We start from the raw sequence: 72,089 nt of genomic DNA, 5'->3' as shown, positions 1-72,089 counted from the left end.
TGTAAAAGGAAATCCAAAAGCATCTAACATAGAAAAAGGACCTAGGACTTGTGACTTCCTTCTTCTATCTAACTCTTCACCTTTATCACACATTGGAAACTCGAGTGCAAGTTGGAAGTTTTGAATAAAAATTAATCATGGATCCTTTCCAACACACTGTAGAGTGTATGCTCTTTCAATGAGATCCTAGAATCCATTGAGTTAAATTCCCAAGAAATAGATTAGCCAACTACTACTACAAGAAGTTATAGGATTGGGTGCTACAAATTGCCACAATTGAACCTGATAGTGCACTCGATCTAGATTAGAGAACCATCAAATCTTGGCAATAAATCACATGCTTAAAAACTCCAAGATTCTTGTTTAACTCTAGAAGAAAACTAACCAATTGCAAGATAAAATGCAAATTCTATGTGCTTGAATGAAACAACATCCAACAATCGTGCAACGATCTCATGATCCACTCCGCACTTCATGTATCGCATAGCCTTACAAGAATAGAGCTTGCTTGATTGCTATCAATTAGAGCATGTAGTGTGCTACTATCTAGCATGATGAACCAATGCTAAGAACCCTCAATGTAATGGTTTTACCTCCATGTGTCACCAATGTCCAAAATGTGAAATACCCCATAGCAAGTTCTCTACCTTATTGGCCGTAAAATTTCTACTTATACAATGGCAAAGGTTGTCATCATTGACCCTCGAAGATGATATGCTGACTCCACATGCCCATCTTAGATGTCAAACTAATTGCAAAAAGAGAGCACATCACTAAAGCTCTCATAACTAAAGGAGATAGTTATAATATCCTCATGTATCACGCTAGACTTTCATAGGATAACCCAAACTAGTACCCACTGATGATATAGTCACACCTTATGGAGTATCACCATACCATCTTCTAGGAAAGTGCAATATCTTAATGGCCTTAGAAACTAAATGCTTGCTACCTATGTTTTATGTACTTCCTAATCGAGAGGATGTCAAAAAGAAAATCCTATTTGGAAAACCTTTCAAACATGCAACCTCAGGGAAGTTACTATATGTATATCCTCTACATCACATGTGTTTAAGGCCTATTTATAAATATCCTTATCTGTGAAATTTTCATGAATAAAGCATAACCCTTTTCTATTCAATATGTAAATAACCCCTTTATATTACGCCCTTATGTATGTAAAAAATGTATAAAAATAATATTTAAAAAGTACCTTATTTTGAACCCATGTAATGTACACATATATTCATAAGTAACTTACCTACGCATGCAACTAGGTGTCAGGTAGACTATGAGGCATAGTAGATACACTTGACCCTACGGGGCATCAAGATCATCATGATCTTTTGTAAAAGTAGCCTTATTGTTTCTCAAGATAGGGCAAGAATCAATTTTCGCTCTAGATTGAAACTAGATGAAAGAGAATCATGAAATTCTTAGAAAACTACTCAAAGCATAAGACTCCAAGAAAATACCTCTCAATGCAAAGTTTTATAATCCTAGCAAGAAATACCAAGCATTTCACAACTCCCATCCCATTGATAATAATTTCAAACATAGACCTCCATGCAAGAACGAAGAAGACCCTAGGGATACCAACATAAAAGCTAACAAAGAGTTAGCACAATGCCACAATAAGTTCCCAAAGTGTTGCTATATGTTCAAGGGTAATATGCAAGAAATCAATGGACTTGGTTACCCGTCACCTACATCACCATCTCTATTAGTCATAGCCCAAAAGAGATGCAGAAAATGAACTCAATATGGATAATATTCTAGGACAAAAACATTTAGAGAAATTGAGCAAGCTAAGATAGAAACCAAAAAGCCAAACTTTACCTATCAGAAAAAGAAGATAGAGCCTAGTATTGACGTGTAACTACATAATGTAGTTGTTGAATCCAAGGAGATAATGATAGTACCTCATAGGACAAATTACCTAAAAGAGGAATCAAAGTATCCACTCCATGCAAGTTCTCTTATTGTAGCAAGAAATCTAAAGCATTTCACAACTCCCATCCCATTACTAATACTTCCAAACATAGACCTCGTGTGAGAAATGGCAAAGATCTTGGCGATACGACCATAAAATCCAATGGAGAGTTAGCACAATGTCATGATGGGATTCAAAAGCATTGTTACATGCTCAAGGAGAATACTATAGTGAGCGTGTATGCATTTTTATGTTGATTTTTTCTCCTTTTCTTTGAAATAATACGACAATGCTGTACAATGGGGCTTCAACTTTGCAAAAGGAATAACATAATTTTTAGGACTTAAAATGTTGAAAAAGATTACCCCTTGAGAAAGTATATTTTTTCAATATTGAAGCCTCAATTCAAAGTTGTGAGGAACCTATAGTTGATGAAGAGTGGAAAGGTTGGGAGATGGTTGAAATTCTTGGGTAGCCATTGCTCTTAATGTTTGAATGGTAGAGAGGTTGAGATAATGGATGAGATAGGCCTCTTGATCCCCACTCTTCTTCTTACATTCCCTTGGAGTTAGTTGAGAATCCTACGCATCCACGGTTTTAGTCTTTCTTGTGTCATTTAGGTTTTCTTGTTAATATCACTTAATATTTGTATTGTTAACAACCGACTGCTTTTGCTTGTTTCTTCACTACACGAAAATGTTGTAATGCTTCTATGCATTGTAGAGGGTACTAATGGTGTGCATGGATTTTTGAATGTTTTTTATTTTTTTTGTTTTTTGTTTTTGTTTTTATAAATCTTATTGTATATAAAATATACAAGTTTTTATTATACATAGTTACTTTACCAAGATGTGAGCCATTAATGAAAATCAAGATTGTATTGAAGTACAACACATTTATCAAGAATTTGTGGTAATTTTGTCATTAGGATGCAGAAATTACATGGCACAACAAGTGAAATCTAAGCAAGGAGTAGAGAATATACAACAAATATGAGAAAAATGGAGAGTGCTTTAATCTCAAACGAATTGATACAAAGTTTGCTACATCCACTTGTGTGCTTCCATTGTGGAGTCTAAATGGTGACATAAATAAATGATAGGTGAAGAGATTGGGATATGTTGAGAAATATGCAATCACCTCAATGTGTGTCTCTTTGTATGGAATAGCTAGGCAAGGAACATGCAACTCAATCTAGGAAGAGTTATCTTTATCTCAGAGGCACAATGAGAAAAGTTGTACCATTTTGCAACTATAAAAAAATGTACTTGACAATCATTAGAATATGAATGCTATTATGATTTGTAATGTCATTCTCGTCCATGTCTACTCAAGATTGTGTTAGCTATATATAGTCTGTCTATATATAGCACCCCAGGTTCCCTCTATATATTCCTATCATGTGTGCTCATTTGACACACACTTCTGGGGTTCCACTTCCAGTGTCTCATATCTCTCTTCTCTCCTCTCTTCCTCTCGTCTCTCGTCTCTCGTCTCTCGTCTTCCTCGCAGTTTCGAACAAATTGTGCTTATGAGTCCAAGTCAATTTAATCTCGGAACCTAATTCACTTGAGTAATAGCTAGTGTATCTAGTCTTAGTCATAATGCTTCTTATCATTGACTTCAATCCTCCATAGCTAAATCTTGCTCAAGGATCCATGTTTCTCAACATGGTAGCTAGAAGATTTATGATTGTATAAAATATAGATTGATGATGGCTTTAACGAGGTTCTTTCTTTTATAGCCTTAAAAGATAGTCTGGTTGGCATGTCTGACCATGTTATAAACATTCCCTAGTCAGCCTTTCCTCTACTATCAGGCTAGGGGCATTGTCCCCAGACCCTTATCAAGGGGGTTGGTGGCCCCCCTTAGATTCCCCAACTAGCGACCACTTCTATGGCCGCTAGACCCCAAAATAGGGGCCCTTGATAACTCCCACACCCACAACTCGATGTATTGAGCCTTGAGTTACTACTAGTATAACTACTCCATCTAACCCAAAGGCTACATCCACAAAGGTCACCTTTTTTCCATCAGATCACATGGACCTCATTTGACAAACAAGTCAGGACCTACCCAATGTCCATGCTCACACATGGCTTCTTATCATAATGTGGGCCTTACAACTTAGAGCACTATGGCTTCTTCTCATAATAGGGGCCTCACAACTTAGAGCACCATGGATCACTAGTGACACCTTATGAGAGTGGGACATTGAGCATATCTAATATAAGGTTAGATATGCAACAACATCAAGTACAAAACCTCCTTCATTTAATTTGCTCGCAACATGGAACTCTTATTTTGTGAGGATTTTGTGGTGTAAGGGAAGGTCTAAGACAAGTCTAGCTGTCAGAGAGAGAACTTGGGAGAGAGAAAGAGGAGAGAGGAAGACAGGAAAGATGAAGAAGCCATGGAAGCTTGGAGCAAGAAGGGAGAGAAAGATTGTAAATGTATTGATTTGTCAAAAGATGTGAAAAATTACAACTTCTCTCCTTATATACCAGTGTCAATGTGACATGGCATATTAATAGCATTCTAAGTATTCCCAGCTTCTTACAATCCATCCCTTCCCAAAAGTTTTTGTCCTAAAAAATGAACCTAGAAAGAACTAAAGAAAAGATGGATAGAACAGAGTACTACTCTGTTTTACAGCTTTACAAATGGGAAATGAGTGAAGAATTATCATTACAAGGGCTGAATTTGAAGAACAAATAGAGGACCCCGCTATATACATGATTTGAAGAACTTTAGAAGCCATTGGAGCCATAGGATCTTCAACAAATAGTTCCAAAAGAAAGTAGACAGCTTGCTGAAATAACAGTCCCTGCTGGACCAAATCTGCCATAACTTTTGATAGAAGTGTCCAAATGAGATGTACCACATATCAAAACGAAGCTCTTGAAGAGTACTTTAAGCTCATGTAGATAGCTCAATTCTGAAAATGAAGTATGGCAAAAACTGTTCTAAAACAGCGTGCTGTCCTGAACCAGTCTGCACCAATACTAGCTCCATAATCAATAGGCTTCAGCCACCAATGTATCCTTCAAGTATGGATACTCATCCAATATTGAATCAGGTCTCCAAGAAGCCTCTTCAGAGGGTAAACCTCTCCATTTAATCAAATATTCCACAATAGAACGTGATCGAAGCTTCTTTTCACCTTGACCTATAACAGCCTTTGGGATGTACTGAACGATACCATCTTCATCAATAGGTGGCAACTCATCAACTAAATCCACTGGATCACCATAATAGGGCTTGAGCTGACTAACATGGAAGACGTTATGAATCTTTATAGAAGAGGGAAGCTCTAGTTTGTATGCCAAATCTCCAATCCACTTAAGGATCCTGTAAGGGCCATAGAATCTGTGGGCAAGCTTATTACTGGATCCATCTTTCAATGTAGAGTACTTGGATTTGGGCACCTTCAACAAAACCAGCTCTCCTTCCTGGAACTCTAAAGGTCTCCTCTTCTCATCAGCATACATCTTCATCTGATCTTGAGCCTTCCTTAGATTCACCTTGCATTGCTGAAGAAGGGTCTGCATTCTTTCCAACTCTTCCTTCCCATGAGGGTTGATCTTTTCATTAAAAATAACTGTGGGTAAGGGCACCTTGTAACCATACAAAGCCTCAAAGGGTGAAACTCCTATGCTCACATGAGTGGAATTATTATAAGCAAACTCAGCCAGGTGTAACCAAAAATCCCATGAGGTTTGGACATCATAGCAAAAATGGCGAAGATAAGTCTCCAACCATTTATTAACTCTCTCTGTCTGTCCATCAGTTTGGGGATGATAAGCCGTAGATGGAGCCAACTTGGTACCCATAGATGTAAATACCGCTTGCCAAAAGTTACTCATAAACTTTGAGTCCCTATCATGGACAATCACCTGCGGTAATCCATGTAATCTGAAAATATGCTCCATAAACTGGTTGGCCACCTGAGAAGCAGTAAACTGAATTTTTGTTGGGATAAAATGAGCTGCTTTAGTGAGTCTGTCAACCACCACATAAATACTATTCCACCCCTTCTTGGTAGTAGGTAAGCCAGTGATAAAGTCCATAGTAATATGAGTCCATTTACCCGTAGGAATAGGCAATGGCTGCAATAAACCCCCTGGCTTATGGGTGCTATCCTTATTTTGCTGACAAGGCATACACTTCATAACGAAGTCCTTGACATCTTTCCACAGTCCTTTCCAATAAAAGCTCTTGCTGATCCTGTCATAAGTCTTGAAAACTCCCAAGTGTCCAGCTAAAGGCGAAGAATGCAACTCCTCCATAATTTTTCGCTTGAAAGAAGAAGTAGAGGGAATTACAATCTTGCCCTTCCACCAAATAAGACCATTTTTAAGCTGATAATGTGAGTTTTCTTCCATAAGACCTTGCTGTAATTTTTGAAAGATTTGGCTGAATTCCTCATCTAAGAGATATGCCTCTTGTAGCTCTTCAATCCAATCACTATGTAATTCCGTCATGGCTGATACTTTGCAGGCCCACATACGAGAGAGAGAATCAGCCACTATGTTATCTTTGCCCCTTGTATGAGTGATGTCAAAGTCATAATTTTGTAATGTTGCTACCCATCCTCTTTTCTTTGGAGTGAGATTTGACTGAGTAAGGAAATACTTGAGTACCCGATGATCACTATGCACTCTAAATCTACTGCCATATAAGTAATGGTGCCATTTCTTGATTGCATGCAGAATAGCCAACATTTCCTGATCATAAACATTCATGGCTATCTCCTTATCAGTAAGCTTACGGCTTTCAAATGCAATTACTCCATGCTCCTGAAGCAAAACAGCCCCAATGCCACGGCCACTAGCATCACACTGTATAGTAAACTCTTTAGAGAAATCCGGGCATACAAGAATAGGAGCAGAGGTAAGTAATTCCTTTAACTGGTTGAAGCTGCTATCTACAAGAGAATCCCAAAAGAAAGCCTCTTTCTTCAACCTGTCAGTTAAAGGGGCTGCAATTGCCGCATAATGCTTTATAAATCTGCGATAGAATGAAGATAGACCAAGAAATCCTCTAAGAGAGGTAGTAGTAGTAGGCGTTGGCCAATCTTTTATGCATTGCACCTTCTTGGGATCAGCCTGTATTCCTTTTTCACTGACTATATGTCCCAAGTATTCCACTTCAGTCTGCATGAAAGAACACTTCTTCTCCTTAGCAAAAAGCCTATGATGTCTCAACACATCAAAAACCTTCCTCATATGCGACAAATGATCCTGAAAAGTCTTGCTGTAGATCAAAATGTCGTCGAAGAACACCAAGACAAACTGAAAGAGGAAAGGTTGTAGAATCTTATTCATCAGGCTTTGAAAGGTAGCTGGAGCGTTTGTAAGGCCGAATGGCATCACCAAGAAATGGTAAAGCCCACGATCAGTCCTAAAAGCAGTCTTGACCTCATCACCCTCTCTCATGCAAATCTGATGATACCCTGATCTCAAATCAATCTTCGTGAAGAATCGAGCCCCCTTAAGCTCATCAAGCAAATCATCTATCCTGGGTATAGGATACCTGTTCTTCACGGTTATCTTATTGAGATCCCTGTAGTCAATGCACATTCTGAAAGATCCATCTTTCTTTTTGACTAACAGGACTGGGGATGCATACGGTGAAGAACTGGGTTCAATAAATCCCATTTCGAGAAGCTCTTTGATTTGCTTGGCTACTTCCTCTCATTCACATTTTGATAGTCTATAAGGTGGCTTATTGATTGTCTTTGAGTTGGGTTCCAAATCAATGGGGTGATCCACTGCTCTCTTAGGAGGCAATGAAGTAGGTACTTCAAATAAATCTCTATACTCCTCAAGAAGAGCTGTCAAGGCCGGATGGTTTGTTGAATTATTGGGCTGATCCTGTGTTTCTTTGTTTAAATGCAATACAAATATCTGTGAGCGCTTCTTATACTCTTTCTTGAGTTGTTGAATGGTGATAAGCTGAAAATCAGATCTACTAGGGATTCCCTGTAAATGGATGAGCTGTCCTTTAGAGAAAAACTCCATATATAACTGTGAGAAATCCATAGTAATCCTACCTAAGGTCATCAACCAATCACAACCAAGTACAATATCTATGGGTCCCATTTTCAAAGTGATCAAGTTTACTTTGACTTCAAAAATTTCAGCCATCTGCAAAGAAACCTGTGGGCAAATTTGTGTACTGATTTCCTCTTCACCATTAGCCACTTGCACTTTAATGGGCTGCTGTAAGTCGGTGGGAACACAATTCAACTTGTACATAATGGATTTATTGACAAAACTGTGGGTACTGCCACTATCTATTAGGATGAACACTGGCTTTCCACATATGCTTCCCTTCATACGAAGTGTATTAGGGTTCTTAGATCCCGTCCAAGCATCCATAGAGATAGAACAATTAGTGGCAGCAGGCAACTCATTACAAAATCCACCAGGATCAAATGGGATATCACTGCCTGGATCAAAAGGAAAAGAGTTAGATGGATCATAGAAGTACTCCTGTTCACCATCATCCTCGAAATCTTCATTTTCAGCATTGATTGTGACTGCATTAACTTCATCTATGTCATGTTCAAGGTCCTCAAGAACTAGCATACTCTGAATTTTTGGCTTGGCATTTTTGTAAACACACTTTGAAGCATGGTCAGGAGTATACTTTTCTCCACACTTGAAGCATAAGCCTTTGTCCTTCCTTTCCTTGTAAAGATCCATGGGAATATTTCTGGAATTTGTATTGGCTGAAGTAAACTTAGGCTTAATGTCACTTTGCTTAAATTCAACCTTTGGACTATTTGCTGTCTTGAAATTGCTTTGAAGCCTAGAAGCATTAAATGGAGGATAAGTTGGTATCCGTAAGCTCCCACTAGGCATATGGTTGCGGCCATAATTGTTACCAACTTGCCCTTGCTTTAAAACAGTCCTTGGCTATCCATAACTTGGCTGAAATGAAGACTCTTTCCCATACTTCCTTCCAAAGCGCTCTGCAAGCTCAATAGCCTTGAAAAGTGAAGTAGGATTCTGCGCCATAATATCAGCTGACAAGGATGGTTCTAAACCATACATGAACTTGTGTAACTTGGCCTCATCACTGATGTTTTCCACATACATGGTCAAGTTGAGGAATTGGTTTGTATATTCTCTTACACTTAGGCTCCTTTGTTCCAAGCCATACCATCTTCGTTCTAACTTCTCTTTTTCAAGAGGTGAAACAAAGACTTCAGCCATAAGTGCCTTGAAAGCTTCCCAATTCTCAATAAGTACATTCTCTTTCTTGATATACCTCCACCAAGTGTGGGCAAATCCTTCTAAGTGCAAGGAGGCAAAGTGTATCTTCATATCATCAGTTTTAGGGAATATGTCAAAATAAGACTCCATCTTAGAGATCCATTCCTCTAATTCTGATGGTGAAGAAGACTGACCATTGAATTTGGATAAAACAATTTTGTCCTTGAATTCTCTATCATGGAAGGGTTGCTGTCCCAAAACTGGCTGATTGGGATTTCTAAGTACAGAACCTCCAAATTGAGACTGATATCTTCCAACAGGTGGCTGAGAATTACCATGTAATCTTCCTGTTGGTAAAGCACCCCTAGAATTCTGAGTATGCAGTCCAAAAGTTTGAGTATTGGCTCCATTCAAACTGCCCAAACAGTCATCATGCCTTTGTGAAGCTTCCCCCACTTCATATTGACTATTTGGTATGCCTCTTCTTCCTATGATCCCATCTTTCTTCCTATGATCCCATCTCCATAACCATTTTGGTTGGAAGGCTGAAGTGGGACTGAAGGGTCGTTGTTTGAACAAGCCTTCTCATTTGCTTCTTTTGATCCCTTTTGTGACTGCATGAGTTGAGAAAATTGTGCCATAAGTTGAGCATTAGATTCTACCAATTTATCAATGGAAGCATTGGTTCGGTTAGTTGATTCCATCATCTTCTCAACAGTAGACTTCGTTTGATCAAATGATAAAATCATATGCTCCATTGCTGACAAAATAGTCTCATGACGTTCCTTATGTCTTAGTTCATGGGCACACAAAGCGTCATTGAGTATACTAATCTCTCCTTGTTGAGGCTCTTCAGGGTTCTCTTGAAGTGTGCTTTCCATCATGGAATCCCTGATTTGCTGTGCATAGTCCTCCTGGACCTTATTTTTGCCTTTATGTCCTGCCATACTAGTGCAGTCCTGCAGTACCCCCTGTCAGTAAAACGGCTATAACTTTGGCTAGAAAACTCCGATTGCAAAACTTTTTTGTGCGAATCGAAGCTTACAATGCCCTCTTCGAGATGAGCTATAGCACGCTATAACAGGTTTAGGATAGAAAATTCTGTAACTGAATTTCAGAGTCTGAACTGTCCAGTCATGCACCCTGTTTAGACCTGTAAGTGCCCTGTTTTGACCCTGTAATGCAAGAAAGTAACCTCAAATGGATACCAAACCCTGCAAAGGGGTATATAGGACCTGTGGGTACCCTGTAGTACCTGCACTGTGCTTCAGTATCAAAGGGTGTACCTGTATCCACCTGTAAATACCCTGTGGGTAACCTGAAAATGCCCTGTTTTACCCTGTTTTAATCCAGTAGGTACTTGAGTCGTTGGAAAGTCTTCAATCTTCAATTCTCCACTCGCTGTACCTGCGTGAGGGATAAAACGACAGGACGGGCTCCCTACACGGGCTCCGAATCACCGGGAGGTGGGCAAAGTCCCCCCCGGGTCGGTTGGTTGCACCCCTTCGGGATCTTCGATAGTGAGGGAGGGTCACCTCTCTTTTGTCCCACTATCTCCCCCGGCATCCACCTTTTTCCTCGGTGGGAATATCAACATGGCAGAGGCTAGTGTGCTAAGCAATCAGCATGATATGTAATTGAAAAATAACCATTCAGCCTTTCATGAGATGCAATTGATTGAGATAAGGAACTTGAGATGGGAGAAGGGTTTTACCTATGCAATTGAGTGACTCACTGATTGCTAGTACTTACCCTTTTACAATTTTCCAATTTAGGCAAAAGAGAATCAACCAATCAATTGGATTAGAGTAAACAAAGGCACCAATCAATGTATTCAGTCAATAAGATTCAAGTGTTATGCTGAAATCTCATATTGAGGCCTTTGATTCACTGATTGAAGCTAATATGCATTAGGCAAGCATTGCATTCATGAATAGATGAATTCAAGCAAAGGTTGACTGAAAATTTGATGAAAATGTTCAATTCTTTAATCTCTCAGTCAAATAGCTTAAGCTCAGCAATTGGATTAATGAGAGAGATTAAAAATTGAAGAGAAATACCTTGACATGGCTGAAAATAACTTGCCAAATGCTTGATAGGGCTCCCGGTTGTCCAATGTTAGCAAAATAATCCATAAGGCTTACTTATCTGATGGTTGAGACCAATCTTGAAGCTTCAAATCTTGAAATTGAAGCATTAAACCCGTTTCCCCCAAATTTTTGCTCCATAGAAGCTCTTGATCCTCAATCTTTAGCCATCCCGTGCTTAATCCTTGCAATTTGTTGAAGAATCCTTGCTGAAATGATTCCACGGGCCAAAAGGATGAAGAATCTTCAAGAAATTGTCAAGAAATGGAAGCTTGGGCTGAAGCTTTCATGGCTGCCCATGGACTGTTCACCTAGGGTTCAAGAGAGCTGAGGAATCTTTAAATGTGGCTGAGAATCTCAATATGGCTGAAGATTTATGCCTAGAATGGATCAAGAAGAGTGCCAAGGCTGAGAGGAAGCAAGCTTGAAACAGGGCAGGGCTGGAATGAGCCCGAAAATTGCGCCGCAATTTTCGGGGCTGTTTCTGGCCTGAATGCTGCCCAATCTTGAGCAATCTTGTGCTCAACCTGAAGCTCCTGATGAATAGGTTCTATTCCAGGTGGTTTTTGGTCAAGAAGATCAAAGATGAGAGAGATATGGACAGATCTTGGGGCTGAACATCCATGGAACTTGCAGGAATTTCCAGAAAAGGGGAAAGAGAAACCCCTCTTTTCAAAGTAACCACAGTTTGTTCTCAAACTAAGCCCGGTTAACCATCCTTACCCTAGTTACCTCCATTTTTGCATAAAATTTGATGACGTCCAGCCATTTAAGCCTTTACCCACCATATCTGACCGTGAATATCTCTAGATGTAGTCATTACTATCTGTAGTTGTCCTGCAGCACTCCACTAGTCACTGTCTTGTACCATTTTTGTTTGAAATTGGTTTTGAAATAGGAAAATGAGAGTGAAAATGGAAGAAAATAATGGATCAAAGACTGAGGCTCTGATACCACTTGTCAGAGAGAGAACTTGGGAGAGAGAAAGAGGAGAGAGGAAGACAGGAAAGATGAAGAAGCCATGGAAGCTTGGAGCAAGAAGGGAGAGAAAGATTGTAAATGTATTGATTTGTCAAAAAAATGTGAAAAATTACAACTTCTCTCCTTATATACCAGTGTCAATGTGACATGGCATATTAATAGCATTCTAAGTATTCCCAGCTTCTTACACTAGCTAACATGACTCCTCATACTTTGGCAAGTGTTGAGATGTCAAGCTCTACATGAGATGTATCCACTATGTGCCTTGGTGATGTGGTAGGATGTTATTCTCTAACATGTTAGGTAACCCAACATGAGGATACACTAGTTTTGTTATAATTGGACTATACCCACGTAGTCTATCCTTGGTTATAGCATATTTAATATACAACCTTCTTTCCTAGCAGATTCACACTTAGTGATTATATGTATATACATTGTGGTACTTTCATTTTAGTCTTTTGTCCTGTTGTAAACTTAGTCCTAGTATATGGAAGGAAAACAAAGAAGAAGAACAAGAAGGTTTCAGCCCTATCTCTCTATATTCTCCAGTCTCCATTGCTTTTGTGTTTATTTTCTTGGTCTCTTCACCTCTTGTCTCTCTTCCCTATAATTCTTATGTTATCAAATGCATCCTATGGTTATGTGAAGCTCAATTGAAGGTTGAGATGAAGGTGTTGGAGTATGAAAGTAAGTAATTAAGCAATGGATAAGAAGCCCTTCCACCTTGCTCAATTTACCTTAGGTTAAAACCCTTGTGTATATATTGCAAATAAGTCCTTTAGGATTTTTGTGTTGTGATTCTTGGCATACGAGGTTATTTCAATGTCCATTTGAGACTTGCAAGTGGTCTCAACAACCGTTTTGGGATATATTGCAATTTTGACTGTATCCACCATATACAGTATGCAAGTTGCAAAATTTGAATATGTAAGGTTTTAAGTGTTTGCTGGATTGTAGACAAAAAAGTCAATTGCATATAGATTGCATATTGTAGTTATTTTTATATAGTCTAAGTGAAAATACTGTGTGTTTAGTTGTGGTGCACTTGGTATTAGCTTGCTTGCAGATTCTAGGTTTTTATAAGGTTTTTTGCTTTGTCAAGTTGTTCGACAACTTCAACCAAATTGTGAGTGAGAAGCTTGATAAGAGCAATCATTTTGTATATGAAAGTTCAAAATGACACTTTTTTTAATGGGAAGAGGTGTTTGAAATTACATTAAAGGAGACATGGTAGTAGCACTTGAAGTTTCTATATGAACTGCTACTATAGAAAAGGTAAAGGCTAAGAAAGATTGGAAATACTATATATGAAAATTTAAAAATTCTCATATAAAGTCTGGAGATTCTCAATATAGTTAATATTTGGCCACATCATCAAATCTTTTTCCCTTGAAAGTGGAGCTATCCTAGTTACTATATAGGTTGTCTATCCAAGTTTCACTTTGAAGCATGGGTTAAGATTTAGCCACATGGCCATTTCTTTACCCCTTATTTGAAAGTGGGACCTGGGACAGTCCTTAAATCTCTAATATAGTGTTTGGGAGCAAACCTAGAGTAAAGTCATGTACTAGCTATATGTGTCTGTGACGTAAATAACATGATGGACTATTTGCAAGAATTTAAAACCCCTGCTATTGCATGGAAGAATCTAGCAAGCTTGTTCAAAGTAAATACAATGGCTAGAAAGCTGCAACTCAAGTCAGAGTAAGTGAAAAAAGGGAGCTTATCCATAAATGATTATGCCTTGAAGATCAAGAGTATTATGGAAGCTCTTGGATCTATCAATGTGGTAATTCATGACGATGATGTGTATACTTAGATGGACTTCGAGATAAATACAAGAGCTTTAAGTCATGTACGAATACAAGGGATAATATCACTGATTTTGTAAACTTGATTTCTATGATGATACTTGAGAAGAAGAACCTTAGCCTGGATTTCTCTTCTTCTCAAAGTAAAAACAAGTATAAATAGGTATTTTACTCTATGAGTAGAGGTAGAGGTCGTAGATAGAGGCCAAGATTGCACTCATGGTGAAGGTTATGATGCACAATAAAATAGGGAAGGATAGTCTTAAGGAAGGGGGAGTCATGTCAAGATTGTGGGAGAGAAGGAAGGAGTCTCGCTTGAAGCTTTCTTGCTTGCACAATGGGGGAAGACACACAAGGGTGGAGGTTGAAAACAGTTCTCCTCTTCTTAGTTGTGTAAGCCAAAAAAACTCAAGTACAAAGAAATAGAAGAACCCTATATATGGGTCTCAAACCAAACTCAACTAACTAAGGTGGCATACTAACTGAGCCACGAACTAGAGTAGATAAGGATAGCTATCATGTAGCTATTATTCATGGGCGGTGTACCAACCGCGTCTGCAACTGACAAGTCGGTGACATAAATATACAACGGTCACCCTGGCGTATCACGAGTGGAGCTCGATATCTCAACACTCCCCCTCGAGCTCAATCCCAATTCCTGCACACCAAGCAGGTCTCTGAACTTGCGCAGCTTCTCTGCGCCCAATGCCTTCGTGAATATATCAGCTACCTGATCCTCTGTGCTGACATAAACTAGATCAATAAGACCTAGTAAAACCCTCTCTCGCACATAGTGATAATGCACCTCAATGTGCTTTGTTCTAGCATGATAGACTGGGTTATTTGCCAAGTGTATACTACTCATGTTGTCACAATAAATGACAACTGGCCCATCTGTAGACTGATGCATATCATAAAGTAGCTTATGCAACCAAGCTACCTCACATGCAGCCATTGCTGTACCCCTGTACTCAGCCTCTGTGCTCGACAAGGCAACTGTAGGCTGTTTCTTGCTGCTCCAAGTGACTGCAGCACTCCCAAAAGAGAATACATATCCACTGGTAGATCGTCTATCAGAAATACTACCAGCCCAATCAGCATCAGTGTATCCATGCAGCTGTATCTGAACCCTAGTCTCATAAAATAGTCCATACTGCAATGTGGACTTCACATACCTAAGTATGCGTCTAGCCGCATCCAAATGTGGTTTCCTTGGAGCCTGCATAAACTGACTTACCAATTCAACAGCATAGCTCAAATCTGGCCTGGTAATAGTCATATAAATCAAACTTCCTACTATGCGTCTATACATAGTAGGGTCTTCTAGAAGCTCACCTGCATCTGTGCTCAGCTTCACATTTTGCTCCAAAGGAACTGAAATAGGCTTACAGCTTGTCATCCCATATTTGGACAGCATGTCCAATCCATACTGCCTCTGCAAGAGCTGTATCCCACTTGGTGATCTAATCACCTCAATGCCCAAGAAATAACGCAGCTCTCCCAAATCCTTCATCTCAAACTTCTGCTTCAATAGCATTTTCACATGAAGGATATCTTCATCACTGTCACCTGTCATAATCAAATCATCAACATAAATGACAAGCAGCATAATACCTTTCTCTGTTTTTCTCACATAAAGTGAGAAATCTGCCTTGGAAATCTGAAAGCCAATAGTGACAAGATACTGTCCTATCTTTTCAGACCATGCTCTAGGTGCTTGCTTCAAGCCATACAAGGCTTTCTTCAACCTGCAAACAAACTCAGGATGAACAACATGCACATAACCTGGTGGCTGCTCCATATAGACCTCTTCTTGCAAATCACCATGCAAGAAGGCATTCTTTACATCCATCTGATGTAAAGACCATCCCTTTGATGCAGCCATAGCAATGACTGCTCTTACGGTTGCCATCCTTGCAACTGGACTAAATGTTTCTTCATAGTCAATGCCATATGTTTGTGCATACCCCTTGACTACTAATCTTGCCTTGTATCTGTTCACAGAACCATCAGCATTGTGCTTCACCTTATAAACCCACTTACAGCCAATTGCATTCTTACCTTTAGGCAAAGGTACTAACTCCCATGTAGCATTTGCTTCCAAGGCATCCATTTCTTCATCCATGGCTTTCTCCCATTTTTCTTTTCCCATGGCTTGCTCAAAAGATGTGGGTTCTGGTTCCTGTATCACTTTGACCATATATGCATAGTGAATGGCTGTAAATCCATCATATTTCAGCCTATCCACAGGATACCTAGCTCTTGTAGACCTGTGCAAAGTAGGTTCACTCCCAGGTGCTCTCAAAACATCCCTGGTCTTCCTTACTCCAGGTGTAACAATAGAAGGAATACCCAACTCATCATCAATGCTCTGTTCGGAGCCACTGGATTCACCATCCACATAAGAGTGACCTGCATTCACATCAAACATGGGCTGATCAACCTTCTCTTTTCCTTTTCGTGATACCTGCATACCACTATCTGCATTGCTTTGAGAAGATTCTCCTGATCTCAATCTGCCTGTCCATGGCGAAGAATGTGAACCACTGCTAGAGGACGCTCCAGGTCCACTAATATTTTGTGACTGCTGCTGTGAATTCTGTGTAGCATTACCATTTTGTGCATCTTCATCATCAACCACATTTACTGGTTTATACCAGCTACTCATCTCATCAAAAACAACATCTCTGCTCACTGTAAACTTACGAGTAGAAGGGTTATAGCATCTATACCCTTTTTGCTGCAGAGAGTAACCAATAAAGATGCACTTCTCAGCTTTTGGATCCAACTTGGATCTCAGCTCATCTGGCACATGTACATAGGCAATGCAACCAAAAATTTTCAAATGAGAAATATCTGGTTTCCTACCAGTATACCTCTCCTCTGGAGTCATTCCATGTATTGCTGCAGTGGGAGTCCTGTTCATTATGTAGACTGCTGTAGCAACTGCTTCAGCCCAATAAAAATCTGGCAAGTCTTTTTCATTGAGCATGGCACGAGATACCTCTCCAATATGCCTGTTTTTCCTTTCTGCAATTCCATTTTGTTGTGGGGTATAACTGCATGAATATTGCTGCTTTATGCCATGCTCCTGCAAGAACTTTGCAAACTCATTTGAGAGGTACTCTCCCCCTCCATCTGACCTTAGGCATTTTATCTGCAAGCCTGTTTCTTTTTCAACCATAGCTTTAAGAGTTTTGAAATGCCCAAAAACTTCACTTTTCTTTTTCATAAAATACACCCAAACTTTTCTGCTATAGTCATCAATAAAACTGACAAAATAATGACAGCCTCCAAGAGATGCAACTTTAGTTGTCCACACATCAGAGTGAATTAATTCCAATGGCTTCTCACTCTCTTGAACATGTCTAGGAAATGGTTTCCTTGCCTGTTTTCCAAACTGACAGGCTTCACATACCTTATGCATTTCTGCAACCTTGAATTTGGGCAATCCTGCAACAATATTTTGGGCCTGCATTGATTTAAGTCGCTGTACATTAACATGACCAATGCGTTTATGCCAGATATCAATATCTGCAACTACACCGGTCCCATGTGCAAACATTGCTGCACTCAATTCAGACATGTCTGCATCCAATGTAAACATTCTGCCCTTCTTCTTTCCTTTTGCTATCAAGCGACATTTATTTTTCATATCCTCAACAAAGCATCCATGAGGATTAAATCTGACCTGCAAGCCCTGTTCAACCATTTGACCAACTGAAACCAGATTCTTGGTGATATTCGGGACATGAAATACATCGGACAGGTATTTCTTTTTTCCACCCTGCATAGACAAGGGAATTTTTCCAATCTGCACAATAGGATGTGCAGTATCATCACCAGTCTCCACAAATCCTGGTTTTTCCATTTTCCTTGCATCCTCCATCCATTCTGCATGACCTGTCATGTGGTTTGATGCACCTGAGTCAACATACCATACATCATTGCTTTCTTCTGCACTTGTCATAGAATTGTTCATGTGCTGCACCATGAACAAATGCTCATTTCTGTCATCACCCTGTCTACTAGAAGATGCATAATTCCCTTGTTGCAGTTTTCCATTCATGATGTCATTCTGCTTTTTATAGCAGTCTTTAGCCATATAACCCATTTTACCACAGTAGTAGCATTCAACATTACTGTTTGCATTTTGGCCTCTTTGCCATCCACCACGACCTCTTTGGCTCCCCCTGCCTCTAGAGTTACCACGTCCTCCTCCATAGGACTGGTTTTCTTGAGTTTGCTGCATATTCTGATTTCTGCCACGGCCTCCAAATCGGCCTCCTCTACCTCTGCCTCTACCTCTTCCAGCATTTGAGTAGAAGACAGCTTCTTTTGAAGTTCCTCCTGAAGAAGATGCACCACCATTTCTCTGTTCCTCAGAAATTAGAAGAGCAATCAACTCCTCAAAATCAGGAAATCTTTCACGAACTGAAATGGATGTCCGAAACTGTGCATAATCCTTTCCTAGACCATTCAAGGTCACGGAAACTAAATCATCATCTTCCACTGGCGACCCAATGGAAGCAAGTGCATCTGCAATCTTCTTCACCTTCATGTGGTAGTCGTTGATGCTCATACTTTCTCTTTGCACATTATGCAACTCTTGCTTGAGCTGCATTTTCCTGGCTTGCGTATTTGTGCTATACATTTTTGACAAAGTATCCCATGCCTCCTTTGGCGTACTTGCATCCTGAATATGCACAATCATAGAGTCTGAAATACTGATAGACAGCCAATACATAACTTTCCTGGCTCTCTCATGCCATGTTTTAAATGCCTACATTTGTTGTTGATTGGGAACATCAAGAAGAACTGGTTCTTCTTCATTTCCTGCAACAAATTCCCAATATCCTTTTCCCATAAGGAAATTCGTCATTCTAAACTTCCATGCCTGGAAGTTGTTCTTGTCAAGCTTTTCAGTGACAATCTGTGAAAGAGAATCAGACGCCATTACAGAATACTGCAAGAAATTCTGTCACTGCAAAAAACACAGCTTCACCCTCACAAGGGCAAATCTGCAAAACTGGCGAAAGTGGTATTTGACCACACAGTCACTTCCTAGTGACGATTTTGCATAAACAGGAACCAAGGATGATTCTGAAACTCCCAATGTCTCTGCGCACAAGCATACGATGCAATTTCTATAGTAACTTTTCACCGACCTGTAGAACAGTGGTCGCACAGCATAAAACTGAGCCTTTTCTTGAGTGCGTGCAGAAAACTTCCGTCTGCAAAACAGGCCCCGAAATGGCCTCAAATCAAAAAAACAAGGTCGCCGAGGGCTAAAGCCCTTACTCGCAGCATATACTGCCCTCTTGCTTCACCGCGAAGGGCGTCTCAACCTGAGACAATGCACTCCTGCAATTTCCGGCTGTGCTACCTGCAGAGATTTGCTCCCAAAACAGGAAATGAAAGCAACACTGCTCCTCTTACCAGACCACCGCGAGCTTGGCTTGCTTTCTTGAGCTCCTTACCACGAACAAGGCTCTGATACCATGTCAAGATTGTGGGAGAGAAGGAAGGAGTCTCGCTTGAAGCTTTCTTGCTTGCACAATGGGGGAAGACACACAAGGGTGGAGGTTGAAAACAGTTTTCCTCTTCTTAGTTGTGTAAGCCAAAAAAACTCAAGTACAAAGAAATAGAAGAACCCTATATATGGGTCTCAAACCAAACTCAACTAACTAAGGTGGCATACTAACTGAGCCACGAACTAGAGTAGATAAGGATAGCTATCATGTAGCTATTATTCATGGGCGGTGTACCAACCGCGTCTGCAACTGACAAGTCGGTGACATAAATATACAACGGTCACCCTGGCGTATCACGAGTGGAGCTCGATATCTCAACAAGTCAGAGGCCAAGTTGTAGATTCTAATAGGCAACAGAATTTTGGTGATAGCAAAGAGTGTTGGCATTGCTCTCAAAAAGTATACATTTCTAAAAATGTATTTAAAAAGAAAGCTAAAGTTAGAAATGAAAAAAAGCAACAAGATAATTATACATCTATTAGTAGAAACAATGATGAGAGAAGTGGATAATTGTTTGTTATTCAATACTTTATGAATATTATGATTGCTAATGGTTCATCAAAGAGTGATATATGGTATATAGATTCAGACATCTGTAACCACATGACTTATCATGGAGAGTTGTTTATAGAAATACATAGTTGAGAGTCTCCAAGCTATGGGAAGATAGGGATTGATAGAGATCACCTCATTACTCATATGGAGATGTTCCTTTGAGTATGCAAGATGGAAAAACTAAATACTTGACTAATGTGCTACATGTATCAAATATTATTAAAAGATTTGGCTTTTATTAGTCAAATGGTAGAATAGGAATTGCAAGTTCGATTAACATCTAATGGTTGTTATATAAAAGATGTCAAAAATAATTTTAGGTGAATTGCAAAAGGAAAATGTGTTAGCACATGATTATTTACTCTTGATGTAAGTCTACTTAAAATGGATGCTACCATATTTGCACAAGGTTTAAGTGTTGTGGGTGATATAGAAATTTGGTGTAAGAGATTTCGTCATGTGAATATGCAAGGGTTGAAAGATATGCAGTCAAAATAAGTCATGGATAGCTTGCCCAATTTTAGGATTAATGGGATGCATAAACTATGTGAAGCATGTCAATTTGAAAAGCAAGGCATACATTTCTAGATGAAAAGCATGCATGCAAAAAGCCACTTGAATTGATACATATTGATGTGTAGGGTCCTATAAAGACTACAACCTTGAGTGGTTATAGGTATTATGTTTCCTTCATTGATGATCAAAATTGCAAAGTATGGGTTTACTTTATAGTGAGAAAATGTATATGTTCACTCACTTTAAGAACTTCAAGGCTTCCGTTCGAGAAGGAGATAAGATTGTATATTAAATGCCTAAGGTTAGATGGAGGAGGGGAATATCTCTCCAATGAGTTTTCTTATTTTTTGCAAAAAGTGATATATTGAGGCAATACACATGTAGATAGACTCCGCAGCAAAATGGAGTTGCTTAAGCTAAAAAATAGACACATTGTAGACTCGGTAGATTGTACATTGATGTCACAAAGAAACCTAGCTCATTATTATTGAGCCAAAGAAATTGCTAGTGCTGGATACATTATGAATTGAACACCTACTACTGATGTATATGGTATGATATCTGAAGAGAAATTTATGGGTAGAAAGCTAAATCTATCTCATGTCAAATTATATGGATATATTGTTGGAATAAAAAATGGGCCTAACATTGGCTCTAGCACTCTTATAGACGAGCCTCCTAAACTCACTAAACTAACCCCACAGCCTTGCGAGTAGGAGCATATAGACACTATGAACAGATTTATTGAAAGAATACATTTGTGGATACCATCTCTAGATCGTAGTCCAATGTGATGTCCTTCCTGACTCTAAGCTTTGGGAGTACCAAAATGTAATGGTGTCTAACACCTCGTACCATAAACAAAGAGAGCACCACCTAGCTTATTTCCATGGCCCCATTATGGCTCTCCTACATCCTAAGGATTAGCCCCAGGATGCATCGTTTCAACATAAAACACATATGCAATATAGTCCAATCTTTACAATATTCATTTCAAAAGATAATTTAATCATTATTGCATCAGTCCCTAAGAAAATGAGAATACTAGACCCACAACTTTAGGAAAGCTCACACTCAATGTGGAGCAATCGCTCAAAAACAAGTTTTATGCGTCTAAGAGATAATACTCTCCATACCATATATGTAAATGCAGATGCAAAGTGAATGCCATAGAGTGCATGAGTAAGTAAAATTATAGATCAAACAATAATGATGTGCACGTATAATTATTTCCATGATTTCACTCTAGCGCAATGCATCATTGTCAAGAGAGCATCGAGATAATTCATGCTACTACCCTCTATTTGGAGACTTAAAATAATCGAGTCCTATATGTCAAGATATACACAAAATTAGATTTCACATGTTGCTTAACTTCCCACAATCCTTTCTCTCTATTGTTTAAGATTTTGCATTCGATGGTAGGTGTGAAAAGTATTTCTAATGTATTGTTCTTATAAAAAAAGCAATAAGTATGTACTAAACATAAATAATGAGAATAAGTTGAGGCCAATCCTCATGCCCTAGCCCCACCATACATTCACGGAGATATTCATAAATTTTAGTAATTTTTCTATAGGTAAAATCTTCTTTTATTTCTCTTAATTTTTTATGATTTATCTTATTATCTAATATTGATTTTTTTGATTCAAGAAATTAATTTAGTGTCGAATCTATCATCACATTTACTTTTATCCCACATGAACATGCTTTGATTGCTCGAAATAACAAAGAACATCATTTTTCCTTTAAAAACACGCATTTTAGATTTTCAAAAATTAATAACTCATGATTGCATACATGGGATTTGTATTTTATGACACATATCCCTTCACATTACAAACAAGCTTTAAAAAAAAAAACATCACATATGAACAAGATTTACCTCATAAAATGTCAACAAAGATTCGAATTTCCATTAAAAAGAGGCTTACCACTATTTTTCGGGTTTCAGATTTCAAGAACTGAATTTTGAGAGTATGCTTAAACCCATCATTGATATTCAAATCACGTTGGTCATCACTCCTCTTGGCATAAATATGATTTCATGATGATCCTTGGTTCAAGCCAAACAACCAATCTTCATTTTGATCTACTCCCATTCATTTGGGCATGAACAATTCATTGTAGGAGAGAGATGGAGGAAAGAGAAAGACTGAATTTGGAACTTTCTCTTCACACCATCACTTTCAAAATGAAAATGAGCAATGTGGAGTGAAAAAGTCAACAAACAGGGTGATTTGATCAAATCATACAAGTCTTCTTCAGCCCCCTAGCCCCCCCACATCAAAAATCATTATGGCACCAGGAGATCTTCACATTTTTTTTCTGCTCGATCAGTAAACACCCCTTCCTTGCCACATTACAAAAAATTCAAGTTACTTTAGGCCCCCAAAGGGCACGACCCTTTGTTATTAAAGTCTCCTTTATACTCTTTGTGCTTAGCTTTCACTGCATCTGGCATCTAATTGATGATTCAAAAATGTTTGCATGTTCGTCTTGAAGTCCCCTACCGCTAGACCTTGTCCCCTTCATTCGAGCACTCGAAAAAATTATGAAAAATTCACAACCATTGTGAAGTCTTTCTTCAGAAGTAATTTGAATTTTCGTCTTTCTTAACCTCTTAAAATTTTCAGATAAGCATCCATACCTTGCTTTAAACTTTGATTTCTAACTTAAATTAATGACATTTGATACTTTTTGCCATTTTTCCAATCATAAAATCCTCTCTCATTGGCAACCATGGGATAAGGCAACTCAGCCCATCAAATCCATGAGCTAATCTGCATATACAGAAACCATAAAGAGCATCAAGCTACTACAAAGAAGAATACACAACAAAACACAAATACAACTCTTACCCTATCCCTTGACAAAATCAAGGCATGAAGATCCATAAGGGATAGGCCAAATAGAGATCAAGAACTAGTTGCTAACTAATTGCTCCAACACAAACTAGCTAAAAGGAACTATCAAATGAGTCATCCTAAGTCGTGGTCTAACTTGCCTACCTGAGACCTAGGATAAGTAGATGAGGAACTTCTACTAGGTGAGGACTCCTATAGCCTAGTCATGTATGTTCACATACTTTTGATTCATCAGTTTTTTATACTCCAAGATTTGATACTAGTGCATGTAAAAAGGAGGGAGTTGAGCGTATTGTGACCCCAGGAGAATAAGGCATTAGTCTTAGGTCCTAACTCCAACCATCCTTGCTTATTTTTCAATTACATATCACCCCTACTAGGATAACAAGGCATCAACCTCAAGGTGTCTTGACTCTCCCCAAGAACCTACCAGACCTTCACAAGGAAATGATCATCTGCTCTTGGAAAACTTCTTTCTTTTATTTTCTTATTTTAGGGGTTAGAACCCCTTTTTACACACTTTTGTATATATACAAGATTTTTTAGATATATTTATTATTTTTTCTCTTTCTGTTATTTGGGATGCTTCTCTATCGGCCTTACAACCAACGGAAGCTTGTAGAAATAGCTACCTAGTGGTGAGCAAGACAAGGTCACTAAGGACTACTCTTAAAAACAGGTCTTGGAGTGACTAGTAATGCCTTTACAAGAGATGGCCAATTGCTCAGACCTTCCCCAAATATAGTGAAAGAAAACGTAGGACTTTATGCCTTGATGTGGTGGTCCCCAAAAGAAGAAAATTTTCCATATACACATATACATATAGAGCACAAAGGGAAAGAACTCGTAAAATAAGAATAACACATGGACTTGGCCATAAGAATCTTATGTGTAGTGAGAGTCTTGCTCCAGGTATTCCATCGAATATGTTTGGTGCAATATTAAGACAAGAAACCATTAACCGCACTCACACCAAACAAATATGTGGCCATATTGGCCTAATGAAATCAATCAATTTATTGCAAAATAAATGGTAATCTTGGCCTCATGAGAATGGGTCCTTTTAATTCATTAAACACATGGTTTTCTTGGCATATGCATTACGTCCTATCAGACTAACCAAGATAATTACAAATATGATACAAAATGCAAGGGCCGCCTTGTGCCACATATGCAAGCTAGCTCACAACAAATTGATCATCAAAGTTTCAATTTGGGATCTTGTATATCCACAAGTCCAAGCCTTTCCACTAATATAACATCAATGTGGGCTATCTTTTCTCGGCTATTATTAGCCAAATGAATGATCTCATTGGGCTCATGTGTCTTCTCATTCAAATAGACTAGTCATTCCAACTTTCCAAAGCCCTCTTTTACAAAGAGATACACTGATTTAGGCTCATTCAAACCTTCCTTAATTGGATTATTGCATGTAACATTGTGACAGCCCTAACTAGGTAGGGTTTCCATCCTAGGCCCATCACCTTTTTGCATCCTAGATTTGTGTACATTTTTAGAGGTATCATTATGACCTTTTGTCTCATCCACTGTGAAATTGACCATCTACCCCACTTAGAACTCATTTCTTTTCATCTAATCCACTAGCCACACTTTTAGAGGTTTTGGGTCTCTAAACCAATCTCATTTTTTTCATTACATGGCTTGATTGGTTGCCACCACTCCTTTTATTTTTATATTCTTTCATGATGACTGCAATCTATATCCACTCACTTACTACTTATCACATTTCCTAAATCGGATGCTTTTACTAGAGCTAACCCTAGATGGGTCTTTATTATCATGAATCTTAGGTTTGCTATCACTAGGACTTCCAATAGTTTAGATGGCCTCCACATGATAGCATGCATCAACTATATTTGAGGGGGTCACTTCATTCACATAATTTTGTTCCTAGTTTAGACCATTCATGGGTTGCTTAACCATTTTTCTTCCCTCATTAGGTTTACACCAATTTTCATCTAGCTCATGGCTTTGGAACATAGGATTGGCTACATTGGATGCTAAGGTCTTGGCCCTTTTGGGATCATCAAAGTTAATGCTAGGATTCTCCCTAGTATACCTCTCATTTGTACTTCCAACATGACTAACATTAAACAAATATTACCAATCCTTATGAACTTCAAGGATGCGGGGAAAACTCCAATAGCTCTCCCAAAACCTGTGAATGTATCTCTAATAATGAACCTTTTCCTCCTTTTGTGACTTAGGGTTCCTAATCCTAACTTTGAATTGTGTGTTTATGTTCAAGCCATTGACAAATATTTCACCAAGCACATCTTTTAGTAATTGACTAACTTTTCTTGGCCAAAGATTTAGAATGACATCAAAGGCTCTTATTGACTCTTTGCGTGATGAAGATATATGACTCTTGTCTAATCTACATATGTTGTTCTCAGAGTTGAGCCATGGGAACATTCTTCTCATACTCATCAAGGAATATATCACACAAATTCTCAAAGGTTATGATTGATCCTCTTGGGAGGCTTGAATACCATTTTCTAGCCTTTCCCTTTAGGTAGTTGAGAATATGAGGATCCAATGTATATCATAGAATCCACTTGCAAGGCAAGTTAGGCCGTATTCTTTTAAGTGCAGAATCATATCCTCATTTACTAGCCCATAAAACATTGGGAGATCCCTATAAGAAGAATGGCATTTAGTCCTCTTCTTTTTGGGAACAACACTAGGTCATTAAAATCTTCATATTCATCATCACCTAGTTCCAGCATCTTAGGCTCTCTAACCTCTTCCATTTCCACCTTTACCATTGTAGGAGGGTTACTATTTTCATTAAGATCTCATTTTTCCAACTCATAGAGTAGTCTAGGGAGTCCTATGATCTCCAAAATGGAATCTATTATATCCCCTATTGGTGGTACATTAGCAAGTCTATTCCCATTTACCACTATTTTCCTAGAATAGAAGACATGTTCCTATAGAACCTTCCTCTCCAATACTAGTTTTCCACATACATAGATATCATCCAATGCTTTTTGGATCCTAGAGATTGCACTTTGGTACTCAACTTCATTAGGTAGTAGTATTGGATGTATCTTTCGATCAAAGTCATGTATTACTCCGACCATTGATATCATAGTCTTTTCCTCTAAAGAGTTGTCATTATCAAGGATCATAAATGAATGCGCCATCCTAGCATCATTATTGCTTCCTAATATTTCCTCTAACTCCCATGGATTACTACTCACGAATTAGGCCACTCCATGGGTACTTTCCCATAGTATCCCAAACTCGAGCATGGTGTCACTTTTGGGCCAAAGGATAAAATAGTCGGCAACATGACTAACCAAAGATCCTATCACGGACATGCCTAGAAGATCTTTAGTTGCACTTTAATGCCTATAAAAGGAGGGGCTCACCGTATAGCTCCTCAGTCTTTCCAATGCCAAGCTTGGCAGCTCAAGGATTTGAGACCTCCAAGTAAGTAACTTCGAGTTCCAGTTCTAGTTCTTGTTTAGTCATGGTATCTTGTATTGTCTTGTCTTCCATTATACTCTCATTGTTTCGTCACCTTGTAATCTCATAGTACGAGATCTTGTCTAGTAATTTCTTATATCTTGTTCATCCCATCAAGGGGGATCTTGTAGTTTAGATATCTTCTATCCACACCTACGGTCCCAGATTGTGGGATGCTTCATATCCTATCGAGTCCTATGTTCTATACCTATAGTCCCGATTTGTGGGATTCTATGTATCTTGTTCAGTTACCATTCAACCTTGTGTGCCTACATGGGATTATATTGTAATAAAAATTCTTCTAACAAATCTTTATCTACTCTAGTCTCTCAAGCAAAGTCTAGTGCTCCTATAATAAATTAGCAAGACTACTTTCTAGCCCTACTAAGCACCATTGAGGCAACCCTTGAAAGAATCATGGCCTCCCTTCAAAACCTCTAGCGAGACCTCTAATAAAAAATTCAAGACTTCAATAAGCGACAAGCATAAATTCAAATAGAGTACCCTTTTCATCTAGGCCCTGCGCTTCAAGAGAGGCAAGATCGACTTCGAAACTTGAAAAACAAAAAAGGAAGTGATCAAATGATTCTACGTGTTTATCAATCCCCAACAAGAGAAGTCAAGATCATCATGCCAAAGAAGTTCAATGGTTACCGTTCGATGCTCAAGGGATTCCTACAAAAGTAAAACACTATTTATGCATGCAATAGGATAGGTATCCAGATGATGCTTCCAAGGTGGGATGCATTAGTACTTTGCTTCGTGGTCAAGCTTTATCATGGTTTGCTCCAAACTTTGAAAAGAATATGCTAGTACTTAATAACTATGAGGTATTTCTTTGTGAGCTCACTTTCACATTTGGAGATGTAGACACTAGTCAAGTAGTAGAAACAAAACTTTGGAAGCTACGACAAGGTAACCGCAATGCCTCTGCTTATACACCTCAATTTAGAAAATTAATCCATGACCTCCCATAGCATGAGGGGTATTTTATCAACCAATTTAGATGGGGTCTTCAAGATGACATTGAGGACCTCATGCTCTCTATGCCTAAGGCAAAAACATTGAATAATTATATCATGCAATCCATCCACTATGATAACATATTGTTTGAGATGAAGCAAGAAAAGCATGAAGAATTAAGGTCTCACTAATGGAATCCAACCCCAATTAGAGACCCAATCAAAGAAAAAACCAACATTGAACCATTGCAAATATATAATACCAAATTCTAGCCCTTGATCCCACAAGAAAATCAAATATGAAGAGACAATAATCTATACCTATATTGTGGAAACCCTAGATAGATCACCCTAAATTACCCAAATAGGAGGGTAAGAACCCCAATAATTGTTGCAACTATTCTCAAGCAGGAAAATGATGATGTTTGGTTGTACATGAGACCATACAACCAGACCTTGATATAAAAAAGGGTCTCTTGATTCCAACCACACCCATGGAAACTTTCGTTGTGAGAGTCAAGATGATCTTGCTAAAGACCCTTTCCCTCATAGCCTTTTTCAACTAATACGAGGCCTCCACATGTTTCATTGATGATGGCTTTGTGAATAGATAGTAGGTTTCAGTACTCCAAAAGATAATCTTGCAACAGTTGAAGTCATGGATGAAAGACCTAAAGCATCTTGAGATATTACTAAGGAAACCTGACAACTCATGGTAACTCTTGGTGATCACAAATCTAGTGTATGCTTTAATGTTATATCCGGTCCCACAAATCCAATCATTCTTAGGATGCCTTGGCTAATGAAATAAAATCCATAAATTGATTGGGTGAAGAAAAAGATTACATGTCATAAAAATCAATGAAAGTGGGTATTTCTAGGAACCAAAGCTTTTATTCACACAAGAAGGCAAGAATTGACCTACATAATATATCATATACCAACTCAATAATCTAGGAAGGATAATTTTGTCAAGCTACCAAGCCAGTAGCAAGAATTCCAAGATGTCTTTTAAAAAAAGAATGCACATCTCTTACCTGAACACAAACCATATGATTGTGCTATAGAACTCCATGAGGGGACTCAATAAGCTTTTGGACCCATCGACAAGGTATCCCTTGATGAACTAGCTGAAGTACACAAGATAATTGATGACAACTTAGTCAAGGGGTTCATTAGGCAGTCAAAGTCTCTTGTTGGAGCCCCAATTCTATTTGGAAAGAAGAAAGACGGGTCACTTCAAATATGTGTGGATTATTGAGGACTCAACAAGACAGTAGTCAAGAATCAATACCCTTTTTCATTGATACCAGAGCTCTTGGAACACCTCGTAAAAGCCAATCTTCACAAAGGTTGATCTAGGAGGGGCATAAAATTTTGTACATATTAGATAAGGAGACAAATGGAAGATAGCCTTTCACACAAGGTATGGTTATTGCAGTGTTTTAACATATGATGAATGATATCTTCCGATAGCTCTACATGATTTTGTTGTTATATACTTGGATGATGTCTTGATATTCTCAAAAGATCCAAAGGAGCATGAGAACCATATAAATTAGTTTTGGAAAATCTTAGAGAAAAAGGACTATATACAAAACTTGAGAAGTGTTTTTTCCATCAGACAAAAGTGGAATTCTTGGGGTACAATGTCTTTTAAAGAGAAATCTTCATAGATCCCAAGAAGATCGAGACTATTCTTGACTAGCACACACCCACATGTGCTCACAATATCCAATGTTTTCTTGGCTTTGCCAAATTCTTAAGGATATTTATCAAGGATTACTCAAAGGTAGTCACACCACTCACTACAGGAAACTCGAAGTTCTCATGGATCCCAGAAATCGATAAGGCCTTCTAAAGTTGAAGACAGCTTTCATCACTCTCCCAATCCTAGTCCACCCAAATCCTACCACACCATTTTTCTTGGACTTTGATGCATTAGACTATGCCTTATGAGTCATCTTGTCCTAGCAGCACAGAGATGATGGCCATATGCATCCAGTGGCATTCAACTCAAGGAAGTTCTCCTCTCTAGAGATAAACTATGAGATCCATGACAAAGAACTCCTTGCCATTGTAGATGACTGTCTATACAAATCATAAAAATCTAGAATACTTTATGACAATCTGCACCTCAATCAATTTTAATCCTACTCGAGTAACTTCTTGTCTAGGTTGTTTGACTTTGTTATCATCTAAGATGCCAACAATGCCAATGAAATTACACCCTTGTATATGTAAAAAATGTATAAAAATAGTATTTGAAAAATACCTTATTTTGAACCCATGTGATGCACACATATATTCATGAGTAAGTTACCCGAGATGGAGACAAAGGTGATGGAGGATGGCTCCACCTATGCATGAGTCTGTAGTTGAAGCTACATCCACTCTAGAACTCCAAGGCTTGATCACCAAGATTCAACCATGAGTAGACTCTACAAGATCATTCAAGAAAATCTAAATATCATTCACTTGACACTAATCCCTTCATCATCCTTTTAGTATTCTCATGGGAAACCATAGTGCACAATAAGTATATGGATATGGCAAACTCACGATCACCTTCCCAAATGGCATAAAAATGGAAGAACATAGAGTTAATTATGTGCCTGCAAATCAACACAATTTAGTACTTGTTGGAGAAGTCACTTCAATGGCATCTTGGTTTCCGTCTCTAACTATTATTGCACACTTCATGTTAGCACTCATGCAAGGAATTTGGACGCTATTTCTTGCTCAATGGAGGGCCACCTTAACCCACTAAACTCTATCTTCTTGGTGACCCATTCCGTCATTTGTGAGACTGCCCTCGTTACTTCACCATCGAATCGCTTTTCCAAGCAGACCCTATCGCCTCCATGTGATCAACATACTCTCTCCATCCCTCCCCTACCTCCACCATGGGAAATTAGCCCCCTTGTTTTCTTCCAATCTTCCCATGCATCTCCAGCAGAATGAGGGACGGATAAAGGCTGAAGGAGAAAATTGAGAAATGCACTGACAGATAGAGAGAAATATAGATTTTAGTCATTCTATGTATCTGATATGTATCTGATCATTGTCACGTTGACAGAAGGTGGAAATATAATTGTAGAAATGTAAACATTGATGAGAAACTTCCGAGTACAAGCCAGCGGTTGGTGTAAAATCCTTCATCGACTTGTAAAGGCTAGGGAAGAAGGGCTGATTCTGAAACCGAGGCCAATAATGCGACAGTTTCAAGGCACTAACCGGCCCAAAATTGAAAAGTTTCAAAGAAACATTTGAGGGGTCCAAAATGGTCATTGGTCACCACAGCATGATGTGGAATTCCGGTCTAGATGCTTGACAGGTGATCCTCCTACTTCAGAAGACGCTCGTTCGAGTTTGACCTTCTGCAAACTGTTCAGCCCTGTCGCTTATTCTAGAAGCATTATAGCATAGGAGGTCCTTTTACAGCAGTGGACAATATGATTCCGTAATGGAGAGTTTTCTGTGATTCATAATCATTATATACCCCAATACCTTTCAAAGTGTTTATACAACTGTAGCTACTTCCCTTCAAAGGACACAAGTAGCATCGAGTACTTACAACAATACAAACCCTGAAAAGCCAAGGTTAATGTAAGTCGACAATGTGTTCTAAACTTCCAGCAAAATACAGAATAGCAGTGTCTAGGGTTGTACGTAACAAAGCAACGATGTAAACAAACTGTCCAGTGAAAATGCAAGATTCTGTTCCCTTCATACAGCTTCAAACCTTTGTCCTGCAGAAGAGACTATCTTTCTGTGATATCAAATATTTCCAATAAGAAAGCCTAATAGTGCTGCCAATGCTGTTCCAGCGAGGTACTACGTGCTGACCAATGCAAGGTCACCGACCATTTCAGCAAACTGCCCAAGTAAAACCGCAAAAAGTGGCAGGACTAGCCCTCCTTGACTGGTGCATGAAAGGTATATTATAACGTTTCATAAACTGATGTGAAAGCACACATACTTGTGTCACAAGACAAGAAAGGGTAATTATAGACCTCCAATGCCGCACACCTCCTGACGTCGTGAGGGAAGTCTAATTAGAGGTGCTGTAGGAGTTGAGCAAAAATCGCGTAGCCTAAGTATTACATCTTGGCATTCCAACCATGAAACTCCCAAGCATGACGAAATTCGTCTGGTTTTCCTACTTACGAAAGATGCTACGCGTTCTAAGAAGATGCACAAGCTGAGTCCTACATAATGCCTTTGAACACACGTAGAAACAACATGGGCATACAGGAACACACTATACATAGTAGAACACTAATTAAGCGGGATAGTAGCCAGATAAACAAATACTGTGAGAACTTTGCATGGTGGGAATAATGTATAGCTGTCTATGATTGTCAATAGATCTTACAAATGACACATACGATGCCTAACCAGCTTGGCAATACGAGCGATAGCAAAGCATTTCACAAACATAATCTGTTGTCACTTCAAAAAATATCACTTGTTCGTGAGGCAAGGGCCATCAAACAAGCGTTTCCTTATTCGTCCTCTGCAGAGAGCTGCAACTGCATTTCACAAAAGAACTTTACAAAACGCTTCTCAAACAACCTGGTGTGTTCCATATAACTGCTTTTCCATTCCCCCGCAGCTTCAGGAAATATCTGCATGTATGATTCTATGGACGACGTCTAATTTCTGCGATTTGTTTAAGTAATCTAAAGTTACACTTTATAACAGATTCCACAGAAGACCTGGTCTCTTCCTCAGTGAAGACTTGTGGTACATCGACCATGTACGACTCGACCACGAGCGTTCCTTCCTTTCCATCAATAACTTCCGGATGAAGTGAGAGAGTAGATCCGTAATTCTGGAAGCAGTTCACAAATTAGCACGTTAATCAACTCTTCTTCTGTTTTTCGTTAGTTTCATCCAAGCAATATGGGACTTAAATAAGCTAAGAGACTAACCATCAACAATAAGAGGTAACAGTGATATATTACTGATCGAAAGTTTCTTCACTTATCAATACTTCAGTGCATATACAACGTCTTACTTTCAGGCGCGAATCAGTGGCAAGAACTCGGTATGCAAGAATGTGCCGATCATCATCCAGTAGTTCCAACACCTCAGTGCTTTTTGACCATGCGTCACGCACCTCTCTGGTCATACCTTCTCGGATCTCCCCATGAGTCACACAGCTTCGCACAAAGGGCTGGTATGTCTGAGGCTCATCAAAGCGGCGCACGATGGCCCAAACCTGATAATATAAGACAGAACCAGAGCGATTTAAATTTTAAGAACACAATCAACTCAACAATTCACCAAACGTGGATATGTATGATACCAAGGTGACTTCTCTTCTAACTCGGTAATATGCTGTTTCACAGAATGTACAAGTATACCGTAAGAAATGTGGTTCCATATCCTCCCTGAAGTGAGGAAGAAAGAAATAATGATTTCTAAAAGGCATCTCAATCGAATGATGCACATCTTTACGTATCAAAAGGTAGGCTAAGCGTGACCTGCACAGTTTAATAAGTTAATACTGCGCCAAGGAATGATGTGCAATGCAAGATTAATGAAGTCCAGATAGTATAGTACGTTTCAGGCAAAATCCAACCAATTAATGGTATAAGAAGCTTGAATCGGCGCATTGTAAGAAGTCAGATACAGGAAAGCTGTTAGCTCAGCTAGATGTTTACCGCAGAGACAGGAGCTCGGATCTTTTTGGTGAGAACGTTGCCGATCTGATTCTCAAGAAATCCCTGCGGGTGGAGCCGGCTGGAGTGCTGACGCATGAAATTGTCGAGCAACTCTGAGTTAGCAGGGTCCATGATCACACATGCATGCTGTAGGCACCTGCAGCTACTAGCAGAATACACAGAGAAAGGAAAGAATCGAGAGGCCGCAAAGCAACCAAGGCTAAAGAATAAGGAAATGAAGGCCCTGCGAGAAGGTCCAGGAGGAGTAAAAGGATGGCATGGCCACCTCCTTTTATAGCGTCGGGGAAAGGCGTCGCCTTCTTCTTTCTCCGGATTTGAAGATCGAGAAGAAACTATCAAGGCCTGATATAATTCATGAGGTTGGAAGATTCGAAAAGGGGAAAGCTAGCTCGCTCGGGAACGATCGCCAGCTGGGATGGCAACATAAGATGAGGAAGAAAAAACCATCAGATGCGCACGGTTTCAAGATGCGTTGGGTAGTGCAGATTGCCTGTAGGAATTAGGAGCAAATGTGAGGCGAGTACAACATATGAGTGATTATATACCATAAAACTTCAACACAAAATTGACATCCCCGCCCTTGTTTATCACTAGTTCTCTTCATCAGTAACGTGACGCCATGAAGCGGGCATTCACATGCCACTATTATTACACGGATCTCGATGTTTCTTCTTATGCAAGATGTGCTTTGGCTTTCCTTGAGATGGGGGAGGGTGTGTCCAAAGCGTGGAGATGATGGATATACTTAATGCCTTTCTAAATAATGCTACCTATGCATACTTAAATGCGTCAAGAACAAGCTTGTGTTTGCTTTGCTATTTAGGGTTCCAACTCCTTGATGTGTTATCTACATCAACTATCAATGAATTTATAACTTCTTCTTCTCCGTTTCATCTAGCTTATCATCTAAGTTTAGGGTGCTTTGAGGTGATGGACCTTGTATCAAAGGTATGGGAGCCTTCCTAGAGTGGAGAGAACATCTTCTCAAGATATCATGTTTACTTTACCTCTAATATCTTAACAATTGATAGTTTCCATCAATTTATTTTGGATGCTTAGAGCTTTCTTTGTTGTTTTTGCTATTTGGATCCATGCCTATGCGTTTCGCATCATTATTGCACTACTTCATGTACACTTAACATGTACATTGTTTTCTACATCATAATGTATGTGCAATTTAGTACAATATTGTTGTTTTGTAATATAATTCATGTGCATTTAGGCATTGTTATTCTTTTATATGTCTCATCAATATAGAAATAATTCATGTTGAAGAATGTTGCATGTATGCCTTTTGAGGTAAGGATTCAAGATAATAAGACAAAAGAGGAGAATATGCCAGAAACAATAGAGAAAGTTAGTATCAGTCCAAATATCAGCAGAACTGGGGAAAAGATTTGTACATGCCACATTTCTTCAATCTCATGAAGTTGTCATGAAGAAACCAATGAGAATACTAGAAGAGCCATTTGATCAATTAATCTAATCTCATGAGACAAGGCATTTAACATTTGATCAATCCAACTAGATTTATCACACATGCAAGCCACACATTTCCTTAGTTTCTTCATGAAATGTTCATGACATTGGAGAAATGTGGGAATGAAAGTCCGATCCTCCCACATGGAAGGCTTATTAAGATTGGAAAACTGTGGGGATTGAAGTCCGTTTCCTAGATGTGGCAAACACAAACATGTAATACATAGTGTTTCTTTTTAGAGATTCATGTAAATGCTTATTCAAACTTTCAAAAATTGTACAAGTGTTGAGCTATGAGTGTGTATAGATACCTTGTTGGTTATATGCAAATCATGTTTTGATATTATTTCATATGTATTGATGCAATACACAATCTAATGTTTATTGATGGTAGGTTCCGTTCACCATCACCCTTGTAATGAATAAACAATGTTACTTAATGGGCACAATATGAGACACAACTCTCATTTTGAGGAGAAAGTAGGAGGAGCAAGGAGAGATACTAGGGTGGCATATGAAGATGTTATTAATTTGATCCAAGGAGTTACAACTTCGCTAGCTAGACTATTGTAAGATTCCATAGATGTTAATATTGCTAATCGAGATATGTTAGAGGTGTAGCCTCCCCAAGCCATTATACATATGCTTCATTTCAACTACGTGTACATGAGTCACATCTGAATATGTTTAGAGGTGTGGCAAAATTTCTTGTGGATCACACTTTTCTTGGAGATAATGAGAGCAAAGGTTGTTCATCAATTAATAGCAATTAAAGTAATATTAATGGACATATATTAGGATTTGTCATGTATTTTTTGGCTCTATCATATCTCCTTTTTTTGTAAGGCATGATAAATATGGCAATTTTCCATGCATTTCGCAGCGCTATCTTCATATGACTAGTAAAAACGTTTCAGTAAAGCAAAGTCTGATATGGCCTCAAAGAATTTGTCTTTTTATGAATATATATTTCAAGAACTTTCTCTTTCACCATTTGATTCATATTGGGTCTCCTATAACTCCCATTGTACATTGGATTCAATGGTTTGTTGATTCAAACTATGATATTATGTCTAGATTTGATTCATAAAAATATTTCCCCCTTGAGTATTCAATGGGGGAGTGGGAGGAGGGAAAGCGACAGGGTAAAAAATAAGGGTTTCCTTGGATTTTTAGTGTATAGATAGGTGGGCGAATGTTTTGCTAATCAATGGTGAAGGGTTTAGAAAATTGCGTGAATGTTAAAAGAAGACCGTATTTTTAAGCTATTTTTGGGTGAATTTCATGTCAAAATATAAATTGATATATATGGGTTTTTTTCTTTTTTGAGTTCTTAGGCCCAAAAAATTAGCCTGATGACCAAGAAAACCTTACAAAAGTAGCCTTTGGACACTAAATTTTGCCCCTAATTTTTACCCTAGGAAGCGAGGACAAAGAGATGGGAGTCACTGAATCCAGAGTTATGGTTGGAGCCATAGGTCTACATTTAGTAGCTCCATGTTTCTCTTTTGTCTTGTGCATTTAGTTTCACATGATCATCCCCATTGAGTAACTATGGTCAGAATGGGTAATAGTAAGATACATCACATTGCCCACCATTTTCCTATACATAGTGACATTCTCTATCTCACTTCGAACATCAACTGCATGTTTGACATTTTGATCGTGTGGTGTTTCCATGGGCTTACATTCTATCATTCCCTATTTTAGTAGCATAACTTGTGCCTACTATTTTTGTAGCAGCCAGATTCCTTGAGGTGTAGACACAACCTCAATCCCAAGAAAGTATTTGAGTTCTCCCAAAATTTTCACCCTAAACTCAGCCTATAACATTGAATTAATTTTAGCAATACCATGATCATTTTCTCTTGTAATGATCAAGTCATCTATATAAATCACAAAGAATACATAACTTGTGTCTTCTTTATAAGTAGACTATGGTCTGCATGTCCCATCCGAAAATCAAGCTTCTATAAATACATACTAATGCGAGCATTCCATGCTCTCAATCCATGTATCAATCCATAAAGACCATTTTCAACCTACACATACGATTCGGATAATCAGGATGTACATAGCTCTCAGGCTATTCTATATACACATCCTCAATGAAATCTCCATTGAGAAAGGCATTCTTAACATCCATCTATCAAAGCATCCATTCCTCAGATGTTGGTAAAGCAATATAGTTCTCACGGTTGCTATCTTTGCAACCAAGCTGAAAGTCTCTTCATAATCCAAGGCATACTACTATGCATACCCCTTAACAACTAGCCAGGATTTGTATCTTTCCAATGACCCATCTACCTTGCATTTCACTTTGTAAACCCATTTACAACCAATGGGTTTTTTACCTTTAGGTAGACTAACCAAATCCCATGTGTAAGTTTTAGCCAGTATTCTGTATTCCTCATCTATGGAAGCACACCAATTATCATCTCCAATTACCTCACCAAATTTTTCGTAGGATTTTTGTGACCCATCACTTTAGTCATGTAGGCAAAATGTGTGGCCGAATACCCACTATAAGTTACACTATCAATAGGATTTTTGACCCTTTTTTACCTTCTTATCTACGGCTTACTATGCAATTGCCTCTCATGAGGAGATACATACTTGCTTTTCCTTAATCTAGGTGTCATATAGCAGATGGTATATCCAATTCACTATAAATATAGTCGCTACCAAGTGTCTCATATCTAGATGTAAGCATGCTAGTAACATCATCATTTGCATTTATCTAATCTCCCCCTCATTGACATATCCATGTTAGTGGATGTTTCATCATGACTACATAGCCATCCTCTGACAGTAGAAGACACATCACCTATAGGTCCACTCGCTGTAGTACAAGTGAAAGGATAAGTTTTGGCATGAGTATGATTGCCTAATCCATCAAAAAACAATGCATTTTGACCACTATACCATGATACCAACTCATCAAATACTACATCCTTGTTGATCACTGTTTCATGAGTAGAGATGGATTGTAGCACTTATAGGATTTTCTATCCTATGTATAGCCATGAAAGACACTCTTAACAGCTTTCAAATCTAACTTCTTTATCTTCTCATCATGTACATGCACATAGGCAATGAAGCCAAATACTTTAAGGTGACTTATATCTAGCTTGTGGCCTTAAAATTTTTCTTATGATCTAAGATCATGAATGCCTGCTATAGATATTCTATTCAAGACATAAAATATAGTTACAGCGACTTCAAGCCTAATAACCATTTGAAAATTTACTTTCATTGAGCATGGCCCTTACAGCCTCCATAAGCACTTGAATTTTTCTCTTTGCCACACAATTCTGATGTGGTATATAACAAGTAAGCTATCTTTTAATTATATACTTAGCCAACTACTTATCAAACTCCCAAGAAATGTACTCACCACCTCCATTAGATCTAAAGCATCAGATATAATATCCAAGTTTATTTTCAACATGTGTTTTGAAATCCTTGAAGACATCTAGCACCTTAATGTTGTTCTTTAGACTATACAGCCATGTATATCTACTAAAATAATCAATAAATGATATCTAATATTTGGCACCACCAAAAGACTCATTATGGGTTAGACCCCATACATCTAAGTGCACCAACTTCAAAGGTCTAGAACTATTTGTGACATGTCTGACAAATGAAAACCTCGCTTTCTTTCCAAAATGATATGCGGAACACACATGTCCTAGATCCGTGTAATTAAACTTTGGCAAGCCAAGTACAATCTCCTTCTATTGCATTGTTTTCAGCATTTGTATCTTTACATGATCAATGCACTTACGCGAGATTTCACGTCTCCAACTGCTTCATTAACATGAGCAAACATGTCTAGCTTTAATTCAGGATTAGAAGCACTCAAAGTAAGCATCATGCTATCTCTTTTGCCTTTAGGAATCAGCTTGCAACCATTTCCATACTCTTCAATAAAGTAGCCATCTCTATTGAATCTAACTTGCAAATTCTGTTTTGCCATTTTTCCAACTGACAATGGATTCTTAGTCATAGACGATATATGTAATACATCATATAGACTATTTTTCCTACCATCATACATGACTAATGGTACCACACTTTCATGCTTGATGTCATGATGTGTATCATCACCAATGCATGCATAGCCATGAGAGCCTACAGTCATTTCATCAAACCACTCACTATGCGAAGTCATATGATTTGATATACCCGATTCTATATACCACTATTCATCCACCTTGTCTTGCTTATGCATATTCTTAAAGACATGATGTAGAGCAAACAATCTATATGTCTAATCATCACTTAAAGATACATAGTTTCCATGTTGTCTCTCTTTTTCTTTCATGTCAGATTTCTTTTTATGGAAATCCTTTTCTATGTGTCCATAATTTTCATAGTAATAACAATCTTTGTATCTATTAGATTGATCATGAGACTGCTAACAACAACCTCTATCTCTAGGTTATCTCTCCTCCTTGCTAGCCTTGTGCATTTTGACTCTGCCATGCATTATGTTGCTCCTATCGACATGTATTCAAAGTGTAACCATGACCTTGAAAAGCGCCATGAGCACTACCATCTCTAGCTTCTTGACTCAAGTAGAATAAAATATCTCTACTTTGAGAGGTACTAGAACATGTATTCAAGCCAAGGAACTTCCTGATGTAGCAATAAAGTAGGTAACTCATCAAGGGTGTTTGTCCTTACAGAGATCAATGTGTCAAAGGCTTTGTATTTCTTTCCCAAACCATTCAAGGTGACTACAATCATGTCATCATTATCAACTTTACAACAAATACTAGCAAGCTTATCTACGATGGTTTTTAATCTCCATCGTATAAGTATGCATGCTCCTACTATTTCTAGTCATATTATTGAACTACTGCTTCAATTATATTTTCTGTTCATGAGTAATATTACCATAATTTTTCATGAGAATTTGGCTTACTAAAACAATTGGTGTAAGCAGGCTTGAAAACAAAAACATTTACGAAATCAATTTATGCATTATTAGGTTCTGGTTCTACTAACTATATTAGCTATGTTTCTTATAAATGCATGGGTTTAGGTTTCAATAATATCATTTAGAGTCTAGCAACTAGTAATCTACATATCCATTGCATTTGATATGCATAATGAGAACGAATGCAAAACTTTACTAGCTATTTTTGACCATTCCTTATAATCTCTCATTTGCTCTATTGCAGACTCCTTTTTAGGGATCTTGATTCAGCTTCATCTTCTATGCCAAGATCCCAATAGCCTCTTCAAATCAGGAAGCTTTACATCATGAACTTCCATAAATCAAAGTTCTTCTTGTCAAGCTTCTCTCCCAAAAACTAAATGATATTGTCGATACCTATTTCATTTGCCATATCTTCAACTATAGTATTTATTGCAGTATGCAAACTGTCAATGAATGACTCCCTATAGTCTAGGATGTACTTTCACCTATTAAAATTCTTGCATAGCATTCAAGTAACAAATGTACACTTGCAGGTACCCTACATTCAATTGAGTCGTGCTCAATCCAGACATGTAGTAGACATTAGAAATGCTTGCATAACATTCAAGAAACATATGTACACTTGTATGTGCCCTACATTCAATTGAGCCCTACTCAATCTAGATATGTAGTAGACATCAGTTCATTAATTGAAAGCCTAAAATCTTTTAGTCAAGTAGTACAGACATACCACTACTCAGACACAAAGTTTTAGTCCTAGACTGAATGATGGTAAAAACTTTGCAACAACTAGTGATATTTCAGATCAAAAGCATATTAGACATCTCCAAAAATTTGTCAAACTCTCTAGGGATGGTAACACTTCACATAGATAGCATTGACTGCATAATAGACATGAATACAATTCTTCCAACCAATGTTAGGAAAAGAGTCTATGAGATAACAACAATAAATTTTTTATTAAGGCAGAAGTATTTTTAGCTTAGAACTAGCTCAAAAACATATTAAGAAAGTTCCATGACCTTTGAAAGTCAACACATGTATATATGACCATCAACACTTGTACACGGTCCAAGTGCAAATGAGAGAAGGATTGCAAATAGGCTATGACCAGCCAACTCTCTATTATAACTAGTTGTAACTCATTTGAGGGATTAATCATTCAATGCTCAATTAGCCCATTAGCCATTATACAAACATGTGGCATCATCCAAGCATAGGTAGGTACCAAACATAAGCATCAATGAGCTGCAAATATCAAGTTATAAGTTGCCAGAGATTTAAGATACCACCTTCCCTGTATATTCAATCAACGACTATCCTTGAGATCCTTTGAATAGCATTAAAGTGCATGAGTATATTATCAAACTCAATGTCAAGAATCCTTGCAGTGTTGTGTTCAAACAAAATAGACGAGCACCAAAAATGGGTTTTCTATGCTGAGATAAAAACACAATAGCAATATGTTCATGGTGGTCTAGAAAGGATTTTAACCTGTTATTTATTGATGCATCTTGTGCACTCAGTAGTGCTTAGAATCTTCACTCAATGACCAAGGTTGTTTCTTAGAAAGAAGTGCAACAACTATACAACTCTTACTGCCCATTTCCAAAAGATTGCTTCAAGATAAGAATAGGTCCAAGTTTGGAGAGATCATGTTGATTTTGTACTGCTAATTTTGGACATTATAATCACTTCTACAAGCTCCATTGGGTGCTAATAAGCTCACTTTCCAAGCCTCAATAGGCTTTGTCAAGAGTAGACACCAAAAATCACTTATATATACCACATCAAGTGCAAGCTATGGCTCCCAATGTTGTACTATAATCTTCTTCATAGACTATAGGTCATAAATACTCTCCAGCTTCTAGCTCCTCCAAGATTGAGCTCCTATGCACTACAAAGCCAAGCTCCCTAGCTCTAATACCATGTCAAAAGAGAAAAGAGGATATATGCAAAGACATGGAGTTTTTAATGTAGAGTAGTGTGCTCTCTCATTGTTTCATTATTATCTCATACTTTGTATTACACACCAGAAAGTCTAAGTCACATATAAAACAAGCAACTAGGTCACAAACTAATTGTACTATAAAACTATAGTTAAATTTGACCAACTCAGTTATTGCTATGACTCACAATAGCTAGCTACAATTATACAAGATAGAGTCGATGTTAGTGAGCTTGATTCTGAACAACTTTAAAGTGAGTAAGTAGTGAGCCTTGTGGGCCTTTAAACTTGAAAATTGAAATAGAAGTATAAGAATACACATTTTCATCATCCATATCGTATCTTAGGGCTTTCTTATATCACAATATTGATCTTAGTTTTGTCTTGTCGTATCATCACTACAAGATACAAGCCTCATACTGACGTTCAAAGCGATGAAAATGTTCACAAAAAAAATTGCCCTTGTCATCGTAAACATGTCTATATTAGCGATGCCATAGAATCGTCGCTATCAGAGTTGCTATTTGCGTATAACAATGCTAATAGTAACATATGCAGCAAATTTGGGTTAATAGCGATGGTTACAAAGAAAAAAATTTTGTGGCGAGGTAGCTAGCACTATGTGCTGTATTTGGGCCTTATAAAAGGGTTACAATAAGATATACAATGGTCATCAAAATGAAGGAAAATTGTACTTGCTTCCATAAGACTAATACATTAAAAAAATACAAGATCACTTAATGAAAGCACTCATGGAATCGTGGCAAGATACAAAGGATGATAATAACATAGTGTATATCACAGGACCAGAAAAGAAGAGGATGTGTGCTCCACGGATCCAAGCATGAGCTATAGATCCTCGCCATCTCAAAGCTTGTCCCGCCACAAAGGAGTATCAAACAAACTCTGCAAAAAAAGAAACAACTGCACATCAATCCACAATACATTAATGTATTTTAATTAAAATTAGTAACTACGGACAAGAAAGATGAGTGACTTACTGGGCCACCGCATACATACAATCTATCGATCAATGCAGTCAAACCACCATGTCTCTCTGCATATCAAGTCTCTAGATCGGTAGGATCACGGTTTGTAATGGAGTGGTGCTGCAAAGAAAAAAAATACAATTGTTAGAAACACGATTGTCAATACAAGTGAGTTCTCCGGATAAGTCCTGTGGGGCTGCCACTCCTAAGATGATGGACCACTCCTGCCTCCAATCGTGCCCTCGCTGCCTCATGCTGTTGCCTCCAATGTCTTGGAGAATTTGTAGCCTCCTCTCTAAGTCAGCGCTAGTCATTTGTGTCTATCCACTTGGGCTTTGAGGCGAGGCCCCACTCTTAAGTGTGTTGCGTGCGTCCGATCATCTGTTTGACATGTATGCACGTATGTACTCCATCATCGAGTCTGTGGAAAACTTATCTACTGAGGTGGATATCGGAAACTCCTCATATGTAAGGATGCTACTATGTAGTCCTTACTCCCCTCCAGTATGTTCTTCAAATGATCCAAGACATTGTGCCAAAAAACTTACTGGCAAAACTCTCTCATATGAGCCATCACCCTCCTTCCCTATCATTCATGATGACGGCTCCTATCCTACCATCTATCCTTCATGATGACGGCTCCTATCCTACCATCTATAAGATATCCATACCTCTCTGGGATATGTCTAAGATGTGTCCTCTCCCACTTACAACTATGCTCCTAGGCATATCCAAGAGATCCCTATACATCTCCTATACCCACGGGGGTGGTATCTCTTAGAGTAGCACCCATAGGTGTGCCACCTATGGACAACTGAGAAAAAGCTGAAGTGACTAGAATATATGTCTCCATACTTGTGATAAATCCCACAGGTGACACAAATCTAGCAGAGCGATGAGACTGAGACAATGCGTCGATACCTCCACAATAACCACGTGAGCCACCCTCTCTCGAACCTACATGAAAGTGAGAATTAGCGTCTGTATCTTGAGCCGACCACGGACTCACCGCATCCATATCTCCCCAGCATTCCCTAAAATACTCCCTCAGCTATTCACTAGAGCATCGACCTTGTCTACTAGAAACAAAAGCATTAGAGGATATTGAAGAAGATCTAACGAAATGGCTTGATAGTGTGCCAGATAGCTCCTGGTCTACCATATCTCTGAATGGAGCCATCTGATCCAGAGACATACATGTGAAGATCTCCTGTAGCTCCTCGTCGCTCATCACGCTGTCCAAATATCCACAAAGGTCACCTGTACAGATAAAAATTGATGTTAGCGTAATCAATATAAAGATTCAAGCAAAGCCCGATAATATAACTCTAAAAAGAAATCTTACTTAAAATGCATATTCTAGAGTACCCTTATAAGTGATTCATCAACGAATTGAGTAGGTGGATACTCCAAGTATAACATAGTCTATGGTCCCATGTCAATCTCCTAACACAACTTTGCATACACTAGAAGGTCGATAGAAAGGTCACCACAAAAAGATGAGTCCACCTTGTTCTCAAAGAATTCTTGCCCTCATGTCTTTCCAGCATTGTTACCCGATTTTGCCTCCTCTACATGCTCCAAGCTTTGGGCGGCCTCTAGCCCTTGCAGTATTGACCCCTCTATCTGCATATTGTCCTCATCTATGTTAGGAATATTTCTTTCATTGGATACTCTCGCACTTTAGGGAACTGAAGATATAGCATACCACCATCGAGGTTGTTGGGGGTTTGGATAGAAAATTACCTATTTAAAATCCAATACAAGAGAGATTTAACAATTGCGACATATATCATGTCATAATAAAAGTTTAAAAAACATGAGTTCATGCACCTGTTTACAATGGGCCAGCAATACAAATGTATTGCGCAAATCTGTCTATCTTTTTTTTGGAATCTATTTTGAGAAATCCAGATGGACCTCATGGAACAGTTGCCATGGCTCCTTCCAGTATCACTTTGAACCACTGCACATTGAATAGGATCATGGAGAAACTATAGTAATCCATTGTGATAATACTTTGCAAGTTCCCAAAATACTCCATCTCTTCTATAACGGTGTTTAGATCCCTGGCTAGCCCTGAGCTCTCTTGCTCGAACTTTGTCATAGCACCACAATCCATTATGGTGTGCATTTTGTCAATACAGTCCATGCAAAAATGTCGTCTGCGTGACTACACCACACTGTATATTTTCTACTATACATTGAAATGGTTAATTAGTTGTCACATATAAAATCTAGATTTGGAAACTTATAAAACATATGGTCACCTTTGGACTACATCCCCTTGATAATTCCAACTCCTCAGTAGAGACCTCCATCCCTTCGTGAGAGGTTGCGATCAAAGCTACATGCAACCATCACAAAGTCATAAACCACAACATCTCCTCCATGCCCTTAGGATATCCAATCGGTCAGTGGTACATACTATGTCAAAATTCAAATCGCTCTTCTTCACAAACTTTAATGGCTTGCTCAAACCTAGCGAGCCACATCTCCATGGAGGCATGGTGCAACAACATACAAAAATGATTCACTTTCTCCTCCATTGTAGCATCCATCATTTTTTCTACCCCATTTCCAACCACCACATCTCTGGTCAATCTATCATCATTGCTGAGGAACCATAGTATATTGTTGTGGCTGAATCCACCGTTAGTAGCCACTATGAGATATGCATTAATGCCTCGGACACTAACCAACCTTCAGCCATGCTACCTTCTAGCCGAGCTCGTTGTTGCACAAATCCTTTCAGGGTTTCCGTGAAGCACTCCAAGAAAAATATCCATTGCATATGGACAGGTCACGCAATCTCCACTTCATCTACAAGATGTACCAATTAGAGGTAGGTTTGTATTGTGAACATGCTCATGGGTAGGTACTTCTCAAACAGGCAGATGGTCTCCACTGCTCTCTGCCTTGTGGATTCAATAGAGGATGTATTGATCTCCTTCTATGAGATCCATTGCACTAAATTTGGCAACCTGTAAATCGCCCGGGTATTTCTGGAGTAAGGCATCCTGTGATCATTGAAGATCTTTCAATCATTTTAATTAAGTTCATATTTAATTAAGTAAGGCATCCTGTGATCATATTGAAGATTTCAATTGCATCAAACCAAGTCAGATGTATTGAAAGATGTAATGAGTGGGATATATAGAAACTAGGGGTTAGACATCCAGTCACACTAATCGGGGTATATAAGGTGTAAGAGTCCCGGTTTAGGGCAACCAACTATTATCAAGAATATACTCTTCACCTTCATCTTCAACTTTCATGGCGTTCTCCTTCTTTCTCCCCTCTTTTTTATCTTTCTCTCTCCTCTTCTAGTCTTCCTTTCTCTTCTTCTTGCACTCTTTTTCTCTCTTTAGTTCTCCCTCCTCTGTCCTCTGAGCTTCATTCATTACAAGTGGTATCAAAGAATTAGACTTTTTTCCTTTTATTATTTCCTATTTCTCCCTTTTTAAATGCAAAAAACTTAGTTACTCACATTACAAGTACATGTTAATAGGAGAAAAGAAGGACCAGAGTTAACTTAGCTTTTTGGAGCAAGCAATAGCTATGGTTGGATATTCAGGAGGTAAAATGGCTAAACTAGTAAGTCGGCACTTCTTTTCATGAAAATATTAGGGATTCCAAGCCAAGTTTGGAGACCCATGAGCTAGAAGAGGGCAAAACCCTAGTTACTTTTTTCCTTAGCCCTCCTCTATCTTTCCTTACAAGCTACCATGGTTGACAGTCCCAAAAATCACCAAGAACTTATTTAAGTCTGCTCTCCAAATCTTTAGCCAGTCTCATAGAACCTTATTCTTGACCTCCTTATCTTGATATCAAGAATTGGAGGGGGGTTGCTTCCCTAGAAGGCATGTAGGGTAGCCCTAATAGTTTGCGGCACATTTTTTGCTAGTTGCCCATATGTGCTCCACTCCTACTGCACTCTAGCACTCTTGGCCACCCCAAGGCACTCCTTTAGCACTTTTTTGTTGGATGGCAAGCTAATCAACACATGCAAACATTGATGATGGACCACCTGGCTAGATGGGCCTGCATGTCTACACTTAGCACATTGGTGGTCATTTTGATACTCACATGGCCACTGACATATCACTTATTATATTTAGTTTGTTACACCTACCTATAGCTGGCAAAGATAAAGTGTTAGTCGATTAGTATAGTTTATTATACACTATTTGACTTAGTAGACCACTTTCTTTTATGTTGTATCTTATCTATACTTTGTGTACATTATATTGTGTATGAAAGAAGAAGAAGAAATCAGCAAGAAAACGTTTTGGTCTCCATCTCTCTTCTTGTACTCTTAAGTGAGCTTCCTCTTGTATATATATAGTGTATGTTTGGCCGCACAACAACTCAAGTAAGTCCCCCCACCACGCAATTCTTGACATGGTATCAGAGCCATGCCACTGAGAGAGGCTCATTTTGAATGCTGAAGTGAAGGAAAAGAAGCAAGGTTCTAGCAAATATGCAACATGTAAGAAGCTCTCCCATTATTCAACTCTTTCTCTTGGATAGTGCATGTGGAGGCACCGAAAGCAAAGTAGAGTGAAAATCTCATATTGCAGTTTTTTTGGGAATCTGAGGCCATTTGAGGTCCCATTGTATTGAATTGGATGTAACACGGGGTTCAAGATATAGCAATGAAAGAGACTAACAAGAAGAAAATTGAATGTTTGATGCCAAAGTACATTATAATCCTTGTCAAGGGAGTTACTTGAAGTTCATGTTCAGAAAGATCTGAATATATGCAGTTTCACATTCAGATACTTGAATTTAGTTTTTCCATTGGCACTTGATAAATTCTGCTGGGTAATATTTCTTGTGAACAAATTTTCACGAATCCATACAAAGTAGGAGTTTAGTAGGCAACAAAAGATGTATGCTCACTCCAAACCCAAAGCAGGGTATCAAATTGTCTTCATTAAAAAGGTGAGAGTATTCTTTCTGAGAGAGAATAGGCAGGGACTTCTCTTAAGCCACACTGGTATTTCTGGCCTTGTGTTGTGGCCATGTAGCCACTCATTCTATCAGACCTGTTGCAAGGTTTTCCATGACCTCTTGTATCCTGCTTTATAGAGTTCAACCATTTCTTTTGAGAGAGTCCTCCAGGGCTTCTTGTGTTTCCTGATTAGTTCCAGGATTCAGAAACGCAGGCTGTAAGGAGGGGCTTCCTCTGTGTCTTGCCTGTCTTTGCCCTGCGTATAGCAGCACATGCTGCCCAGTTTAGAGCAATACCTTGTTGCTTTATAAGCTTCACACTGAAAGAATTTGGTTTTGAAGTATCTTTTTCATGTTCATCATTCTGCGGATCTTGTTTCCTGTTAGTTGGTTGGTCCTCATTCACCACTAATGCATAGCACAGAATATACTTGGACTCCTCAAGTGAATTTCGTCGACGTAGGCCCAGCTTGAGACCCAAGCCCTCAACACAGGCCCAAATTGGTACCCAAACTGTTGCCCGTAGCAGGATGTGACCTGAGTAAAAACGTCCTGACAAAGCAAAGCCTTGCTTGATCTCCTCTGACTAGCTAGCTGAATCCTCTTCAACTCTTTACCTTGAAAGCTCTATTCTCATCTGCTCTCCTCAAGCAAATCCAGCAATTTGTAGCTCTGTTTCTCAAAGTTCCAGCCACCTTGAAGATCTGGGAGTCTTACTATTCCAATCCGCATCTTGGATGGTGACCTGCGCATCCGTGGCTGAACCAAAGCAAGGTTTTCATAATCCATAAGGCCCCTCTCTCTCTCTCTTTCTCTCTCTCTCTGCGTATGTATGTCGAGGGCTAGCTAGGAATTCAGCAATCTGAACCAGACCGGCAGAGAAAAATGTTATCTGTCAAAGAGGTTATCTTGTCTGATGCACGATTTTTAATGCAGCTTCCAGGGCCTTGTGATGGAGAACATTAAGCCGAAAGCGGCTCTATATGATGCCAGGCGACTACGCAAGGAAGCCTTACAAATATGTGGAGATTCGAAAAGTGATCCCGAACAGTGTTAGCATGGCGGCAGAGAAGGCTTTTCATTCCAATTGTAGCTTGCGCAAGGTAGTGCAAAGGAAAGGTTGGCTTAATGAACCAATCCATTCGGGAATCCTCAGTCCTATTGGAATAACTTTCATAGCTTCTTGATAGCTAGCATGCGGGAGGTAACAGGAGCTCCACCTTCCAATCAAGTGCAAGTTGAGATTCATGAGGAAAAAACATGCTAGAGTCGCTGTCGAGGAAGGTGATGCATCAATCACCTAGTAGACATCCTCCAATATGGAATAGAAGTCGTGTGCAGAGCTCGCCGATCCTCCCCTAGTCGTCTTCTTGGTCTTTTGTTCCTCCGAGTCAACGTGATTTCTTTCGATGATTTTCGAGATGCCTCAAGTCGACGTTTCCCTCATCTTCTCCTTCATCACCATCTCATTGTCTTGTCCTTCTTCATCACACTTCCCTTGTCTTCTCCTTCATCACCTATCTGCCTCTGTGAACAACACTCCAAGTCTCCAACAGGCCAGGCTACGCTTCTAACAAAATATGTCAGTTTTCTTAGATTACAACCAGACAGAATAGATTTGAATCATCGCCTATCCTGTACAGCCCTGTATCACAGTCTGAACAGAGCTGGCCCAGAACTAAAGATCCTCACTATCCTCAAGGTGAAGCAAGGCTCCAAGACGTGGCAATCCCCTCAGGATCTCGATTCCTCCTCCTTTCGTTCCCAAAGATGCCTAAAAAATCCCTTGCCTTTTTACCCAAAAGATGCTTTTTCCCTCCAAAAACGGTTTTTGCAACCAAATTAGTCTCCCCTTCTCCTCTTTTAGTTGAACAGGAATAAAAAAAGACCTCCTCTTTGACAAGATAATTTCTGTACACCCTTACAAGATCTAAGCACCAACATTGATTTTGACTTTGAGGTTTATGTTTAAAGTCATACATTACCCCTTTGACAGTTAGCTTTACAATGAGTAATCTGCGCATAAACTTCGACTTCGGTCTTGAAAATTTGATGGCAAAATACTCCCTCGGTGCTTCACTAGTGCTTTGCTCGCTTAAGCAGCTTTTGAGAGACTTCCTTCAACTCTGTGTCATGGGAACTTTTGAACTTAGATGATCGCTTCCACAAACCTTCCTTTGATTCCATAATTCCCTACACTTTTCTTAGAGATCATAATTGAAATTATCAATTTGATAATGTCCTTTGGCATCAGTTTTTCATATTTTTCTAATACACACACATCATGCATCCAAACAAAATCATACACACACACTAACGGAATATATACATTGGATACATATTATCATAATGCATCTCACACACAATGAATCACACGCAGAAAATAACACAAATGCACAACAAAAGAAATGGAGGTGTATACGACTCGGATGCGTAGCAGCACGACATCCACCCCCTCTAAACCTGCGCATCCTCCGGATGAGCCAACTATCGAGGATCATTCAAATCCACAAACAGGTCGAGTCCATCTTCTGTTTCTAGTAGACATGTTTCTCCATCAGCTTCATCATTCATATACTTTGCTTCTTCTGCTTGACTTTCTTCTACCTGCTCTTCTTCTGTCAACGCTTCAAGTGCATATTCTTCATCTTCTCTTCTCTTGAAAATCTTGACTCGTTTTCCAGCAATGGGCACCCTCAATACTGTTCCATCTAATTCAGCCAACTCATAGGTACCATTGTCAAAAACCTGTTTCACCTCGTACGGTCCAAATCATATTTGAACCGTTTTTTTCATGCTACTATGCTGATTCTCTAGACTACTGTCGTAGACTAGAACCCAATCTCCTTCTTTTATGGCTCTAGGCCTCAAGCGATGCCTTAAATCAAACCTGTCCTTGTTTCTGAGTCGGGCTGCTTTCAAACGATCAACTGCTAGCTGTACATATTCTGTTCTTCTCTCTAGTTAACGAATCCGCAGAGCTAAAAGCTCCTCCCTTGATAAATTCTCATGCCACGGAAGAACACTCCAAGTGAGAGCACAAATTTCTGTAGGCATGACAGGTTTTTGCCCATACATCAACTCTGCAGGCATGTATCTAGTAGTCACACTATGTGTAGAGTGATCAGCCCACAATGCAAAAGGTAGTAATCTCGGCCAATCCCCAATCCGACCTCTACAAGCTTTTGCCAATGCTTTAACTATCGGCGGATGTCCTCTTTCACTCTTGCCATTTCCCTCTGGATTATAGGCAGTAGTAAGAGCCAATTTAATCCCAAGCCGTGAGAAAAATTCTCTAGCTTCATCTGCATCTAGCTCTCCACGATCAGCTGTAATCTTGCCTATACATCCATACCTGCAAAATATTTCTTCCAACAAGAATTTACATACTGTAGTGGTTGTCTTTGTCCGCAAAGATCTGCCTTCAACATAGTTTGTAAGATCCTCCCTAGCCAAGACAAGATATCTCATCTGCCAAAGTCCCACTGGCAAAGTAACCAAGTCTACCACCCACTTATAATGCATACATAATGGATAAGTCGGATGCAACTCATCACGATGTCGCACTAAAGAGTAAAGCTGGCAGTCCCTGCAAGTCTCTACAAAGTGAGAAACATCTTTATACATCCCTTTCCACCAGTATCTTTCTTTGATTTTCTCATAGGTAGCCCACACACCTCTATGTCTAGCCCATGAGCTCTCATGAAACTCTTGCATAATCTGTATCTGCATCGCTACATCACAAACTACTCTCAAGGGCAAGCCTCCTCTCTTCTTTGGATGCTTCCAAAGAAAACCATCTTTCAAGAAATACCCATAAGCCTTCCTTCTTATTTTCTTGAATTCATCATCTGTCCAATTAGCTCTTCGAGTCAATGAACTTAGATACTGTCCAATTTACAGCCACTCGTCAATATAAAGTTCTTCAATAAAGGCTTCAACAGTAGATACATGACAATCATGAACAAGAACAGAAGCTGCAAGCTCTGTCTCATCATCTTCTGCAAGCATTGACTCCTCATCCTCATATCTCGCTCTAGATAGCATGTCAGCCAACTGGATTATCTTTCCCTGCTATGTGTCGAAATTCTGGATTCAATGACTTGATATAGGCAATCCACCGAAGCATCGCTATATCTGGAGTCGAGCAACTAGTAATCATGCCAAGCAAAGGCAAACAATCTGTTTCCACAACAACTGAAGCTCCAATGAAATACCCTTTATCACACTTCAGTGCAGTAACTACTCCCCACAACTCTCTTTTGATCTGCGGATACCTCCTCTGTCGCTCATTAAGAACTTTAGCTCCAAAGCGGATTGCATATCTATTTCCATCAACATCATCCTGTCCCACTGCCCAACCTATGCCAATAGGGCTAGTATCAACTGTCAACATGATCGGCCATCCACACTGATAATCCGCCTTGCGAAGAGTAGGAGCTGACTGCAACAGCTTCTTGAGTTTACGCATGGCTTTCGAATGCTTCTCATCCCAATGAAATTTCTGCCCCTTTCAAAGCAGCTGATATAGAACATTTGCTATATGAGCAAAATGAGGAATCCAAATCATGTAAAATACACAAGCTCCCACAAATCTCTGCACCTCTGAAGTAGTCGAGCAATACTCTGCAATCCTGCTTATGACATCCACCTTTGCAGATGAAGGCTTCCTGCCATAATATCCAACCATATCCCCAACTATGATGACTTCATTAACACTAAAGATAAATTTCAGCCCTGAAAGAGTCAAATTTACCTCCTCTAATCGTGTCAATATTTGCACACAAGTAACCAAGTGGTCAGCCACAAACTGTCTACATCCACGCAAATCAAGACTTTCATTCTTTTCTTCTTCTGCACAACCCTTAATAGGCACATCATCTAGAAAAGGCATGGTATACTGCGGAATATAGTCTCGTAGAACTCTATGCATAGCATTCATCATATGAGCAACTAAGTTTGTGGCACCTTGAGGCAAGGTACACATCCTCACAAGACCAATAGGTGTCCGCATAGTAGTAATATCCATGCTTTCCAAGGCAAGCTGAAATTGATCATAACCTGAATACAAGTCACCTAGAGAATAGATGGCTCGTCCTGCAAAAGCCTCAGCAAATTCATCCACAACTGGACCTGTTCCCACATTCCTGATTGTCACTTTGTTCATGGGTTGCATATCCTGAATAAATCTCAAAGTACCATTCTTCTTTGGTACAGTAAACCACCTGTTAGAATAGGGTGTAGAAGAGGGTTCCAAAATTCCCATCTTAATCTTCTCATTCAGCAACTCTATCAGCTTTGGCAAGTGTGCTTTAGGCACATGTATAGGATGTATATTCCATGGTACATGAGGAACAGTGAAGATGACCATAGGTACAACCAATTCGGAACTAATGCAGCCAATTTCATGTGGAAAGAAAGCAAATGCCTTACCATGACGTCCAAGCATCTCTCTAAAACATTCTTTTTCCACTAGAAGCAAGAAATCATCATTTCCAATATTCAATTCTGCAAGAGTTTCAGCTGTAAATTTATGTCCAATATTTGCAGGATCTCTCAACATAGGCTGCTTCATAGCTTTTTCAATCTGCTCATCACTATCAGGAGGAAGCGGCCCTGCAACCGGCTTAACCTTCTTATCAACTGTTTTATACTTCGTGTCAACCTTGGCATCATTCAAGCACTCTTTTCTTTGTTGCAATTTCTGCAAATTTTCAGCAACTCTCAACTCTGTTGGTGGCTGAAAGATTTCAGCCCTTTGCTCTATGGACTGCATGGGTGCAGCCTGAAACTCTGTATGCTAAAATTTTTCAGCATTCAACTTTGTTGGCTGAATGGATTTAGCCCTCGGTTCTATGAACTGCATGGGTGCAGCCTCATACTCCATATGCTGAATTTTTCCAGCATTTAACTCTGTTGGCTGAAAGGTTTCAGCCCTCTGCAACTCTATTAGCTGATCAAGATCAGCCATAAATTCAGTTTGCTGAGGTTTCTCAGTCTCTAACTCTGTTTTCAGCATAAAACCAGAAATTTTCTGAAACATATCCAAGGTTTGCACAGGTATGATCTTTGAACCCTTACATACATCAGTTTTCAGCATTGCTCCCATCTCAAACAATGTATCTGCATAAGACATCCCTTCATACAATCCATCTACATGCTCTTCTGCTTGCAAAATACCTGCATTCTTCAACTCTTTCTCCTTACGACCAATGTACTGCCTGGCAGCTCTAGGCAAATCTGAAATTTTCTGATAACTCACTAAACTATCTGAAGAAAAACCAACAAAATTATTGGAGAAAGACTGGCTGCCAGGAGGTGAGATCTCCTCTTTTCTCCGCTCCGTACCACTGGCGTCTCGCAAGACAGCGGTACCGAATGAAAATCCAACTCCTTCACAGGTAGTGGTGCCTCACGCAAGGAGTCCCTGTTCCTCGGATGATTTACCCCAATAGTCATAAACTAAACAGCTCGCATACCATCTTTACTGCGTATCCGTGCATAAGCTGACCCGTCATCCATCACTTTCGTTTCCATTCTTGCTTCTGTAATGAAAGGCTATCCAAGAATAATCGGATAAGAGCAAGAATCCTGAACAAAGCAATGATAATCCTCTTCAACATTACCAATAGAAATTCTGACACTCGGACAAGCAGCATACATATCACCAGGAGTATTATTGGCGGCTCTCATGCGCCAGCCATGCTCTGCATCCATAGGCCACTTGCCACTCTCATAAACACCTCGAGCAATAAGATTAATCTTGGAACCATGATCGACTAAAGCGACCAAAGGAATTTGTTTCTCTCCAATCCTTACCACCGTCTCAGTGGTTGCTCTAGCCCAAGGACTTCGGGAAAAATGGCTGCGAGGAATGAGAATAGGGGTATCATCATCTTCATACTGCATAGGCTGAACTATTTTCTCCAATTGCGGATTAACAGAAGCATTTTCAACCATCACTGCATCATCATGCTCTTCCCCAAGAGCTCCATGCCACAATCCCTATAAAGCAGGTCCTTCCATCGCATGTCGTTTCCTCCACAAAAGATCCTGCATCTGATCCTGTATTTCTCTTCTAGCAATCCCAAGAGCTTCTCCAACAGTAAAAGTGACTTCATTGTTCAAAATTCTTTCATGAAAAATCTTACTCATATCTGTCTGCATATCAAGGTCTGACAAGAGCTTAAATCCTGGTTCTTTTCTTGGTTGCCTCTTCTCTTTCATCTGCTTGTCTCCCATAGGTTGTTCAGAACCTGATTGAGCTGGAGAACTTGACTTAGGTGGAGCTGTAACAGGTGGTGAAACAAAGTCACCCACTCTAGTCTTTTTGGAGGTGCTGGGACCCTCCTCATCTCCTCTTCTCTTTTCCTCAACCATGGCATCTAAACCCTGTGTTTTAGCCATATAAGCAAAAATAGAATACCTGTCAACAGGAGAATCCCATCCCGTTTCTCCTCGGATGTTGGAGCCCACACAAGTCATAGTAGATGCCTCAACTTTCCCTCTTCTCACTATCTCCAAGGCAGAGGACCATAAAGCAGAGTCTCCATTAGATTTCTACTCAAGCTGGACTCCATAAGCTGAAGCATCTCCTCTAACACTCACATAAGCTGATCGCGCAACCATATCATCAACAAGCTTCTTCATGCCTCCCTTACCGAAGTTTGTGTCAAGAGGAGCGTTAGTCTCTATCAGCCATATCTTCCCATCTTGTCCCCAGAACACTACATTCTTCTTACGCGCTTCCTGAAAAGCATCACAATCTCTGCAGTGTTGGTGCTCTGTACTATCGCACCAAATACATCGTCTCCCTTTTCTTTGACAAGCTGGAAAAGTAGTCGCTGGAGCAGGTGCTACAGCAAGTACTGACATAAGTTGCTCTTTTAACTTACCAACTTCAGCTTTGACTGCTTCTATTGTCAAATCTGCCAAGCCTTTAATAACATCATCTACAGATAAGGGCACTGGAGCAGCAGGAACTGGTGGATTCACAACAGGAGGAGTAGACTTAGGCAAAGAAGTTGCAGCAAGGGTAGAAGAAGAAGTCTCCAAGGATTTTTCAGAAATTGATCCTGTATTACGATGCAATCGTACTCTCCTGCGCTGCTTCTTAACAAGAGCATTCACAGCATCAATGACATGTCTCCACTCGGTATTTAAACCTGAATCAGTAGCTTGATCTTCCAAAATATCATCCAACTTTTCCTGTAAATCAGCATCAGCAGCTTGTAAAAATAACTCCACTTTTTGCATCTCCAAAGCTTGCTACTCAGTTCCATCCAACTGATCATAGCGGCCCTCAAACTCTCGCAGAAGAGCGGTAACAGAAAGTCCCTTATTAGGCATAGAAACCCATGCTAAGAAATTCGTGCGATTCATAAGACCTGTATCCTCCAGGAAATATTCATCTTTTAATGCCTTCTTAAACTCTGCCCAACCTGCATGTGTTTCTTGAATTTCTGAAATTCAGGCTTCAAGAGCGCGCACCACGATCTGCAAAAAGTAGCGGCTCCAAACATCTTGAGAAACCCCAAAAAACTTCATATTTTCTTCATATAAATGCAAGTAAGTTGACACTTGCTGGCCATTAAACTGCTTCATCTCCTGTTGGACAGCTTTCAAGGCATCCATAAAATTACTATCACGTTTCGCGTGAGCTTGTTGCTGCATATAAGTGGTAAATGACTGAAACAGGTTCTTCATGACATTATCATCTATCATCTCTTCTTGCGATCTCCCATCTTGCTGAAAAGTGACGCAGCACTTTCACGTTGGGTTCACCAGAAATATCGTAGAGTTCACGCAAGGGCTGTAGAACACGGGGTTCAAGATACAACAATGAAAGAGACTAACAAGAAGAAAATTGAATGTTTGATGCCAAAGTACATTATAATCCTTGCCAAGGGAGTTACTTGAAGTTCATGTTCAGAAAGATCTGAATATATGCAGTTTTACATTCAGATACTTGAATTCAGTTTTTCCATTGGCACTTGATAAATTCTGCTGGGTAATATTTCCTATGAACAAATTTTTAGGAATCCATACAAAGTAGGAGTTTAGTAGGCAACAAAAGATGTATGCTCACTCCAAAGCCAAAGCAGGGTATCAAATTGTCTTCATTAAAAAGGTGAGAGTATTCTTTCTGAGAGAGAATAGGGAGGCACTTCTCTTAAGCCACACTGGTCTTTCTGGCCTTGTGTTGTGGCCATGTAGCCACTCATTCTATCAAACCTGTTGCAAGGTTTTCCATGACCTCTTGTATCCTGCTTTATAGAGTTCAACCATTTCTTTTGAGAGAGTCCTCCAGGGCTTCTTGTGTTTCCTGATTAGTTCCAGGATTCAGAAAGGCAGGCTGTAAGGAGGGGCTTCCTCTGTGTCTTGCCTGTCTTTGCCCTGCGTATAGCAGCACATGCTGCCCAGTTTAGAGCAATACCTTGTTGCTTTATAAGCTTCACACTGAAAGAATTTGGTTTTGAAGTATCTTTTTCATGTTCATCATTCTGCGGATCTTGTTTCCTGTTAGTTGGTTGGTCCTCGTTCACCACTAATGCATAGCACAGAATATACTTGGACTCCTCAAGTGAATTTCGTCGACGTAGGCCCAGCTTGAGACCCAAGCCCTCAACACAGGCCCAAATTGGTACCCAAACTGTTGCCCGTAGCAGGATGTGACCTGAGTAAAAACGTCCTGACAAAGCAAAGCCTTGCTTGATCTCCTCTGACTAGCTAGCTGAATCCTCTTCAACTCTTTACCTTGAAAGCTCTATTCTCATCTGCTCTCCTCAAGCAAATCCAGCAATTTGTAGCTCTATTTCTCAGAGCTCTAGCCACCTTGAAGAATCTGGGAGTCTTACTGTTCCAATCTGCATCTTGGATGGTGACCTGCACATCCATGGCTGAACCAAAGCAAGGTTTTCATCATCCATAAGGCCCCTCTCTCTCTCTCTTTCTCTCTCTCTCTACGTATGTATGTCGAGGGCTGGCTAGGAATTCAGCAATCTGAACCAGACCGGCAGAGAAAAATGTTATTTGTCAAAGAGGTTATCTTGTCTAATGCATGATTTTTAATGCAGCTTCCAGGGCCTTGTGATGGAGAACATTAAGCCGAAAGAGGCTCTATATGATGCCAGCCGACTACGCAAGGAAGCCTTACAAATATGTGGAGATTCGAAAAGTGATCCCAAACAGTGTTAGCATGGTGGCAGAGAAGACTTTTCATTCCAATTGTAGCTTGCGCAAGGTAGTGCAAAGGAAAGGTTGGCTTAATGAACCAATCCATTCGGGAATCCTCAGTCCTATTGGAATAACTTTCATAGCTTCTTGATAGCTAGCATGCGGGAGGTAACAGAAGCTCCACCTTCCAATCAAGTGCAAGTTGAGATTCATGAGGAAAAAGCATGCTAGAGTCACTGTCGGGGAAGGTGATGCATCAATCACCTAGTAGACATCCTCCAATATGGAATAGAAGTCGTGTGCAGAGCTCACCGATCCTCTCCCAGTCGTCTTCTCGGTCTTTTGTTTCTCCGAGTCAGCGTGATTTCTTTCGATGATTTTCGAGATGCCTCAAGTCGACATTTCCCTCATCTTCTCCATCACCATCTCATCGTCTTGTCCTTCTTCATCACACTTCCCTTGTCTTCTCCTTCATCACCTATCTGCCTCCGTGAACAACACTCCAAGTCTCCAACAGGCCAGGCTATGCTTCCAACAAAATATTTCAGTTTTCTTATATTACAACCAGACAGAATAGATTTGAATCATCACCTATCCTGTACAGCCCTGTATCATAGTCAGAACAGAGCTGGCCCAGAACTAAAGATCCTCACTATCCTCAAGGGGAAGCAAGGTTCCAAGACATGGCAATCCTCTCAGGATCTCGATTCCTCCTCCTTTCGTTCCCAAAGGTGCCTAAAAAATCCCTTGCTTTTTTACCCAAAAGATGCTTTTTCCCTCCAAAAACGGTTTTTGAAACCAAATTAGTCTCCCCTTCTCCTCTTTTAGTTGAGCAGGAATAAAAAAAGACCTCCTCTTTGACAAGCTAATTTCTGTACACCCTTACAAGATCTAAGCACCAACATTGATTTTGACTTTGAGGTTTATGTTTAAAGTCATGCATTACCCCTTTGACAGTCAGCTTTACAATGAGTAATTTGCGCATAAACTTCGACTTCGGTCTTGAAAATTGGATGGCAAAATACTCCCTCGGTGCTTCACTAGTGCTTTGCTCACTTAAGCAGCTTTTGAGAGACTTCCTTCAACTCTGTGTCATGGGAACTTTTGAACTTAGATGATCGCTTCCACAAACCTTCCTTTGATTCCATAATTCCCTGCACTTTTCTTAGAGATCATCATTGAAATTATCAATTTGATAATGTCCTTTGGTATCAGTTTTTCATATTTTTCTAATACACACACATCATGTATCCAAACAAAATCATACACACACACTAACGAAATATATACATTGGATGCGGATTATCATAATGCATCTCACACACAATGAATCACACGCAGAAAATAACACAAATGCACAACAAAAGAAATGGAGGTGTATACGACTCGGATGCGCAGTAGCACGACAACGGAAGGATTCTTCTTCAAGCTTTAAGGTAAGCGTATTATGTCTTCTCTCTTTCTTTTTCTCTTTTCTTTACTTCTCTCTTTTGTTTTGTTGATGAATAGTGTATAGAGAGAAGAAGTGAGAGAGATCAACGTGCGCAAGGTATTGGGTGTAAAGGCGCCTCCGCCTAGCCACCCATGTATTACTACACTGACACTCACCACCACTGCACACTGTAGGTGCCAGGCGCTCGTCACCGTTACTTTATTCTTTATTCTTGTAGTGACAATTTGAATCAAGGAAGGTGCGGTCACACATTGTGACTGTTGGAGTTCCCATTTCTTGTCTCTCTCTTACTTGCACTTGCTCTCTAGCCATAGTTCTCGAGTCAAAGCTTTGATCCTTCTCACCTTTCAACTGGTATCAGAGCTTGGCTTCCTAACTCTTGAGCTTGGTTCGTGGCATTCTCAGCTTCCCATTGACTCTCCACTCGCATTGGGTCTCCTTCCCGATAGCCATATCCAACTCCTTCGAGCTGCCGTCACTCCCCGACTTCTCGAGCTTCTTCCCAGCCTATGGAGGCACCCTCAGGGCATTGAAGCAAATGTATTTGATCATTCTCTTCAGGTGTTTCATTGAGTTCACAAGTCAAATAGTGGACAGGAGGAAAAGGGCAGCCATTGGTTGAGCCTCTCATTGGAGTTGAAGCTCTCTCTACTACTTAGGCTTGATTCAAGCCCTCCATTGGCCTCTTTGGGCCCCTTGAGGCCCACTCTACATGCCCCTTGAGCCCAAGAGGGCCTACAAACTTGTCCACACTGGCTGAACAGTTTGCACCAGCAGTCCAAGCCATTCCCATAGTACGTTTTCAGCCCTTGGCTTTGTTGTAGACTCTTGGGTAGCCTTCTATCCATTGGACATTACCCTTTGACTCCTTGTGTTGGCCCGCTTCACTTGGCATTGAGCTTTAAGCTCTCTTCATTCATATCTTGGAAGAGCTTCATACTGTTTACAGGCCTCAGTCTAGAATACTAAATCACTGCTGTAATAAAAACGAGTTGAAGCTATTCTATATGCTTTGGGTTATGCTTATTGGTTCCGGATTATGTCTTAGATATATGCCATGAAGTATTGATCTTTGGGGTACGACTTTGAGCTTGAATCTCATTCAGGACACTTTTATAAGAGCTTTGACATTACACACTCATTAACATTGGTATATGCTTTGACAGTGATGCTCCTTGGGTTTATGCATACCCGTTGCCTACGGCTTGATGCGCTCATGTCCCAGTTGATCACCCTATGCATACATTGAGCTTGAGTGCTCATTGAAGCTCTACCTTGGATGCATTTTGGATTATCTGGAGTTATCTTGGATGTTACTTGGCTTTTCAGAGTTTGGATTGGGATGTATTTGATGTCTTACATGCTTATGGATGCTACATACGGATGCTCTACCACCTACATGTTCGGGATGTACTATTGATGTATTGTCTTGGACTTATGTAGTTGGCATTATGTCTTGCCTTGGTTTGAGCTCTTGAGCTCGTACATATGGCTTTTGTGCTAGTGAGAGCATTCTTGAATGCTTATCAAACATTGAGCAAGCGGTGCTTTTATACATTGAGTAGTTACATGCTATTAAACAGTTACAGACACTTGAGACTTTGGGATTTCTTACCCTTTGGGATGATACATTATATGTCTTGGTTCATTGTATGCTTATGAGCTGAGTCCCAGATTTGGATCCGTATCTTTGTGAACTGACACCTACTTGTGTCAAGTTTTGGTAGTGGTAGGAAAACTTTGCCCCGTTGACTGGGGGGTGTGCCTACTCACCGGCAGATGTTTGTATGACATATTTGGGTGTTGGATTCATGCTTATCGACTATCATATGTCTATGTTATGCCCACATGATGCCGACTTTGGTCTTGGTAGTATCTAATTGCCTTGGGATCCGATTTTGGCACTGTTAGCTCTCATTTACTGAAATCTATAATTTATTACAGAAAGCATATATGTATGGATTGACATGGATTTTTCATGCTGAAACATTTTGAAATGATGTACTTTCACTAGCACTTGGTGGGTAGCAGCTTTGGTTCCACTTTTCTTGCCATTTTCTCTCGATTTTGGTGATTTTTTTGTCATTTTCTGCAGTAAACATCAAGCAGTTTTGAATTGTCTACAGTCTTCCAGCCTGCATTATGGCGAGTTCATCCACTGATTATGCTATTTTCAACATCACTAAGCTTAATAGTATGAATTACTCTTATTGGAAGAGCTAGATTTGGCAGGTGTTGGTGCATAAATCATAGATCAAACCTTTGAGGTTGAGGGGACATCTGCTTGTAACTATGCGAGATGAGGAATGGCTTGAGCTTGATGAGTTATGCAAGTCCACTATTGTATTATCTCTCACAGAATAGGTTCACTACAATGTATTTGAGGAAAAACAGAGTGCATGGCAGTTGTGGAATAAAATCAAGAATCTCTATGACAGGAAAAGTCCAGCGAGTCAGATGTATTGGCTGAAGTAGCTTATGGATCTACACATGAAGGAGAATGTGACTATGTCTGCTCACTTGAGCCAGTTCCATGCTATACTCAATAACTTGACTTCGCAAGACATCACATTTGCAGAGGATGTCACTCCTCTTTTCTTACTTGGTACTCTTAATGAGTCATGGGATGTATTCCGCACTGCATTATGTGCCTCTACTGCTACCTTGAAATTATCTGATGTTGAGAGTGCTCTTCTGCAGGAAGAGGTTAACCGTAAGAATTTGGATGCCTCTCATGTATCGCATGCTATGATAGTTAGAGGCAAGAATGATGGATATGGAAAGCATGGCAGTGGTAGTGGCAGTGGCCGTGGACAGGATTCTCAAAAATCTCGATCCAAGTCTCATGGGAAGTCACGTAGCAATCCTGTGGCAGGAATGTAGATGTTACTTGTCACCATTGTGGAGAAAAGAGCCATATTAGGCCACAATGCCATGAACTGTGCAATGAAAGGCACAAAGGTAAGGGGAAAGACAAAGTGCAGGATAAGTCTTCTGATCGCAGCATAGTGCCTGCAAAGTCCAATGTTAAAATTGAAGAGATTAATGTTATGCAACCTGAGGATGTTGATGATGATTATATTCTTGTAGCTTCTTCTAGTGCTTTGCAGATGACAGAGATATACTCTATGTATGCACAGTGTTGGCTCTTGGACTCAGGTGCATCCTTTCATGTGACACCTTGCCGAGAGTGGTTTCATTTATACCGTACCGTTTCGGGTTCTATGCACTTGGGTGATGACAGCTCTCTTGATTTTGTGGGCATTGGTGATGTTAGGCTGCAATTTTCTTCTGGCAATAGTTTTGTTATGCAGGATGTATATCATGTACCTGCTTTGACACGCAGTCTCATGTCAGCTAGACAGCTTGATGATGCAGGTTATCAAGTATCTTTTGGAGACTATGCATGGAAGATCACTCGTGGCAGATTTGTGATTGCGAGAGGTGCCAAGGCTGGCAGCCTCTATCCCTTGATTGTATCTGCTTCTTCCCTTGATCATGTTTTGTTTGTGACTCTATCCCACATGTATCTCTTTGGCATGCCCATTTGGGCCATATGTCTTTGAAGGGAATGAAAATGCTTTCTGGTTTGCACTACTTACTGTCCCTTGATTATGCATGTTTTGATTCATGTGAGCATTGTTTTTATGGCAAGCAAGCTAGGTCTACGCATAAAAATTCTGGTAGGCCACACATGAGTGAGCCCTTGGAATGGGTACGTTCGGATGTCTATGGGCCCATGAGTTGCTAGTCTATGGGTGGTGCCAAGTATTTTGTTACTTTCATAGATGATTTTTCACAGAAAGTTCAGGCTTATCCCATTAAGCTTAAATCCGATGTCTTGGCTGTGTTTCGGAGATGGCTTGCATTGGTTGAGAATAAAACTAGGTATATGCTAAAATGCCTAAGGACAGATAATGGGGTGAGTATGTATCACGTGCTTTTGAGCAGTTATGTGATGAGAGGGGTATTAAGCGTCAATTGACTGCCCCCTATACCCCCCCCAGAATGATTTGGCTGAGTGGATGAATAGAACCATCCAGGAGCGTGTATGTAGTATGCTTAACCATGCATGTCTACCATAGAGATTTTGGGCTGAGACACTTAGTACAGCTACGCATATCATAAACAGATCACCTTCTAGTGGTTTGGATTTCCAAGTTGCCAAGGAGGTATGGACTTGCCTAAGGAGGTATGTGCCCTTACATAAGAATAAGACTTGGGATTTGTTTTCCTTGCCTAAGGGCAAGAAGGCTTTGCCATGCAAGTGGGTGTACAAGCTAAAAAGTACCCCTGGATACCCAAGCCAGCATACAAGGCTAGATTCGTAGCACATGGTTTTAAGTTGAAGCATGGTGTGGACTTTGATGAGGTCTTTTCTCTTGTGGTTAAGATGACCACCCTGCGCTTAGTCTTGGCTTTGGTTGCTCAGCTTGACTTGGATCTATACCAGATGGATGTCAAGACGGCTTTCTTACATGGGGACTTGCATGATGAGATTTATATGGAGCAGCCTAAGGGCTTTGCAGAACCTTGCAGGGATCACCTAGTGTGCAAATTGAAGAAAAGTACTTTTCGCTTGAAACAGGCACCTAGGGAGTGGAATCATAAGTTTGATGCCTTTATGTAGTCACAGGGCTACAACAAGAGTGCTATGGATCCGTGTCTTTACAGAAAGAAAGCCCATGATGGTTCTTTATTGATTTTGGTCCTTATGTGGATGATGTACTGATAGCAGGGAAAGCTCATGATGAGCTAGATGCTCTTAAGGCTCAGCTCAAGAAGAGATTTGAGATGAAAGATCTGGGACAGGTGGCTCACATACTTGGTATGCGCATTAGATGCGACAGGCATCAAGGACTCCTCTACTTGTCACAGAGGGAGTACATTCAGAAAGTTCTTGAGCTCTTCCGCATGCAGGACGATTGGTTTTCCATTGCCTTTTTATGTGAAGGTATCACAGGCTAATTGTCCGCAGATAGATAAGTAGAGGGCCAAGATGGCTAAGATTCCCTATGCATCCACAATGGGGATTCTTAGGTATGCCATGATAGCCACTCATCCAGATATTACCTTTACAGTTGGTGTTGTGGCACGTTATATGGCTACACCTGGCAATAAGCATTGGGATGCCATGAAGGGTATCATGAGGTACCTAAAGGGCACTCCAAATATGTGCATATGCTATGGCAGCCAGGATACAGGAGTTGTGGGGTACACTGACTCTGATTATGCAAGACATGTAAATAGTAAGAATTCCACTTCCGGCTATGTATTCACATATGCTGGAGGTGTTGTTTCTTGGATGTCTAGGGTGCAGAAATGCAGGGCCCTTTCTACTACAGAGGCCGAGTACATTGCAACCACTGAGGCTTGCAAGGAGGCCATTTGGTTGGGTCGTTTGGTTGCTAACCTTTTGGTATTGATGCTATCCCTACATTGCATTCGGATTCTAGGAGTGCTATTCAATTAGCCAAGAATCCAAGCCAAGAATCCGGTCTTCCATGCGAAGAAAAACCACATTGAGGTGAGGTATCACTTCATACGTGGGGTCGTTGAGGACAAGTCTACTGATCTTGTCAAGATCCTGACTGACCAGAATCGTGCAGATCTGCTCACGAAAAGCCTCTCTACAGAGCACTTTGCCTTCCTCAAGAGGTTGATGGACGTGGGATTAGATGATGTCTTTCCTCATCCTATTGTACATGTGTACATGTTATACTGTCTTTTTCTTTTTCTTTTCACTCCTCACTAGGGCAGATTTGCCTTTAAGTGGGAGGTTGTTGGGAGTAAACGCGCCTCCACCTAGCCGCCTGTGGGAGCTTTCAGTCAACTGCCAAGACCCTCGGACCGCTTATTGTTTCAAGCGTTCCAAGCCGAGCACTAATGGCTACCTCTCACATAGTCGACGCACAATGCCTACCTTATGGGTGTAGTGAGCTTACCTTGATGCCGTTCGGGTTACCTCCTCTCCTGCGCACTTCGGTAGCTCTACGATCCAAGTGCAAGCTTCAAGCAAGCTTCATCCTCAAGCTCCACACTCCAAGCTCCATGTCCGCGAGCAAGACAAGAGAAGAGAAGAGAAGAGAAGAAGAGAGGAGAAGATGGAGAGCTTCTCCTCCTCTGTCTCTCACGCTCACACACTCACTCCCTCACACTCTCACACTCCCTCTCTCAAGCACAAGCTTAAGAAAGCAAGAACAAGAAGAAGAAGAAGAAGATGAGAGCTACTTTTGGCCACACACAAGAATGAGCTTCTCATTCACTTTTCAACTTTATATACAAAACTCTAAATCCCTTTTGGGCTGTCATCCCCTTTTCCCCTTTTTTCATGGCCAACCATAGCCTAGGCCCTTTTTCCCATTGTCCTTCTATCTTCCTAGATTCCTTTCCACCGCCTGTCTACATTTACAAATTGCACGGGTGAGAGCCCGGCGCTCTTTTACAAGATTTCAGGGGGTGCCTTTTCCATTTTAAAATGCGTCTTTCCCCTTTGACATTTGCCTTGGACTTTTAAGGTTGCCCTTGTGCTTTTGGCCTTTTCTCCTATTCTTTCTTCAGTCGGGCTACCTTTTTTCAGCCTTTGCCTGTGTCTTTTTTATTTCCTTTTGCTTTCTTCGTGTTGGGGTTAACATTATCCCCCTCCTAGACGAGTGCCAGTCCCATGGCACTCACTATCGTAGGTAGCAAGCGTCTAGCATGCACCGAAGACGTGGGTGACAAGGACGCCTGTGGTTTCTGTGGAGGAGTATTAGTGCTGGTGTGAAAGCAAGTCCTGGGGGCCTATTGGTGGGCAAGGTGGCTGGTGGAAGGTTGTTGGAGTTGGTGGTAGGGTTATTGTGTGTGGAGATTGCATTGATGGACAATACAAGTGTTGGTTTGTTGTGGATTCTGCACATGACGAGTCTTTGCAGGCTTGTTGGATGGTAAGGGATAAGCATTCAGAGTTGGGTGTCGCTAAAGAGCAATTGAAATGTCTTTGGAGGCTTCAATACCTGCAATGTGAAAATCTCTCATGTGGTCTCTCCCTAAGGGATAGTGCTAGTCTTCTTATCGTGCACAAGACATATTTGATTAGTTTGGGAGACAGGTCAAACTCTAAGTAAGTTGAGAGTATTGTCCTACACTTGAGGACCCAAACTGTGTATATACTTCGGTGCAGATATTATGTGAGTGCTTGTGTATACTTAGATATTACTTAGTTAGAAGAGTGTCGGCCTGGTTCTTTGTATAGCAATGGGTCAGTGAAGCAAGGGCTTGGTTGATGGAAAAATTTGTCGATGAAGACAGGGAGTACACTTGAAGATTGCTCGAGACATCATTATGGTCTTGTCAAGGCAATGCAGCACAATTAAGCTCTGTGATGTCTTAGCTTTTGGTGGCTAGTGGCTACTCGTAATGCTTGAAAAGTATTGTGTACTTTTCCAATGTCTTTCATGCCTTGCTTACCACTGTTGATTGTAATGGCATTGAGATGAGTGCAAAAGAATTGTGCAAGTGGTTCAGGGTGACAGGTCTAACCATAGGCGAGGCAAGCTCCCGAGGTATGTCCTGCCCTTGATATGCCCTGAACAATTGTGGGGGATGTACAAAGGGTTAGGGGATTAGGGACGGAGCCAGCCGACCAAGGTCACTGGACGTACCTAATTTGAGGACCCTTAGGTGTGGTGCTGTGATTGTGTGCGTGTTTTTCTTTTTCTTTTCTTTTCTTTTCTTTTCTTTTCTTTTTTTTTGTTCTTTTTCTTTTTTTTCTTTTTTTTTTCTTTTTTTGGTGGTGGAAAAATGAATACAATCAATGCCACACTTTAAGGCTGTTAACCTTTCATTTGGATTTGAGAAATGTTGGGATCCAAAGGCTATGAAGAATGGATATTACAAAGATGATTGTGTCACCAGCCTTGATGCTAGAGGAACTGTTGTTGAGATGAAGAGATACACTTGAGATTTTGCAAACCTCTTTGTAACATGTGAGACATCGAAAAATTGAGGTAGCACTTGGAGTGAGCTGTGCATGGACAAGGGCAGAGCATCGTGCGAATTGAATCCTGGATGATGAAGAGACCTTCGCCCTTGTTGAGAGCGTCGCTCCTGCCCGAACATAGAGTTTGGCCAAGAAGGAGGAGGTAATCTTTGGCCATGCTCAGTTTGGCGATATGTGCTTTTTCTGCAGAGGTGTCCTGGGGTTCTTATCCAGTGGCATTTCCGTCATGGCTTTTGTTTCTTGGTATTCCTGTCACTTCCTCCATAATGGTTCTTTGTGGGGTTGGTGGGCTTGGGGTGACTTGGATATAAACCACTTCTAAACATTGACCTGTGTCATTCTGCATCAACTTGTCACTTCGTGAGAGTACATGCTCGCTTGCGTTAAGTACATCGGACCAATGCAATCATGTTAAGACATAATTTTTCAGAATGCTATGATGCCTATCCCATTACTTGTTAAGGTCGCATACATTAACGGTAGGTGAAGGAAGTGTATACAAGTGGGGATCTTGTTCCTTTACTCATCAAAAACAAAAAGTTATGGCAGGATGACTTGCCAAGCTACTTGTACAGCATAGGGGCTTAGTCGATAGGTACTAGGCAGGGTGAGTCCAGTTGGCTAGGCGACCGGGGCGGTGCTAGTGTGGGGCTCCCGTGAGGCTGGGCAGGGAACATGTCAGCCAGGACATGAATGGTGTAGTCCTGGGCCGCTACCGTTTCCAGAATGTCTTTAAACAATTCATAAAATTCTGCCCTATCCCTGGCTGCCCTTGAGCATCTGGTGCCCGAGTGTACGTTGAGGGTTTGTGCCACTGTCGTTGCCACATGCTGCGCGTTGCTTCGAGTCTCAACTTTCTTGGCCTAGGGGTTCTTCGGCCTTCATCCGGGACGGTGTTGCTTAGGGCCTCGCTTCTTCGCATACCTCTTGAGGGTGGGCACATAGCGCTCCGGTGGAAGGGCGCGTGCCACATGCTCCCGTCGTCTATGAAGAGCGTATTTGCATGCCAGATGTCCATGGTTCTCCATGTGTTCTGTCTGGAAGCCTGCAAGATGCAATCCAAGGGTTAGACCTTGATACAGGATACAACTGTTCGCATGGAAGAGATTTTAGTGTGGTTTATCAAGCGCATGTGACCAGAAGGGGGGGGTCAGGCATGCAGTGATTTGTCGTAAAGGGATGGCCCCCATGATGATGGTCATTTTGCCTCCATCCATTAGCCGATATTGGCTTATGCTAAGTTGTGTGGACTGGTTGTCATGGAGTGGGATAGGGCACATCCTCGAAAGAGTAGACAAAAAAGGGAAGAAGGTGTATAGAAAGGGGCTGCACCCTGTCTACACCATCAGTGTTGTTGGTCAAGGCTTCCTATGGTGGTAATGTGGGTTGCATGCCCTTAACTTGGAGGTGGGGATGGTCACACGGCTTTTAAATGTGTGATGAGAGGAGGACTTGAGGAGCTTAGCGTGTCAGACCCAACTCTTCTCCCTGCGCTTGACTATCATTACTTGTGTGTGTTGATATTGTTTATACCTAGTGACACAAAAATCAGTGTTTATTTATATACATATTTATGAATCCCTGTCACTTCACAAGGATAAGAACCAATTGTAGAACTCAGGGTTGTACCGGAGCATGGCACACGCATCTAGTATTCGTGGCAGCTTACTCAATACTGATAGATATTTTTCCACATCGAGTAGCATGGAACCTTGTCCGAGTCTACTGGCTATATGTAACTCCTCTTCAGTGAGAACCTTATCAAACAGAGAGTTTTCTTGGCTAGGTTCAGCCAAGTCCCTACCCCGAATGGCAGTCAGCACTCGTAGGGAAGTTGGTGCCACATAGATTGGGTCCCTTTGGGATTGCTATTTGGCTAATCGCTCCTCAGAGACTGTCATGATCTGAGCCCCTAGTTCGGCCATTGCAATGCAGCATTCACACCAACATTGTTCAAATTGACTTCGGCCCTCTGTTAGTTGCTTTAGTTGCTCTATGTCTATGAGATTTGGTAGGCAAAGCACTTCATTGAACATGACGGTTAAGCGCAGTTTGTTAGCCTCCTCGTCAGGGATGAGTTGCATGTGTTCATGTAAGAGCTGGTTATAGTGCTCGTCAAGATGTTCTTGCTCTTCCCAAGATAAGGGGAATGGCAAGTATTCTTCAAGCTACTTCTTAGGGCATGCACCCATGTCCGCAAGGACGTAGATACGTGCAAATGCTTTGAGGTTTACATCCAACTCAGTTAAGCATTCTACGACACTTCTATGTTCAGCGAGGGCTTGCTCTGTTGCCATCTCATGCAAGGTTCTAGGAGTTTTCTCGGGCTTTAGCATAGCTGGGGGCTCAGGCCTAGATGAGCAAGATTGGTCAATGTTGGGATTGCTCATGATCTTGGGGATTGTGCATTTTTCTTGAGGTTTTGCTGCTATCTTGTCATGGTTCTCCTCGGATGTGGCTGGTATAGGTTTGTCACCCTGTTGTGACAGCGTTGTATCCACTCTTGATTGGTCGATGCGAGTTCTATTGTCGGTGGATTGAGTTTTGAAAGCAACTGTTGATGGCAACGACTGCTTTGATTTTTCAGAGTGCACGGATGTGTCTGAGGTTTCGCCGCTATCAAGAGAGACGTCAATGGGTTCATTGGTGGATGGACTTGATACTTTATTCCTCCGCTCTCCCTCGCTTTTGGTCTCAATGCTCTTGGGGTCCACAACCACCTATAGCTGCCGTTGTTTTTGATGTTTTCTCCTCTTTTTCTTGGTCAATGCAAGTGCATCTAACGTCTCAGGACCCTGGGCTACATCGACCGTTGATGTGCTTGGTCAGGCCTCAGTATTTTCCTTCTCTAGAGGGTTCTCCTAGGGCCTAGTCGTGGCCTGCGGAGTAGCGTGGCTAGGTTGAGTGGTCAGATGCACCGTCTCCTTAGCCATATCTTTGGGAGGTCTCTCCTCAAGCCTAGGATCTTGGTGCTTTGGAAGTGCTGGAGTTGTCAAGGACACTGGTTGCGGCACCTCCTTCACAGGTGTACTACTAAGGACACGCTCCGCCAGGGGCGTAGTCATGGCCAAGGGTTGTGACTGCTGTGATCCCTGATTGGAAGTAGAAGTGGCTAGTCTAGTGGGTTGGCTACCCATGGTGGATTGCAGTGTCAAGTCCCTAGGGTGATCGAAAGTGGTCGTGTCTTTTGTTGCCCTTTGAGCACTCATCTGTGTAGATCGAGCATGAGTTGATCTAGTCACAATAGGTTGCACAGGCATATCCTTGGGTTGAGAGCTAAGGGTGGTGTCGTGTCCTGCCTCTTGGACATTTGGGAGCTTAGATGGAGATGGAGATTGGGATTGAGTAGCCGCCCTTGATGACTGTTGTTGTGCTTCCTGTGGTCCGTTTGGCAAAAAAGGGTGTAGGAGATCTAGGACTCTTAGGTAGACTTGGCACTGGCTGAATGATTTGCTCAAGGCTATTAGACGATTGTGCCATTTGCTTTGTTGAGCGATCAACCTTGCCTTGAGCAATTTCGTGCCTATGATGCTTGTTCTCCCCTTGGGAAATCAAAGGCTCTTTGGGCACTAATGATTTTTGTGCATGCTCAATGGCTACATATGATATCTGTCTATTTAGCATGCTAGACTGAGGTTCTTTCCTTCGAACAATAATGTCTGGTTTCTTGCCTCGAGACCTAGATTTTCTCTTAGATTTCCTCCTGTGCTTCATTGCTTTTGATGCACTCTGGCCTTCAGCTGATAGAGGCGGTTTAGCAGGGGATTTTGGTACCCAAATCCATCGGCTACCTGCGTAGTACCCTTGAGCACGTAGCAACGCTTCAGATATCTATCGCAGCGTTGTGCTGACCCTCCATCGATGCCTGCGTCTATAAGGCTTGGGCTTCTTTTGGGGTCTTCTACGATATTTTTAAGTCCAAAGCCCGTCCTTGGCATTGTCTCTTGACCTTCTTTTTTCAGGCCTGGCCTCACTCACTGGTTCTTGTTGTTTGACTTGTGCTTGTATCAACTCTTCCAACGAGTCCTTGCTCTCGTTAGTAGGCTTGATTGTTATGTCAGCACCTTCCTTGCCTTTCCCTTGAGGTTTGATGAGGTCACCCTTGCTAAAGGTTGTGACTATCCTCACACCCGATAGTGTCAGGTGTATCCTCTGTGCCACATAGTCAGCCTCACACTTGGTCCCCCTTTTGAAGGGTCTTTCTAGGAGAGTTTCTTTCCCGTAGCTAGCACTATTTGGAGGAACATGAAATAGGATAGGCAAGCTTTCCATTTCAATTGTCACAAGGATTTTGCACTTTCCTATGAGTGCTTGTGGGTGTCCCCCATAAGGGCTAAGAGTTGCACTAGTCGGAGTGAGCTCTGGTTGGCCTAGTAAGGTCCATGATTCATAGGTCAAGATGTTAAAATATGCTCCTTCATCAATCAGAGCATCAATAGTATGCTCTCTTTTTGCAGTGAGTTTGACCCTAAGATAAGCAGGTGGTACTATGTCTT

General features: G+C 40.3%; 1 protein-coding gene across 1 annotated transcript; it reads right to left on the bottom strand.

The window, feature by feature from the left end:
• Positions 1-22,704: 22,704 nt before the first annotated feature.
• LOC148014840 (abscisic acid receptor PYL10-like) lies at positions 22,705-34,107 on the bottom strand. Its single transcript, XM_087665575.1, has 5 exons — positions 33,640-34,107; positions 32,991-33,194; positions 32,689-32,804; positions 23,294-23,426; positions 22,705-23,172 (listed from the first exon to the last, which is right to left on the bottom strand). The coding sequence occupies exons 1-4, from the start codon at positions 33,769-33,771 to the stop codon at positions 23,324-23,326; spliced, it is 555 nt and encodes a 184-aa protein (XP_087521701.1). The 5' UTR covers positions 33,772-34,107; the 3' UTR covers positions 22,705-23,172; positions 23,294-23,323.
• Between the last annotated feature and the right edge of the window lie 37,982 nt (positions 34,108-72,089).

This window comes from Lygodium microphyllum, chromosome 24 (genome assembly GCF_053477565.2).
Source record: "Lygodium microphyllum isolate KBCC chromosome 24, Lygodium_microphyllum_v1.1.10, whole genome shotgun sequence".
Classification (NCBI taxonomy): domain Eukaryota; kingdom Viridiplantae; phylum Streptophyta; class Polypodiopsida; order Schizaeales; family Lygodiaceae; genus Lygodium; species Lygodium microphyllum.
Note: the sequence above shows the minus strand (reverse complement) of the source record. Positions and strands in the feature narration are given on the sequence as shown.

What these genes read in the sequence shown, in the direction of transcription:
- LOC148014840 (XM_087665575.1), bottom strand. Translation starts at nt 33,771, where the DNA reads ATGGACCCTGCTAACTCAGAGTTGCTCGACAATTTCATGCGTCAGCAC. An exon ending in TCCGAGCTCCTGTCTCTGCG is followed by an intron (nt 33,195 to 33,639) that starts GTAAACATCTAG and finishes TTATATTATCAG; the next exon opens with GTTTGGGCCATCGTGCGCCG. An exon ending in TTCACTGAGGAAGAGACCAG is followed by an intron (nt 23,427 to 32,688) that starts GTCTTCTGTGGA and finishes CTGTATATGCAG; the next exon opens with ATTAGCTCATGGATTTGATG.